This window comes from Oncorhynchus clarkii, chromosome 6 (assembly GCF_045791955.1).
Source record: "Oncorhynchus clarkii lewisi isolate Uvic-CL-2024 chromosome 6, UVic_Ocla_1.0, whole genome shotgun sequence".
Taxonomy (NCBI): domain Eukaryota; kingdom Metazoa; phylum Chordata; class Actinopteri; order Salmoniformes; family Salmonidae; genus Oncorhynchus; species Oncorhynchus clarkii.
Genome location: NC_092152.1, coordinates 57,199,091 through 57,271,179, shown reverse-complemented (window position 1 = coordinate 57,271,179; position 72,089 = coordinate 57,199,091). Strand labels below are relative to the sequence as shown.

At 41.5% G+C, this 72,089-nt stretch overlaps 2 protein-coding genes and 1 pseudogene across 5 annotated transcripts in view; 2 read left to right on the top strand and 1 right to left on the bottom strand.

Annotated features, from left to right (window-relative positions):
• The first annotated feature begins 14,264 nt into the window (after nt 1-14,264).
• Nucleotides 14,265-40,225, top strand: LOC139412150 (adhesion G protein-coupled receptor G3-like). 4 transcript variants are annotated; one of them, XM_071158963.1, is made up of 17 exons: nt 14,265-14,344; nt 14,551-14,645; nt 14,823-14,858; nt 14,946-15,008; nt 15,337-15,384; nt 20,608-20,778; nt 35,885-36,194; nt 36,557-36,683; nt 36,770-36,898; nt 37,277-37,396; nt 37,573-37,615; nt 37,715-37,815; nt 38,122-38,246; nt 38,522-38,790; nt 38,996-39,086; nt 39,239-39,519; nt 39,959-40,225. In XM_071158963.1, the coding sequence occupies exons 2-17, from the start codon at nt 14,558-14,560 to the stop codon at nt 40,039-40,041; spliced, it is 2,085 nt and encodes a 694-aa protein (XP_071015064.1). In that variant the 5' UTR covers nt 14,265-14,344; nt 14,551-14,557; the 3' UTR covers nt 40,042-40,225. The 4 variants fall into 4 exon arrangements, with proteins under 4 accessions (XP_071015064.1, XP_071015066.1, XP_071015065.1 ...); XM_071158964.1 differs by having other exon boundaries at nt 14,290-14,344; nt 14,618-14,645; XM_071158965.1 differs by lacking the exon at nt 20,608-20,778.
• Nucleotides 40,226-58,059: 17,834 nt separating this feature from the next.
• LOC139412406 (adhesion G protein-coupled receptor G3-like) lies at nt 58,060-63,911 on the top strand (annotated as a pseudogene).
• Nucleotides 63,912-68,753: 4,842 nt separating this feature from the next.
• Nucleotides 68,754-72,089, bottom strand: part of LOC139411345 (docking protein 4-like) — a 49,898-nt gene continuing 46,562 nt past the window's right edge. Inside the window, exons 7-9 of the mRNA XM_071157601.1 lie at nt 71,878-72,016; nt 71,568-71,682; nt 68,754-71,369 (exon numbers count right to left, since the gene is read on the bottom strand). Coding sequence (XP_071013702.1) covers nt 71,227-71,369; nt 71,568-71,682; nt 71,878-72,016 — 397 coding nt within the window. The 3' untranslated portion in view covers nt 68,754-71,226. The remainder of the gene's footprint in view (nt 71,370-71,567; nt 71,683-71,877; nt 72,017-72,089) is intronic.

Sequence of the window (72,089 nt, the reverse complement as noted above, 5' to 3'; positions counted from 1 at the left end):
TCAGGGTAAGGGACAGGCAGAGGGGTCAGGCAGGCGTGCTCACAGTCAGGACAGGCAAAGGTCAAAACCAGGAGAACAAGAAAAGAGAGACTGGAGGAAGCGCAGGCACAGAGAACACAAACCGCTGGTTGACTCGAACAAACAAGACAAACTGGCACAGACAGCCAGAAAACACAGGTATAAATACACAGTGGATAATGGGGAAGATTGGTGACACCTGGAGGGGGGTGGAGACAATCCCAAGGACAGGTGAAACAGGTCAGGGCATGATAAAAATAATGAAGAAAAGAGGAGCTACAGTCTCTGAAAAAAACGACAGTCAGACCCTACCATTGCAGGTCGACAGGCAAATTAAGTTGGGGAAACCGTGATTTTTAACACAGTTGATCATGTTTCTGAATGCAAAATACTATTGTCAAACTAATACTTCTACATGCCACTGCTCTCTGACCTCACCTCTACCTCCAAAGAACAGATCAGAATGACATTGTCAGGGGCGTAATTTTTTTATTTTTTTTAAATGTGCTAAAATTTCTAAAAACATGTTTTCACTTTGTCATCTTGGGGTATTTTGTGTAAATCAATTTAATCAAGTTTGAATGCAGGCTGTAACACAACAAAAGGGGGAATAAGTCAAGGGGTATGAATACTTTCTGAAGGGACTGTATATACACGGAGTATACCAAACATTAAGAACACCTTCCTAATATTGAGTTGCACCTGTCTCTTACCCTTCATCTACACTGACTGAAGTTTAACAACTGACATCAATAAGGGATCCTAGCTTTCACCTGGATTCACCTAGTCAGTCTTTATCAGGGAGAGAGCAGGTGTTCTTAATGTTTTGTATACTCTATATTTCATCTTGTGTTGTGTGCTTGTTCTTTTAGCAGGTACTGCAGGAATGTTTACAAATGGCATGCCCATATTTTTGTGAGAATTTACACTGGTCACTCAAAACATTTATAAAGTATTCATAAGCACCTCCTCTTAGAATATGAATTAGACCATTTGAGGAGGTTTGCATCCTAAGCAACCTGCCTTAGTTTGAATACAGTACCAACATACTGTAGCTACTGTAGAAGCTAAACGCCGTCTGCTGGAAAACATGGTAGAGCATGGGTGGAATAGGCATTGTGGTGCTTATGTGAATTTCCTTTATTTTTCGGCTTCAGACTAATGCCTATTCTCACTTAAAACTTTAATTGTTTTTACTTTGTTTTTTACACCGGAAGGTGATTATGCAAAAGTATTATACAACATTATAATACAGCATAACACAGCAATAAAAGTAAACAATAATGACAAATGGAAACAGGAATAATGTAGTTCATATTTATTTAATATTAACAGCTGATTTTCCAGAGGGAAGCAAAAAACCAGGATCCCAATTAAGCCAATATGGAGTAAACTTTTTTTAGTAAAATGTTTCCCTGATCTCTTTTAAGACATTCAAGTAAGCTCCTGGAAAATACTTAAATAATCAACATTGTTAGGTTCTAATTTTCAGAGTAAAAACACAACGGACACTATGAAAGCTTAAACCAAGTTTATTCTTCCCAGAGGGTCAATACAGCTGCATCAGACAAAGACGTTGTTCACACAAGCACTGATATTTAACCTTTTCTCCCAGGCTGAGTCTCCTCCTACACATCTGAACCAACATTGTATCTTCACTGCTAGGCAGAAAACTAAGTAATACAGCCATAAACTTTTCTTCCTCCTTTAACGTGACCTGACCCCCTTCATCACTAATCCTTGGCTCTCTCCCCTTACCAATGCCTGCCACATGTGAGCGCTTTCCCTGCACTCAGCACATTCCAAGCTTAATTGCTCACACTATATGCCTTCCTCCTACATATAACTGTTAACTTCTGATGTAGACCCTCTAAACCTAAGCATTCAATATTTCAATACCTGATAATTAACCCTATCCCAAGTTTAGGAGTTAGTACCCAGAATCCATCAGTCCCCCGATTTGAACACTTCACTGCATACGGTTCAACATTAAATAAACTTGGAAATTACTTATAAATGGACAAACAATGATAATAAAACATGAACACAAAATAAACATAATTAACATTCACAGTGATGTTTACAAACTCAGAGGCTTATGGCATCTGTTTTATGATCACACCATACATAATCTTACTTTCATTTCTCATAGAACCGTGAAAATAACGTGTCACGTGATCTGTTGACTTCTTCCAGTTCAACATTCTCCTTCTGGTTCCTAAGAGAGTGACAGCACAAGACTTAAAAAGCCAAAAAGAAACACAAAATATAACAGCATTAATAACGTGTTAAGATACACACAATTATACATGCATGGTAACCCAAAGTTTGATAACATGACAATTCCCACTCTCTCTTAGCCCTCATACAGAAATGTATTCACTTACGTTACCCACTGACTAAGTCAGCACACACACACATCCAATAATGCTTGAGTTTAACACTCCAAATATGTGTACAATAACTTGGTATATTATGTCATCTGTTTTTCAATTTTATACAGGCTGAATCAAAATGAAAGCCTCATTCTATTTTAGATTCCACGCACGGGAGCACCAATAATGTAGTGTCTTTGGCTATGCCGGATTAAGTGACATGCTATTCTATAAAATGATTGGGCTAATCATGTAAATGTAATTAACTAGAGAGTCGGGGCACCACAAAATTATATTTATAGAGCTGTTATCTTCCGAATATACTCTTAAAGACCTAGTAATATTTTACATCAATAGCAGTCAATATTAATCATCATCTTAAGTCAGTCTCATCTGAAAGTTGTACATTCTTGGTTATCTGCACGAACCCTGGATAACAAGTTGAATCAGCAATAAAACATTGTGTTCAATTATTTATTTACTAAATACCTAACTAATCACACAGAATTACACATACACAATTAAATCATAACTTGATTACAAATTACGTCATGAAGGAAAACGTCACTAGCGGGCGGAACATATATGACACCTTGTTACACAAAAGAAAAGGGCTGGGTTTGAGTGAAAGTGCAGGAAGACAGGAAAAAAGGGTGAAGCTGTGCCATCGTAAATACAGTATCTTATGCATTCTAAATTACTGCCCAGTTGGAAAAGGAAAATGCAATAAATATTTACTCTGAGCTGCGCTTCGGTAGGTTGGTGGTAGATGGAAGGCCGTGTTGCCCAACCAAGTCCTTTGTCCTTTGAAGAATGTCTCTGCCGGTAAATTGGATACGTTGTAGTAACGTTGTTGCGTGGTAGATGGGATACTCTGTCTGTTCCTTCCTAACCTGCGTTTGCAGCTGCTGTTGCTAACTCAACGGCTAGGAGGTATCACTTCTGTAGTGAATAAGAGTTCAAAGTTCATAACAAGCTCACGCTGATGTTGGTTTCGTTCTGTAGTTATTATCTGAACCATTCTGACATCAGACCGTCGTCCTCACATTCTCGGAACAGGAGGTTACATTGTCGTCAAGGCTTTATATAGGAAGGGAGAGGAGGGCGTGTTTGAAAAGTTTTATAGCCCATGTTCCTTCACAGGGGCGGGCCACTGATTGAGCATAGTCCTAATTTATGTAAACCCAAATCTCACATTTTAGAAGCTAAAACCACATTTCATCCCATCACGAATAATTTCATATTCAAACATTTAAATGGAACAACAATTCCATGTGAATCCGATAACTCTGATGTGTAGACTTTCCACTGTGGAGTTTGTAATCTTATCATTGATGAGTATGTCTCAGATGACAACTGAACTGACATCATATTCATTAAGTACCACCGCATATGTTCAATTGGTCGGATTACCTGAATATTGTTCATTTCCCCCCACCTTCTGATGTTCCCATAATCTCTATGGTAACTAAGGGCTTTGTAAATGAGAGAGAGAGGAAAAAGGAGGGAAGAGGTATTTATGACTGTCATAAACCTACCCCCAGGCCAACGTCATGACACCCCCTTGTTGCGAGGAGTGCAGGGAGAGCTCAGGCTTGTTCTTTCTAACTGTGCCAACCATGGTGATCTTCTTCTTCAGGAGCTGCTGGCTGAGTTCAATCAGTAGCACACAATCTCAATGTATCATTGTGTGTGTGTGTGTGTGTGTGTTTTGTGGTGTGTAAACGATTTTCTAACTCCCAGGTCAAAAATTACCCGAAGACAATCTTTGTGCCCTGGTGGTGTACAGCTTTCATGGAAATATGAACAAAGGTGATATTTCAGTTTTTCTAATGTTGGGGTCACTCTAGGAAAAGTCATTAAATTTCAAGTTGAAAAAATATAATTTAGGGGGTTTTCTCTGCTGTTAAACATAGTGGCTGGTCACTTTTGACCGTTCAGACAACACAAGTGTTAAATATTTCCTCTCCCTTTTCTTTCCCTGTCCTTCAGAAACGCTTTAAACATTTCAAACATTTCCATCCTTCTGCATACCCAATTTAACACCAAATTGGAAAGACTCCACTAAATAAATCCCACGGTATCAACACCACTAACGCATATTCATAACCGGTAAGTTGTGTGTGCGTGCTGGTGTATGTGTTAAACCGTAGGTCAAAACCACACATGAACAGGCCTTACTTATCTGGGAACTCCATTTATGGCCTAATCCAGATACTTTTATACTTAAAACTGCCGAATATCACTAACTGCTCTCCCCAATACCAAAGTCTCCGGGAGCATTCCAACGAGAGATAATGAAACCCCCTCTTCTGGTAAAAAAAAAGTGTACATTTCGTTAGCATTCACTCTGCTACATTTTAAAATCGGCAATCCACAAGTAGTAATTATAAACCAAACATGATAATGGTAAATCCCCTGTCCTCACTCCAATCAATAAACATTTGTTTTAATCCACCCCATTGTTTATGGATCCTTTATTTAGCATGTACCCTTAGACACGCTGACTTTATCTCGCCACCGAGTCCAACGATTCCCTGGTTTCTTTTCCCCATGATTCTCCATAACCACCGCACCACAATGTTCATAAACTAAAAAAATGAAAAGTTAATTTTAGGTTTAGTAACCCCTTTGCTAATTCCTCGTTACCCCTCCACCCTTTCGTTCATTCTAGAAATATATTTCATAATAAAACCACATTAGATGTTTAATGCAATCCAAAAAATAAGGTTTATGAGGAGTGTTTGGACAGATAATTTTAATTTGTTACCTCTTTAGAATCCATCACCCTGGCATTTTGCCAAGATTCTTCAACCCAAAATACTTCAATCCAAAATTTTGCCAATTTCTCATCATAAGGAATCGTAGATATTTGTTCCTGGTATATATTAAAAAGTTGAGAACATACTGTACATCTTCCTTCACATAGAAACTGTAATCTCTATGAACCACTGTGGATCAAACCGAGGCCATACACCACTATGTGAAAGTTTGCATGGCAGCATTTCCTCCGAATGCAGCAGGCTCCATTCCTACTCTACACTCATTCTTCCAATGACCGATAGTCCCACATCTAAAAGAGGGAGCTATCTCCCTATGCCTTGATGTCTTTTCGCTACGTTTCATTGTCTTACCTTGGCCATTGAAACCACTGTTAGGGACTTTCACTGTGGCCGTATTAACCCCTTGCACGTCTGTGAAGTGAGCGGAGTTATTTTCCATTCTTAAAAAATCTTGCTTTATTTCCTCCACTACCCCCCACAATTGCCATTTTGATTACAGGTTTCAAACCTGCCATCAAAGCTGAAATGTAAATTCTATCAACGCACTCCCATACCCAGTCTTTCTGTGGCGGAGTACATCTACTTTGGTATAGGAATTGGTATAATGCTCGTGAGCTTCTTTCAGCGCCGCCATGGCTTATTAAAATCTTCTATCTCCGCTTGGAGAATCGGGGCATCTGTCGCCATATCAATAATTATTATTCCCAAACCTCTCCTGACGGTTTCCAGGGTATTTTAGATTTTTTTCACTCTATCTATAATACACACCTTCTACTAACTATTTTCCAAGGTAGCGCTACCCACTTCCCCAGAGAATAGTTACGGTATTTGTGCCTACTAATTGGTCAAGGAACTTAATACCTTGTATTTAAACCAATACTATAGCGTCTGAAAAATGTACTACTTGAGAATACGGACGACTTAATGTCTTATTCCAGTATTGCGCCTCAAATATCAGTTGTTGATAACACACATTGCCAAAATTATTCACCCTTGTCTTCCTATTTCCACATAATTTTCATGGTTCCCCCTCCCCTTAGGGCATAAACTAACCTCTCTACTTATTGCTACTGCTAATACACGTAACTCAAACAAACAGTGTTTAAATATCTTATTGCTTTTCTTTTACCTATGCATGTGGCTTACCTTCAGAATGTATAGGCAACTTATCATTATCCACATACACTCTGCACACTGTCACTGCAGCTGGGACTTTCATTCCTTTTATAGATCTCGCAGGGGAATACTCCGACCAGGGACCTATCCTATACGGAAACTACCCTACACTGTATTGTCACTCATGGATCCAACAGAGGAAAACCTCCACTTGGGACCTATCCTTAATGGAACCCACCCTACACCTTATTTTTTACCTGGATCTCGCAGAGGAAAACCTCCACTCGGGACCAATCCTTATAGAACCTACCCTTCACCAGATATTTACGACCGGTCAATACACAATGGGCCTACTGAATAAACTCAAGCTTTCTGAGTCTGTATCCTATAATTGGTTCAGCCTACAACTCATCTAACCAAGATGTCAGAATTAGTGATAACAGGTAGGAACTGTGCCTACCTTATTTCTGGTGCCAGCTCCTGTTTCACAGAGTCGGGATCTCTAGTTCGACAGCAAATCGTGGTGACCCCTGCTCGCAGCGCCAACTGTTAGGTTCTAATTTTCAGAGTAAAAACACAACGGACACTATGAAAGCTTAAACCAAGTTTATTCTTCCCAGAGGGTCAATACAGCTGCATCAGACAAAGACGTTGTTCACACAAGTACTGATGTTTAACCCTTTCTCCTAGGCTGAGTCTCCTCTTACAAATCTGAACAAGCATAGTTTCCGGCCTAGCAGTAAAGATACAAAGTAATACAGCCATAAAACTTTCTTATTCCATTGACGTGACCTGACCTCGAGCTCCTTCATCACTAATCCATGGCTCTCTCCCCTTACCAATGCCTGCCACATCTGATCGCTTTCCCTGCACTCAGCACATTTCAAGCTTAATTGCACACACACACACACACTACAGTATATACCTTCCTCATACAGAACCATTAACTTCTGGTGTAGACCCTCTAAACCTAAGCACTCACTATTTCAATAGGAGACCTGATAAATAACCCTATCCCAAGTTTAGGAGTTAGCACACAGAATCCATCAACATGTACCCATGAACTATTTACAGGGAAATGTACCTTAAAAGTTTTTACTAGTGTTTCCACTATTCATGGTCTCAATGAACAGCTTAGGTTTAGACGAACAGCTGAGTAGTAGAATCCGTTGTGGTAGCGCTGGGCTTGAACAGAAAAGCCTGCATAATGCTGTGGATCGTCAACAGCAATTTTGATACAAACACTGCAAGAAATGACAAACTGCTTAGAAACACCCGTAAAATACAGTCATGAGACAAGTAAAACACTCTTAAGAAACATTAGAGACATTTACAAGTCTGAAATTGGATAGGTGCTCTAAATGCTTGAGTAAAAAACTACAAATGTCCCAGTTAATGCTGTACACTGCTGTCCAACTCCAGTAAAAGAGCATAAGTCCTCATTTATAAATGGCATATTTGGGGGTACTCACAGATCTGGAACAGCCACGACTGCATGGACAAGCACGACTCCAACACCATCATTAAGTTTGCTGACGACACAACAGTGGTAGGCCTGATCACTGACAATGATGAGACAGCCTACAGAGGGGAGGTCAGGAACCTGGTAATGTGGTGCCAGTACAACAACCTCTCCCTCAATGTGATCAAGACAAAGGAACTGATCGTGGACTATAGGAAAAGGAGGGCCGAACAGACCTCCATTAACATCGAAGGGACTGACGTGGAGTGGTTCGAGTTCCTTGGTGCCCACATCACAAACAAACTATCATGGTCCAAACACACCAAGGCAGTTGTGAAGAGGGCACGACAACACTTTTTATTTTCCCCTTCAGGAGACTGAAAAGATTTGGCATGGTTTGGCACGCTACAGAGGGTAGTGCGTATGGTCCAGTACATCACTGGGGCCAAGCTTCCTGACATCCAGGACCTATATACTAGCCGTGTCAGAGGAAGGCCCAAAGAATTGTCAAAGACTCCAGTCACCCAAGTCACAGACTGTTTTCTCTGCTACCGCACGGCAAGCGGTACCCGGAGTGCAAAGTCTAGACAAAAAGGCTCCTTAACCGCCAAGCAATAAGACTGCTGAACAACTAATCAAATGGCCACTCAGACAATTCACATTGACCCCCCCACCTTTTTATTTACACTGCTGCTACTCGCTATTTATTATCTATGCATAGTCGCTTTACAAATGACCTTGACTAACCTGTACCACCGCACATTGACTCGGTACCGGTACCCCCTGTATATAGCCTCGTTATTGTTATGTAAATATTCATATAGATTTATACATACACATACACACACATAGTTTAGATTTTTTTACTTTAGTTTATTTAGTAAATATTTATTAACTCTATTTCTTGAACTGCATCATTAATTAAGGGCTTGTAAGTAAGCATTTCACAGTAAGGTCTACTACACCTGTTGTATTCGGCACATGTGACAAATAACATTTGATTTGAAGTCGTTTGTCAGTTCCACATGGGCCACCTTGCATTTCTCCGTGACAAGCGCACGGCCACAATCAGCCACTCTGCCATAAAGCACTGTGTCCTTGGGCATTAATGTAGGGATGGAGTGCATCTCATGGATGATGGCATCATCAAGTGTAGGACCTGTCAGGCAGATAGATAGTACTTACGGTATCATCTAGTGTAGGACCGATAGACCATTGGGTTAGGCTATTTACTACCTTATAACAGCCTAACTACATATTTCAAATTAGTGCATGTCAAGTGTTCCCCCCTGCCCACTTAGCTATAAGTGTTTAAATATTACAGTGCCTTGCAAAAGTATTCACCCCCCTTGGTGTTTTTCCTATTTTCTTGCATTACAACCTGTAATTTAAATGAATTTTTATTTGGATTTCATGTAATGGACATACACAAAATAGTTCAAATTGTGGTGAAGTGAAAAAAATTACTTGTTTCAAAACAAATTAAAAAACAGAAAAGTGGTGCTACATATGTATTGACCTCTTTTGCTATGAAGCCCCTAAATAAGATCTGGTGCGACCAATTACCTTCAGAAGTCACATAATTAGTTAAATAAAGTCCACCTGTGTGCAATCTAAGTGTCACATGATCTCAGTATATATACACACCTGTTCTGAAAGGCCCCAGAGTCTGCAACCATGAAGACAAAGGAGCTCCCCAAACAGGTCAGGGAAAAAGTTGTGCAGAAGTACAGATCAGGGTTGGGTTATAAAAAAAATATCCACAACTTTGAACATCCCATGGAGCACCATTAAATCCATTATTAAAAAACTGAAAGAATATGGCACCACAACAAACCTGTCAAGAGAGGGCCGTCCACCAAAACTCACAGACCAGGCAAGGAGGGCAACAAAGAGACCAAAGAAAAGGCATGTGGGAGACTCCCCAAACATATGGAAGAAGGTACTCTGGTCAGATCAGACTAAATTAAGCTTTTTGGCCATCAAGGAAAACGCTATGTCTGGCGCAAACCCAACACTTCACATCACTCCAAGAATACCATCCCATGTTTTTCATCGACTGGAAAACTGGTCAGAATTGAAGGAATGGATGGCACTAAATACAGGGAAATTCATGAGGGAAACCTGTTACAGTCTTCCACAGATTTGAGACAGGGACGGAGGTTCTCCTTCCAGCAGGACAATGACCCTAAGCATACTGCTAATGCAAAACTTGAGTGGTATTAAGGGGAAACATTTCAATGTCTTGGAATGGCCTAGTCAAAGCCTAGACCTCAATTTAATTGAGAATCAGTGGTATGACTTAAAGATTCCTGTACACCAGCAGAACCCATCCAACTTGAAGGAGCTGGAGCAGTTTTGCCTTGAAGAATGGTCAAAAATCCCAGTGGCTAGATGTGCCAAGCTTATAGAGACATACCCCAAGAGACTTGCAGCAGTAATTGCTTCAAAAAGGTGGCTCTACAGAGTAATGACATTGGGGGGGGTGAATAGTTATGCACGCCCAAGTTTTCCATTTTTTTGTCTTATTTCTTGTTTGTTTCACCAAAAATATTTTGCATCTTCAAAGTGTGTTGTGTAAATCAAATATATTTAAAAATATATATATTTTAATTCCAGGTTGTAAGGCAACAAAATAGGAAAAATGCCAAGGGTGGTGAATACTATCGCAAGACACTGTAGGCTACATATAATTCAAAAGAAAAGAGAGAGAGTGCCAGTTCTATAATGTTTTGGCTGTATAATACATTTAGGAACTGGCAGTCTCTCTCACTCCCTCTGTTTTCTTCTATTGAATTCAATATACAACCTTCTGTGTTTGTCAAAGAGCGATGCTGGAACTAGTTTATGTGGATTCGGATAGATTTCCAGTGTTGTGCTTCGTTTGACAGCATGTATGCATATCTTTCTTCCAAGAAGTGACAGGCCTTTAAGCGAATGAAATGAGCAGGATATAGGCGGGACTTTCCCGCCTTCAGTAGCGGTGGCTATGTAATGTAATCCGACACCCAATATGGTCTCAGAGCATTTCGTATTATTCTGTACGCAAGTCCAATACACTCCATTTAGTATGATATGTTATGTTTTGTATGGTATGTTTCAATTTGTGGATGTCCATCACCCATTTTGTATGATGTGTTACAAATTACAATTAGTATTTTATGTTATGAATTTTCAAAACAGACAATGTTACGAATTTGTAAAACTGTTGCTAATGTTAGCTAGCTCGCTTGACTGAGAGTCAACGTGGGTTTCATTCTTTGATGAGGCGCATTTGACTTTGAATGTGAATTTGCGCCACCTCATTTCAGCCAATCAGAAAACTGGACCGGCCCATCTTGGCCATTGGCCATTGACACTGGTCAGCCAAATGCTCAATATAGATGATTATGGCTTAACTTACTCTGTCAAGCAGCACAATTTACCCCATACCCGAGGTAAGTTGTGCCAAGAGAACACTTTTTTTGGACAAACTATGTTTTCAAAAATGTAATCTTTACATGAATTCTGATTATTTCCAGGGATACACAAGATATCTATGTTAGAAAGATTACTATATTTCCCTTGACAGAGCGATGCTAAATGTTAAATATGGCTTAACTTACCCCACACAGTCATTCCTCATGAACTAGGAATTGATCACTATGTCCATTTCCTTGGGAGATTCTCGTTTGGACAAAAGATCGTCCTCTCTCCTTTGTCCTCTCTGTGACCTGGACACCGATAATGGGTCAAGTGGTCGATACGTGTGTCAATTTGTAGGCAAAAGGAAGTGTCATCCCCTCCTCGATTGCCGGCACTCATAAGTATCCGACCGCGAATTAGTTTTGAAATCTGCCACACCCCCTATGAATCAGCTTTTGTTATGTCAGAGGAGAAGAACATGCACACGTTTTAAAACAATATGCTACTTATTGTTTTCTCTCTAAAATGTATTGCACAACTTAATTTGTTTTGATCACTTTACACATTTATTTTGGGATCCACCCCATAAACGTAATTTGCCTAATGACTTGCAAGTCGGGAAGGACCGTCTCATTTGAAACAAGTGCATTTTCATTCTTATTATTATTTAATTTTTTTATTAACAAAAAATCTATACAAAAAGTAAGTGGGGCAACACAAGTTTACAGTGGCAATAAAAAGTATGTGAACCCTTTGGAATTAACAGGGCTTCTGCATAAATTGGTTATAAAATGTGATCTGATCATCATCTAAGTCAAAACAACAGATAAACACTGTCTGCTTAAACTAATAACATACACACAATTATATGTTTTCATGTCTTTATTGAACACACCGTGTAAACATTCACAGTGCAGGATGGAAAATGTATGTGAACCCTTGGATTTAATAACTGGTTGACCCTCCTTTGGCAGCAATAACCTCAACCAAACGTTTTCTGTATTTGCGGATCAGACCTGCACAACGGTCAGGAGGAACTTTGGACCATTCCCCTTTACAAAACTGTTTCAGTTCAGCAATATTCTTGGGATGTCTGGTGTGAACTGCTCTCAAGTTCATGCATCTTAATTGTGTTGAGGTCAGGACTCTGACTGGGCCACTCCAGAAGGCATATTTTCTTCTGTTGTTGATTTACTTCTGTGTTTTGGGTTGTTGTCCTGTTGCATCCCCCAACTTCTGTGGACAGATAGCCTTACATTCTCCTGCAAAATGTCTTGATAAACTTGGGAATTCATTTTTCCATCGACTGTCCAGGCCCTGGGGCATCAAAGCAGCCCCAAACCATGATGCTCCCTTCTCCATACTTTACAGTTGTGATGAGGTTGATGTTGGTGTGCTGTGCCTTTTTTTCTCCACACATAGTGTTGTGTGACATTTGAGCTAGGGAGTACATATCACATTACACAAGGATCTTAAGGGACATCCACGTTCACTCTCCTTGCCGACTCTCCTCAATTAACTCCTCAATTGACCTTTCCAGGAGACAAGATTGGATAGAGGAGGAAGCAGGAGTGAGCAAACTAATTGATAAAAGACCATTGACTTGAGACCCATCCCTCTTTTTTCCTAGCTGAATTAATGAGGTTGGTGGTCACCTAAAAATGACTTAAAGTTTGATGGGTACAAGGAAGGCACCGAGCATTGATAACCTGCACCTCAGACATGTTGAAAAAGCCAATATTCTAAACAAGAAGTCCAACCATTTTCTTGAGGACCTGCTTGTTTGGAAACACTATATTTATGACATTTTTGTGGTTTACAAGGTTGACCTTACCTCCCTGATGTCCTTGCACCAATTTCTAAATTCCATGAACGAACACCTGGAGTCCACATCCACTCCCTGGATGTATGCGTCACCAAAACAGGTACCTCCCTTATAATCAGAAAGAGCACGAACACAAACAATTTCTTCCATCCCCAATCTTGCAGAAGAAAGGACAAACTTCTAGACAGATTCAGAGAAAAGGGGTACAAACAACTACTGAGCAAGTCTGGAAGCCCTAGAGCTAGACCCTCCATCCAAATGGTCATTACCTACACCCCATTACCTACACTCCAGAACTCCTAGGCATCATCAAAGACCATTGGCATACGCTCAGATCCAGATCTAGGTAACACATTTCAGCTGGCTCTGGCGGTCGCTTACCGTAGAGCTAAACATATAGAAAAACAGTGTTGTCCGATCCGGACAAGTCGAAAAAAGGCTGGCCTCTACAAGTGTGGCATGTACCCAATACCAGTACACCAAATGTATGAATAGTTTCTCGCACCCCAGATCAGATCATTAAATACAAATTTAAAGCACCCTCACCACATTGCAATTCTAGCAATGTGATCTATGTGATTCACTGCCCATGCGGTTAATTAAACGTAGGAGAGACCACAAAAGAGTTAAGCACTATAATGTGTGAGCACCGAAGTGCTATTCGTTGTGCTGACCCCACTGGCACAGTGGCCTTCCATTTTAAAGAGTTGTTTTATTTTGGAATGAAACAAGTTACCATTAACAATTGCAGCAGCGATGTTGACAAATACCTCAGTTCCAGAGAGAAGCTCTGGATCCATTCCTTAGATTCTTAAGTCCCCAGGGGTCTTAACCTAGAGAAGGACTATTGAATGTGTTTGTGAAGGGCTTCTTCCCTTTGGCAGCTCAGTGACCCCCTTCCTTTAACAAAGTCACACTATGAAGCTATTTGTGCTTTTTGTTTGTTCATTTAAAAGGTTATTAGCTTTCTAACTATTATTTAAACTGTTGTTGTTAGTCCTTTGATTTTGTTATTTCTAGTTTTGCAATGTTTGGTTGTTTCCTTTCCATTATTGAACATATTTAACCAATACTCTACATATTCTAGCATTGGTTTTACAACAATTATTTCTGCTGCAGTTCTAGTATGCTTGGCCTGCCCTTTTCATTGTAATATTGTTTTCTCTTCAGTATTTTACCACTAGGTGGAGCCATTTACGCAGTACCTCACCCTGAGCATCAACTTGTATCGTCAACCACACCATCTCTCATTGGCACCACCAGCTGATGAGAGTTTTCTCCCTAATTGTCTGCCCCAGTCTTTCCCCGAGTCTATCACAGAGAGGTTTGTGTAGAGACAAAAGAATAATCAATTCATACGGTATGTTGCCTTTGCTTTAAATATATTTTTGTTAACCAGAAATGCATTGCCTAATAGCCTAGGAATTTGCAAGTAGACTATGAAATGTAGCCTTGTGCACGGTTAGGCCTAAAATGAATTAATTTTGTAATTTGTTTTTATCTGCTATTACCAGCAAGGTATTTTGTGTAAAAGTCAACCTGTTCTTCCTCTGTTTCTTCTTCTAGCGCTACTATGGCACAGTTTGGCTGTAATATTTTTGCTTTGATGGTTTATTTCTCTCTTTCTTTGAAGACATCTGCTACTAAGTTACTTTGTCCTGGTGAGTTGATGGACATACACCATTACATCACAAAATAAACACGCATGATTATTTAATTAATAGCATGTCATAAATGTCTATAAATTAAAAAAAAAGACAACTAAGCTACAGTATTTGCCACTTCAATCATTTAGCCTACTTTATCTTACTGTTAGTGTTTCCTTTTTGATTCATCAGATGTTAATTTATCAGGCGTCCCAAATGTCCTTGCTAGTAAGTATCCATTCACCTACTTTCTCCCAAAGATGGGTTGCTGAACTGCAAAATGACCCTTTAACAAACAGTATGCAATTTGAAAAGGTATTCCAGTCTTTGGAGATCAAAAATCTTATGATGGAGGACTACACATGGCTGTTCATGCAAGTAAGGTCATTAACTCCTTGATCGATTCACAAGCAGTATAAGCCTATTTCAGTAATAGGGTTATATTTGTCGATAGATACATTTCTTGCAAACATCACATGGACGGGTTGTGTGTGTGAAATTTGTTTAGCTAAAATAGAGTTTGCAAAACTCAATGCATATGAAAGGTGTTTCAGCTCAACAAGGTGTAGTACAGTAATATTAATTATTCATGAAATTCCATAATATAATATTTAGGTGTTTTATGTTAAGTATTCTCTTCCACATTGTAATTACAATCCTTGTATTATACACACTAAGTCATGATTTGTTTGTTTTCTTGTTTAAGAGTTTACAGATGTTTGTGAAAACAATCCAACAATGCAAACAGTTTGTGGTAAGACCTTTTTTTTAACTCAGCAAGTTATTTTAAGTTAACGGTAAGTCTAGACCCAGAAGAACAAGCAGAAGCGTAACCTGTAAGCCTAGACCCAAAATATCAAGCAGAAGTCCAGTGACCAGTTACGGCACACAGAAACTCTGAAGAAAAACATCTCTGTCCGTCTGTCTGTTTTTTGGAGTTTGAGTGTGATGTGGAGGGTTCTGTCCTAACTAACTTTCTTGGTCTTTTCTTTCAATGTTATTTTATATGGTGGATGGTTAATGCACTATTTGTTTTAGCGGTATCCACAGATTGTTTTTCAAAGTTAGGGTGGAAGAGGACAGAGTAAGTTTCCTGGGGTTTAGAAGGTGTGGTGTGCACGATGGCTTCTCAGCCTAGCACGGAGAAGACGCTGTCGATACGGCATGGATTCAAGTGTGTTCCTGAGAATGTTAAAGTGGAGGAGGTTTTGCTTGCAGTCAGTGAACAGGTAGGAGTTGAATTTATATATTCTGCTTCTAGAATGAACAAAGCTGTGGTTGTGTTCATGAAAAAAGCTAATTTGGTTGGCAGGCTAATTGCTAGAGGAATATTTGTACGGGGTGTGTTGGTGCCAATTTCCCCTCTCTCTACCCCTTCAACCAGGGTGGTAGTCGAAAATTTGCCTCCGTTTATTACGGATGATCAAATCAGGAAAGAGCTGAGTTGTTTTGGTAAGTTTGCTATTGGGTTTCGTGTACTGTCGGCAGGTTTTCAGGCAGATGCCGTTAAGCACGTTGTTTCGTTCTGGAGGCAAGTGTTTGTTTCTGAATAACAATGAGCAACAGCTAAATGTGCATTTTAAAGTGAGGCATGGGGAGGGGCTCTATGCAGGGTTTGCCAGCACAAATAGTCTACGGTGTTTTGAGTGTGGGGATTTGGGGCGTAAGAGCTTTGCGTGCCCACATAAAGGCCATAGACAAGGTGAGGACACAAGCGCCAGTGGGGGAAATCGAGGTCAACGTGCAGGGGGTAATGAGATGCAGAGGGGTAGCTGAGGCTGGATCTAGACATGCTATGGATGGTGGTGTACCGGAGGCTGGGTCTAGTCAGGCTAGAGATAGTGGGGTAGCTGAGACTGGGTCTAGTCATGCTATGGATGGTGGGGTAGATGAGGCTGGGTCTAGTCAGGTTATGCTAGTGGATGAGGAGAGTATAGTGGGGAAGTGTAACAGACTAGAGGGGAGGAGGGTGTCAAGCGGAAAAGGAAAAGGGGTGTGGTCAACGGCACCATGGAACCTTTGCCTGTTGCTGTGGAGGAGGCCCTGACCAGAGAGGAAGGGCAGGTGGTCAGGATGGGAGATAGAGATGAGGAGTAAAGTGAGTCTGAGGAGTTTTTTTTTCAGACTCCTCTTCAATGGGTCCGGAGCTGACAGCCAGTCAAGCAGAGGGGTCAAAGTACACGTTGAGAGAACTGACAAGGTTCCTGAATGAGACCAAGGGGAAAAAGTTAATCTTGGGGCTTTCTTTTCTGATCTGAGAAAGTTTGTACGATTAGTACAACATGCTATAAAAATGAGGGACATGGTGTCCTCTCAACCAGGAAACGGTTTAGGTTGAGGAAGTGGGTCACAACAGAGAGAAAGGGTCTACCTTCAGACACCGTTTAGATGTATAGTTTCTTTCTGACACTGGGGCTTTTTGAGATTTGCTATTGGTCTCTTTCTTTGCTGGCTTTTCTCCCACTTATTGAGACTCTTCGGGTAGGCTCGCTTCATATAAATGGCGCCAGAGATACGGGAAAGAGGAGTGTGTTGGGTGAATATGTAAAACAAAAACGTACAGGTGTTGTTTCTGCAGGAGACGCATAGTGATGTGTAGAATGAAGTCGATTGGGGGTTCTGGTGGAAAGGGGGAAGTGTGTTAAGCCATTGGACAAATTTTAGTGCAGGGGTCCGTCTAAAAATGTTCTCCTAAAAGGAGGTGTGTAGGGATAGGGTACTTGTTGTAATAGCATAAATTAACAACATGGGTTTTGTCTTTATAAATGTGTATGGCTTAACACAGGGAGAGAGAGGGAGGTTCTATTTGGGAGTCTTAGACAGGAACTGTCAAAGGTAGCGCATGAGGAGACGCTGGTGGTCGGAGGGGACTGGAACTATACAATGGATTTTATGAAAGACAGAAATGGGGAAGAGCCTCATTCAGTGTCAGTGGGAGTGTTAAGGGACATCATTAATCACTTCGACCTAGTGGATGTTTGGAGAAGTAAACATCCCAACACAAGACAGTATACATGGGTGAAGGTTTTTGGGGCTAGGCTGAGTGCAGCCCGACTTGATCGTTTTTACACGTCTAGGAATCGGCGCAATAGGCTGTTGGGCGCTACCATTCTCCCGGTGGGGTTTTGCCACTTTTTGCTCAGGTTTCCAGACCTTTTGGGAAAGGTGGGGGCAGTGAAGAGAGGAGGATGAGTCTGAGTCAATGGTGGGATGTGGAGGAAGTCCAAATTCGGCTTTTCTGTCAAGAGTGCACAGGTCTCTCATCCTCAAGAGGTTAGGAGAGTATTGGGGGAACTAGAGCGTTGTATTAGTGAGATGGTGGGGCAAGGCAATATAGACCTCCAGGCTAATTTAGCTGAATTACCTGGGCAGTTTTTTCCAGGTTAAAGCAAAGGGAGCACTTGTAAGAGCTAGGTTCTCCGTGCTCAAGGAGATGGATGCTCCCAGCTCCTTCTTCTTCGGTTTGGAAAGACAGAGCGGTGAAGCCAAGGGTAGGCATTGTCTACGGCTGTCTGATGGGCGGGTGACCTCTGTGGTGGGTGAGATGCGGGAGCGGACTGTGGAGTTTTATACTGAATTGTATAGGGCAGAAGTGTGTGATCCAATGTCCTCCGGTCGTGCACCGGGGGTCAATGGACTGCCAGTAGAGTTTTATAAAAAATTCTGGGGAATAATTGGACAGGACTTCTTTTGCGTGTTGTGTGAATATATCGTGGTAGGAGAGTTGCTGATAAGCTGCCGTCAGGCAGCTCTGACTCTCCTGCCCGAAAGGAGGGACTTGTGTGAACTTAAGAACTGTAGGCCTGTGGCATTACTCTGTGCGGACTACAAGATATTTGCCAAGGTCCTCTAACAGACTGAAGTCACATTTGGATTCGATAGTACATAAGGACCAAACATATTGTGTATCGGGACGCTCAATCACGGACAACTTGTTCTTAATCAGGGACATGTTGGACTTCTGGGCAGTTATACCCACTAGCCATTGAGACTTTTTTGGGACTGCTACGCAGGAGACTGCAGGGAGTGTGCTGGACAGGCATGGAAGTGGTGACAGGCATAGCAGTGTCACCATATGCAAATGTTTCTGTGATGGTCAGGATATGCAGGCACTAGAGACCAGTCTGAAGGTGTACGAGGAAGCTTCATCAGCGAAGGTAAACTGGGGAAAGAGCAAAGCTCTGTTATGTGGGGCGTGGGGAGGATAGGGCCCCTCTGCTTCCAGGGGGTTTACAGTGGGGTTGTGAAGGGCTTAAAGTGTTGGGGGTGTACCTGGGCTCTGAGAAGTGGGTCAGGAAAAACTTGGAGGGCCTGTCACAGGCAGTGGTGTCAAGACTGGCCAGGTGGAGGTGGCTCCTGTCCCAAGTGTCATATAGAGGGAGGGTGCTGATAATCAACAACCTGGTGGCATCTTCCCTGTGGCAAAACCTGGCTGTCCTCAACCCCCCTGCTCGCAGACCTGCAACGCAAGCTGGTGGACTTTTTCTGGTCGGGCCATCACTGGCTGAGGGCGGTAGTGTTGTACATGACCGTCCACAAATGAGGACAGGGCCTGGTGGAACTGGAGAGCAGGATGGCTGCTTTCCGGCTAAAGGCGGTGCAGAGACTGCTGTACCATACTGATGTTGGCTGGAGGGAACCAGCATGAGCGCTGCTGAGAAGAGCTGGTGGATTAGGGTTGGACCGGCAGCTGTTCCTCATGAAGCTGGAGAGGCTGAGTACAGCAGGTCTCTCAGATTTTTACTCTGCAGTTCTGAGGGCCTGGCAGCTGCTAAGGCCCACACGAGAAGGGGGTGTGGAGCCTGGGCTATGGGAGGAGCCTATCTTCCACAAACCAGCCATCCCTTTGAGATCGGTTCAGTCAGCCACCCTGCAGAGGCAACTGATGGCAGCGGGATTACAAAGGCTGGGTGACCTGAGACTGCTGGGAGAGGAGGGGTGGAAAACCCCGGAAGTCTTGGCACAACAAACAGGAAAACATCTCTTAGGCTGCTGGGGAGTTTACTGTACGAGGTCTAGAAGGAACTGTCTGGGGTGTTTGAGCGGCCAAAGGAGGAGGGGCCACCAATGTTTCCGCCACTGCAGGTGATGGCAGAGACTGGAGACTGGCAAGGGGGTCTGGAGGACTTGTTAGATTGTAACACTCCAAGCCTGGGGGAGTTTGAAGGGGTGGGAGGCAAAGCCCTCTACAACCTCTGTGTTAAGGATTAGGAACATTAGGAGCCTAACAGGAGTGCGGGCACATCAATGGCACAGGGTATGTGGGGTGGAGAGTATGGTGGGTTTTAGATGGAGGGGGCTCTACTAACCCCCAGTACCAAAGAGGTCAGGGGACCTCCAGGGGAGGGTTCTTCATGGAGCCCTGGCCACTAACAGCTGGTTGGAACGGGTTGGAACGGGAATTGGGCAGGGGTGTCCTTTCTGTGTAATGAAAGAAACTGTGATTCATGTGTTTTTTGTGTGCACCAGGTTAATGCCATTAATGTCTCTGTTGGAATGTCTGTGAGAAGTTGGGCGTGTTTTTTACTGTTGGGATGTTTGTAATGGGATACAGGTATTTGATAAAGGAGAAGGCCAAATGTGTTTTGTTGAATTTTCTGTTTGCTCAGGCGAAGGAGGAACAGGGTCAAAGGTGGTGGGATAACAGACCCTTTACTATTGTTTAATGGGATGGTCTCTGCGCACCTTAGGGTTGAGTTTGAGTACTATAGAATGATAAAAGTGTGGAGATGGTTCAGGAGATATGGTGTGTTGGGGGGGCTGTCTGTATAGCTGGGGAAGATGTTTTGGATATACGGTTGTAGAAATGGTGTGTTGTTTTGGGTATTGTGATGTTGGTTTGTATTGTGGTAGATGGAAAGGTGAGTATGGTACATATATGCAGTACAGGATATATTTTGGTGTTTTACTTTTAATGGGGGGTGAGTGTGAAATGAGACAAAGTCAAAAGTCTCTCTCTCCTCTCTCTCATCATCAGCAATCATTTTCAGGAAGACAGAGAAGTTGCCCAATGAATCCCTTCAGTTCATCAGTCTGCCACTGACTAATTTACTAAATACTAAGATCATACGTGGTATCGACAAGTGCTGTGAATTTTCATTCACATGGTGCAAAGGCTGCAAACTTTCAAGCAAGCATGGAATTCCAGGTAATTGTTACTGTACACGTTTCATACCACCTATAAACATTGAATTAGAGTATTGTACAAAGTTTGATTCCAAATATCTATTTTACAGTTATAAGGAAGGTGAAATCTTATTTAGTCGTTTTCTAACTTGATTATACTATATTTAGAAAGCATTTAAATCATAAGCCTTATTCATAGTTTTGTTGAAATGGAAATACATACAACTATTTCATACTTTTATCATTTTTGTACTGTGAACTTGAGCCTGTGTCCTAGAATTTTTACCAAAAAGGTGAAATTGTAACCTTTCTTGGAGTATGCAACATTATTTTTTGTTTATGGTTCTCTCATGATAATTACTTTTGGGGAATACGTAGATTACATTGTAAGGATCCATTTTCGCCTAACATGACAACAAAATCTAATTGCCTGTAGCTCAGGACCTGAAGCAAGGATATGCATATTCTTGATACCATTTGAAAGGAAACACTGACGTTTGTGGAAATGTGAAATTAATGTAGGAGAATAACACGTTAGATCTGGGAAAAGATAATAAACAAAAAAACATCTGTTTTCAATTTTACATCTTTGAAATGCAAGAGAAAGGCAATACATTAAGTTAGGATCCTAGGTGTAAGATTTTGTCCACAAAAATCAAATCAAATGTTATTTGTCACATACACAGGTTAGCAGATGTTAATGCGAGTGTAGCGAAATGCTTGCGCTTCTAGTTCCGACCATGCAGTAATATCTAACAAGTAATCCAACAATTTCACAACTACCTTATACACACAAGTGTAAAGGAATGAATAAGAATATGTACATAAAAATATATGGATGAGCGATGGCCGAACAGCATAGGCACGGTGCAGTAGATGGTATAGAGTACAGTATATACATATAAGATGAGTAATGTAGAGTATGTAAACATTATATAAAGTGTCATTGTTGAAAGTGGCTAGTGATACAATTATTACATCCAATTTTTAATTAAAGTGGCTAGAGATGAGTCAGTATGTTAGCAGCAGCCACTCTATGTTATTGATGGCTGTTTAACAGTGGGATGGCCTTGAGATAGAAGCTGTTTTTCAGTCCCTCGGTCCCAGCTTTGATGCAGCTGTACTGACCTTGCCTTCTGGATTATAGCAGGGCGAACAGGCAGTGGCTCAGGTGGTTGTTGACCTTGATCTTTTTGGCCTTCCTGTGACATCGGGTGGTGTAGGTCTCCTGGAAGGCAGGCACTTTGCCCCCGGTGATGCGTTGTGCAGACCTCACTACCCTCTGGAGAGCCTTAAGGTTGTGGGTGGAGCAGTTGCCGTACCAGGCGGTGATACAGCCCGACAGGATGCTCTCGATTGTGCATCTGCAAAAGGTTGAGTGTTTTTGGTGACAAGTCGAATTTCTTCCGCCTCCTGAGGTTGAAGAGGTGCTGCTGCGCCTGTGTGGGTGGACCATTTCAGTTTGTCTGTGATGTGTACGCCAAGGAACTTAAAACTTTCCACCTTCTCCACTACTGTCCCGTCGATGTGGATAGGGGGATGCTCCCTCTGCTGTTTCCAGAAGTCCACAATCATCTCCTTTGTTTTGTTGACATTGAGTGTGAGGTTATTTTCCTGACAACAGACTCCGAGCGCCCTCACCGCCTCCCTGTAGGCCGTCTCGTCATTGTTGGTAATCAAGCCTACCACTGTAGTGTAATCTGCAAACTTGATGATTGAGTTGGAGCTGTGCATGGCCATGCAGTCATAGGTGAACAGGGAGTACAGGAGGGGGCTGAGAACGCACACTTGTGGGGCCTCAGTGTTGAGGATCAGAGGGGTGGAGATGTTTCTTGCAGTGGGATTGCGTCGTCTGTGAACCTATTGGGGTGGAAAGCAAATTGGAGTGGGTCTATGGTGTCAGGTATGGTGAAGGTGATATGGTCTTTGACTAGTCTCTCAAAGCACTTCATGATGATGGAAGTGAGTGCTACGGGGCAATTGTCATTTAGCTCAGTTACCTTAGCTTTCTTGGGAACAGGAACAATGGTGGCCCTCTTGAAGCATGTGGGAACAGCAGACTGGGATAAGGATCGATTGAATATGTCCGTAAACACACCAGCCAGCTGGTCTGTGCATGCTCCAAGGACGCGGCTAGGGATGCCGTCTGGGCCGGCAGCCTTGCGAGGGTTGAAAGCAAAGAAGTTGTTTAGTTTGTCTTTTAGCAAGACATTGTGGTCCGCGACTGGGCTGGTTTTCCTTTTGTAGTCCGTGATTGACTGTAGACCCTGCCACATACCTCTCGTGACTGAGCCATTGAATTGCGACTCCACTTTGTCTCTATACTGAAGCTTAGCTTGTTTGATTGCCTAGCAGAGAGAATAGCTACACTGTGTGTAGTCGGTCATGTTTCCGGTCACCTTGCCCTGATTTAAAAGCAGTGGTTCGCACTTTCAGTTTTGCGCAAATGCTGCCATCAATCCACGGTTTCTGCTTGGGAAAGGTTTTAATTGACACTGTGGGTACAACATCACCGATGCACTTGCTAATAAACTCGCTCACCAAATCAGCGTAGTCATCAATGTTATTGTCCTACGCTATGCGGAACATATCCCAGTCCACGTGATTGAAGCAATCTTGAAGCGTGGAATCCGATTGGTCGGACCAGCGTTGATCAGACCTGAGCAAGGGCGTTTCCTGTTTTAGTTTCTGTCTATAGGCTGGAGCAACAAAATGGAGTCGTGGTCAGATTTTCCGGAAGGAAGGCGGGAGAGGGCTTTGTGTGCGTCATGGAAGTTGGAATAACAATTATCCAGGGTTTTGTCAGCCCAGGTTGCGTAGTCAATATGCTGATAAAATTTAGGGAGCCTTGTTTTCAGTTTAGCCATGTTAAAATCCTCAGCTACATTAAATGCAGCCTCGGGATATGTGGTTTACATAGGGTCAAATGAAGTTCTTTCATGGCCAACGATGTGTCTGCTTGGGGGGGGGGGGGGATATACATGACTGTGATTATGATCGAAGAGAATTCTCTTGGTAGATAATGCCGGTCGGCATTTGATTGTAAGGAATTCTAGGTCAGGAGAACAAAATGACAGCAGTGTGTGTGCATAGTTTCAGACTGATCCAGTGAAGAATTACCTCCCTACAGAACATTTTGAATCAAGTCTGCCAGGTGTTTAACCAAATGTGCCGAATTTGTCAATTTATACGTGTTCAAGTACATAACTAGAACATACAAAAATGCTATAATAAAAATTTCAACTTTACCCACTCCCAGGAATGTCATGCATTATGGATCATTAGCTTCCCTACAGAAAAGAGACTAACCTTCACACATCTAGATGGTGGGGTGGGTGTGGAGCCAGAGACAGCTATGGGGTCAAACTGTAGAACCCAGTTCCTACATTTGAATATACACACGCAGAGAATCCCAGTGGAAAGAGGGGAACCGGCCAGGCAGAGACAGCAAGGGCAGTTCGTTGCTCCAGAGCCTTTCCGTTCACCTTCCCACTCCTGGGCCAGACTACACTCAATCATATCACCCACTGAAGAGATGAGTCTTCAGTAAAGACTTAAAGGTTGAGACCGAGTTTGAGTCTGACATGGGTAGGCAGACCGTTCCATAAAAATGGAGCTCTATAGGAGAAAGCCCTGCCTCCAGCTGTTTGCTTAAAAATTCTAGGGACAATTAGGAGGCCTGCGTCTTGTGACCGTAGCGTACGTGTAGGTATGTACGGCAGGACCAAATCAGAGAGATAGGTAGGAGCAAGCCCATGTAATGCTTTGTAGGTTAGCAGTAAAACCTTGAAATCAGCCCTTGCTTTGACAGGAAGCCAGTGTAGGGAGGCTAGCACTGAAGTAATATGATCAAATTTTTGGGTTCTAGTCAGGATTCTAGCAGCCGTATTTAGCACTAACTGAAGTTTATTTAGTGCTTTATCCGGGTAGCCGGAAAGTAGAGCATTGCAGTAGTTTACTAACCTAGAAGTGACAAAAGCATGGATTAATCTTTCTGCATCATTTTTGGACAAAGTTTCTGATTTTTGCAATGTTACGTTGATGGAAAAAAGCTGTCCTAGAAATGTTCTTGATATGTTCTTCAAAAGAGAGATCAGGGTCCAGAGTAATGCCGAGGTCCTTCACAGTTTTATTTGAGACGACTGTACAACCATTAAGATTTAATTGTCAGATTCAACAGAAGATCTCTTTGTTTCTTGGGCCCGAGAACAAGCATCTCTGTTTTGTCAGAATTTAAAAGTAGAAAGTTTGCAGCCATCCACTTCCTTATGTCTGAAACGCATGCTTCTAGCAAGGGCAATTTTGGGGCTTCACCATGTTTCATTGAAATGTACAGCTGTGTGTCATCCGCATAGCAGTGAAAGTTAACATTATGTTTTCGAATGACATCCCCAAGAGGTAAAATATATAGTGAAAACAATAGTGGTCCTAAAACGGAACCTTGAGGAACACCGAAATTTACAGTTGATTTGTCAGAGGATAAACCATTCACAGAGACAAACTGATATCTTTCCGACAGATAAGATCTAAACCAGGCCAGAACTTGTCCGTGTAGACCAATTTGGGTTTCCAATCTCTCCAAAAGAATGTGGTGATCGATGGTATCAAAAGCAGCACTAAGGTCTAGGAGCACGAGGACAGATGCAGAGCCTCGGTCCGATGCCATTAAAATTTCATTTACCACCTTCACAAGCGCAGTCTCAGTGCTATGATGGGGTCTAAAACCAGACTGAAGCATTTCGTATACATTGTTTGTCTTCAGGAAGGCAGTGAGTTGCTGCGAAACAGCCTTTTCTAAAATTTTTGAGAGGAATGGAAGATTGGATATGGGCCGATAGTTTTTTATATTTTCTGGGTCAAGGTTTGGCTTTATTACTGCTACTTTTAGTGAGTTTGGTACACATCCGGTGGATAGAGAGCCGTTTATTATATTCAACATAGGAGGGCCAAGCACAGGAAGCAGCTCTTTCAGTAGTTTAGTTGGAATAGGGTCCAGTATGCAGCTTGAAGGTTTAGAGGCCATGATTATTTTCATCAATGTGTCAAGAGATATAGTACTAAAACACTTGAGTGTCTCTCTTGATCCTAGGTCCTGGCAGAGTTGTGCAGACTCAGGACAACTGAGCTTTGAATGAATACGCAGATTTAAAGATGAGTCCGTAATTTGCTTTCTAATAATCATAATCTTTTCCTCAAAGAAGTTAATGAATTTATCACTGCTAAAGTGAAAGCCATCCTCTCTTGGGGAATGCTGATTTTTAGTTAGCTTTGCGACAGTATCAAAAAGGAATTTCGGATTGTTCTTATATTCCTCAATTAAGTTAGAAAAATAGGAGGATCGAGCAGCAGTAAGGGCTCTTCGGTACTGCACGGTACTGTCTTTCCAAGCTAGTCGGAAGACTTCCAGTTTGGTGTGGCGCCATTTCCGTTCCAATTTTCTGGAAGCTTGCTTCAGAGCTCGGGTATTTTCTGTGTACCAGGGAGCTAGTTTCTTATGAGAAATGTTTTTAGTTTTTAGGGGTGCAACTGCATCTAGGGTATTGCGCAAGGTTAAATTGAGTTCCTCAGTTAGGTTGTTAACTGATTTTTGTCCTTGGCTAGACCGAGCGAATCTGGAAGGACATTAAGGAATCTTTGTGTTGTCTGTGAATTTATAGCACGACTTTTGATGTTCCTTGGTTGGGGTCTGAGCAGATTATTTGTTGCAATTGCAAACGTAATAAAATGGTGGTCCGATAGTCCAGGATTATGAGGAAAAACATTAAGATCCACAACATTTATTCCATGGGACAAAACTAGGTCCAGAGTATGTCTATGTCCAGGAAAGTTGGCTGTTCCATCAAAGTTTAGTCACGTTATCGCATATTGAGCAACAATCGTCCCGGTTTAGGGACACCGATCCCATAGTTAACTGACTTGCATTAAATAAAAGATGGAAAAAATGTTTTTTTTTACTTTGTATTATCTTTTACCAGATCTAATGTTATATTCTCCTACATTAATTACACATTTCCACAAACTTGTGTTTCCTTTCAAATGGTATCAATAATATGCATGTCCTAAGCTACAGGTAGTTAGATTTGGGTATGTCATTTTAGGCAAAAATTGAAAAAAAGATCCGATCCTTGATTAAGTAAAAATACTTAAAAGTACTACTTAAGGAGTTTTATAGGGTATCTGTACTTTACTATTTATATTTGACAACTTTTACTCCACTACATTCCTAATGAAAATGTGATATTTACTCCATACATTTTCCCTGACACCTAAAAGTACATGTTACATTAAGAATGCTTAGCAGGAAAGGAAAATGGTCCAATTCACACACGTATCAATTGAACCTCCCTGGTCATCTCTACTGTCACTGACCTGGTGGACTCACTTAACAGAAATGCTTCGCATGTAAATCATGTCTGAGTGTTGTACTGTGCCCCTGGCTGTAAAAACATGTATAAAAATGCAATAATAGTTGGGTTGTCTGGTTTGATTAATATAAGGAATTTGAAATGATTTATACTTTTACTTTTGATACAAATTTAATTTCTAAAATTATTTTTTATACTTTTACTCAAGTATTTTATTGGGTGACTTTTACTTGAGTCCTTTTCTATTATAATTTATTTAACTCAAGTATGACAATTGGGTACTTTTTCCACCACTGCTTTTTGGTCATAGTATGGATATAGTTAGTATGCCAAATGTTCCCAGATGTCGTACTACCTTCGCCAAAATACAAAATATACAAGCATTGGACACTATTTCTGTGCTTTTAAGGCCCATAATGCAGTTCTTCAGCGAATGGGCATGGCTTCACATTTTCAGATTTGAAGAAAATATGCAGCGGAAACAAATGAATGTGTTTAACTAATTATAACAAATGTTCAGCAATGTTATAACGTAATTACTTTTAACCTGTTGCGACGAGCAATCCCGTATCCGGGAGCATAATTATAGCCTCAAGCTCATTACCATAACGCAACGTTAACTATTCATGAAAATCGCAAATTAAATAAATATATTGGCTCACAAATAAAATATTATTTGTGTAGGAGAAATCGCTCCGTTTTGTTCATCACGTTTGGCTAAGAAAAAAATAATATATAAATAAATCTGTCATTACAACGGCAAACTTTTTTCCAAATTAACTCCATAATATCGACAGAAACATGGCAAACGTTGTTTAGAATCAATCCTCAAGGTGTTTTTCACATATCTATTCGATGATAAATCACTCGTGGCCGTTTGGTTTCTCCTCTGAACAAAATGGAAAAATGCACGCACCTGGAGATTACGCAATAGTTTCGACGGAGGACACTGAGCAGACACCTGGTAAATGTAGTCTCTTATGGTCAATTTTCCAATGATATGCCTACAAATACGTCACAATGCTGCAGACACCTTGGGGAAACGACAAAAAGTGTAGGCTCATTCCTTGCGCATTCACAGCCATATAAGGAGACAATGGAACACAGCGCATTCAAAATCTGGCTCACTTCCTGTATGAAATATCATCTTGGTTTCGCCTGTAGCATTAGTTCTGTGGCACTCACAGACAATATCTTTGCAGTTTTGGAAACGTCAGAGTTTTCTTTCCAAAGCTGTCAATTATATGCATAGTCGAGCATCTTTTCGTGACAAAATATCTTGTTTAAAACGGGAACGTTTTTCATCCAAAAATGAAATACTGCCCCCAGAGGTTCAAGAGGTTAAGTTACATAACACATTATGTTGGCTGACAATTGGTTAGCTACGCTATCCTTACAAGCCGCATAGCATATCATTACAGCAGTATGTTCTGTATGTTAGCTAGCTACCTAGCGTTAGTTGGCTACTAATACATCGAATTTGCCAGTATATTAACTATATGCTGTCTAACTAACTACCCAAAGTTTATTGATTATTCCTGTCATTCTTAGTTTAGCTAAGTGTTATAGTCGTGGTTCTTTCTCAATGTGGACATTCGGGTGTGATTGGAAATTCGCTCTGGCTATCTACTCCGATTTCAGAGCACTCTCATCTGACCTGTGCCAGAGCGCAGAATGACTAATGAATTTACGAATGCTCAACACCAGTTGAATATGGCCGGTGTCGGCAAAAAAACGCAATTAAATTGTTGCCTGCAGCACAGTTATTCACCAACACTCTGAACAACATGAAAAAAGCCTAACCAGCTCTGCTAGGGCGAGTAAAATTGTCAGAGTGAAGTGTTCTGTCTTTTGTGTCTGGAAGTACCTAGCAAGTTAGCCAGTTAGCTTGGGTGCTTGATTGCCGTTGTGTGATGAGAACGCTCGGATCAACCCTAATCCTCGGCCAGAGCGTCCAGTTTGCGTCCTGAACTCCGAGAGCAAAGAGCTCTGAATTTACAAATGGACAATCTGACAACACTCAATTTACAAACACCAAGAGCGCACTCTGGCACTACAGATTGAATTTAATAACACACCTGAAGTCAAATGTCTAGCTAGTAACTTGTTATGCTAACAAGCTAGCAAGAGGTTGCACAGCAACAGCATCAACTTCCGGTAGACAAGCGAATCGCTAGATGCTCAATTGAAAGGATACAGTTGGTTTACAATATACTAAAATTATGTAATATATACTCAGTTGGGGCTAGGGGGCACAAGGAGTGCACACTCCCTCCCATTCAGCTGAAAAAAATATTCTTTAGAAATATTTAACTTTCACACATTAACAAGTCCAATACAGCAAATGAAAGATAAACATCTTGTTAATCTACCCATTGTGTCCGATTTAAAAAAAAAAAAAAAAAAAATGTTTTACAGCAAAAACACAACATATTTATGTTAGATGACCACCAAATTCAAAAACACACACAGCGATTTTTCACAGTCACAAAAGCATAAATATAGATAAAATGAATCACTAACCTTTGATTATCTCCATCAGATGACACTCATAGGACATCATGTTATACATGTATTGTGTGTTTTGTTCAATAATGTGTTATGTGTATATATATATAATGTGTGTGTTTACATTGGCGTGTTACGTGCAGTAATGTTTTGATTCCCAAACATCTGGGGATTTTGCAGAAATACTCACAATAAACATTGATAAAAGATGCAAGTGTTATTCACAGAATTAAAGATAAATGTATCCTCTATGCAACCACTGTGTCAGACTTTTTTTTAAACTACGGAAAAAGAATAATCTGAGAACGGAGCTCAGAACCCAAAGAAATAGCTGCCATTTTGGCGTCAACAGAAGCTACAAAAAACACTAAATATTCACTTACCTTTGAATAACTTCATCAGAAGGCAGTTCCAGGAATCCCAGTTCGACAATAAATGACTGATTTGTTCCATAAAGCCCACCATTTAGCCACTTGTTGTTAGCTTGTTCAGCCCAGCATTCCATCCTCAAAAAGCACGAGCAATTCCTACAGACAAACTCAAAAAGTTCCGTTACAGGTCGTAGAAACCAGTCAAATGATGTATGCAATCCATATTTAGGATGTTTTAAACATTAATAAGGTTCCAACCAGAGAATTTCATTATCTGAAGAAACGCATAGGAACGCAAGAACACACTCTCGTGACCGTGCGCAATGAGACCGAGGCTTTCTGCCAGACCACCCACTCAAAGAGCTTTTATGAGCCCCACCTTTATAGTAGAATCATACAACCAGAATCTAAAGACGGTGACATCTTGTGGAAGCCCTAGGTAGTGCATAAACATCCATATCTAAGCTGGACTTCAAATGGCACTGTTTTCTAAATTGAGGTCTCACTTCCTGTTTGGATTTCTTCTCAGGCTTTTGTCTGCCATATGAGTTCTGTTATACTCACAGACATAATTCAAACAGTTTTAGAAACGTCTGAGTGTTTTCTATCCACCAGTAATAATAATATGCATCTATTCCCATGTGGGAAAGAGTAGGAGGCAGTTTACTCTGGGCACGTCTTTCATCCAAAAGTGAAAATGCAGCCCCCTAGCCCCAACAGGTTTTAAGTATGTAGTGTACAGTATGTTAGTATGGGTATTCAAACACAGCTACTGTCTTCTGCTCCAGAGCCTACCCATTCAAGATTGTAGAGGCCATTGTTTCTGAGAGTCAGTACAAAGGGTTTGAGTGTCTTGTTCGTTTGGTCGCCTGGCGTAGGTATTCAGACACATGGGTTCCAACCTAGGGATTAGAGAATTATGATTATAAATGTTGAACAATAATCAAGACACTCACACTCTTGCACAAGCTACACATAAATTGTGGCATTTTCTAATGCTCAGGACGTGCTACAGTGCCTTGCGAAAGTATTCGGCCCCCTTGAACTTTGTGACCATTTGCCACATTTCAGGCTTCAAACATAAAGATATAAAACTGTATTTTTTTGTGAAGAATCAACAACAAGTGGGACACAATCAAAACAATGAAGTGGAACGACATTTATTGGATATTTCAAACTTTTTTAACAAATCAAAAACTGAAAAATTGGGCGTGCAAAATTATTCAGCCCCTTTACTTTCAGTGCAGCAAACTCTCTCCAGAAGTTCAGTGATGATCTCTGAATGATCCAATGTTGACCTAAATGACTAATGATGATAAATACAATCCACCTGTGTGTAATCAAGTCTCCGTATAAATGCACCTGCACTGTGATAGTCTCAGAGGTCCGTTAAAAGCGCAGAGAGCATCATGAAGAACAAGGAACACACCAGGCAGGTCCGAGATACTGTTGTGAAGAAGTTTAAAGCCGGATTTGGATACAAAAAGATTTCCCAAGCTTTAAACATCCCAAGGAGCACTGTGCAAGCAATAATATTGAAATGGAAGGAGTATCAGACCACTGAAAATCTACCAAGACCTGGCCGTCCCTCTAAACTTTCAGCTCATACAAGGAGAAGACTGATCAGAGATGCAGCCAAGAGGCCCATGATCACTCTGGATGAACTGCAGAGATCTACAGCTGAGGTGGGAGACTCTGTCCATAGGACAACAATCAGTCGTATATTGCACAAATCTGGCCTTTATGGAAGAGCGGCAAGAAGAAAGCCATTTCTTAAAGATATCCATAAAAAGTGTCGTTTAAAGTTTGCCACAAGCCACCTGGGTGACACACCAAACATGTGGAAGAAGGTGCTCTGGTCAGATGAAACCAAAATTGAACTTTTTGGCAACAATGCAAAACGTTATGTTTGGCGTAAAAGCAACACAGCTGAACACACCATCTCCACTGTCAAACATGGTGGTGGCAGCATCATGGTTTGGGCCTGCTTTTCTTCAGCAGGGACAGGGAAGATGGTTAAAATTGATGGGAAGATGGATGGAGCCAAATACAGGACCATTCTGGAAGAAAACCTGATGGAGTCTGCAAAAGACCTGAGACTGGGACGGAGATTTGTCTTCCAACAAGACAATGATCCAAAACATAAAGCAAAATCTACAATGGAATGGTTCAAAAATAAACATATCCAGGTGTTAGAATGGCCAAGTCAAAGTCCAGACCTGAATCCAATCGAGAATCTGTGGAAAGAACTGAAAACTGCTCTTCACAAATGCTCTCCATCCAACCTCACTGAGCTCGAGCTGTTTTGCAAGGAGGAATGGGAAAAAATTTCAGTCTCTCGATGTGCAAAACTGATAGATACATACCCCAAGCGACTTACAGCTGTAATCGCAGAAAAAGGTGGCGCTACAAAGTATTAACTTAAGGGGGCTGAATAATTTTGCACGCCCAATTTTTCAGTTTTTGATTTGTTAAAAAAGTTTGAAATATCCAATAAATGTCGTTCCACTTCATGATTGTGTCCCACTTGTTGTTGATTCTTCACAAAAAAATACAGTTTTATATCTTTATGTTTGAAGCCTGAAATGTGGCAAAAGGTCGCAAAGTTCAAGGGGGCCGAGTACTTTCGCAAGGCACTGTATATTCCTGTACTGTCTATTGCTGTGTGTGGGACATAAATCTGCATTGAGTTGAATCCAGCCACTTTGTGGTTTACAGCAGGGGTGGTGAAGAGTACCGACTTAGCCTCTTTAAGTATAAGTACAGTTACTTCAATTACATTTTTCAAGTAGAAGTACAATTACTGACTTAAAAAAATATTTTACAAATAAAGTTATTGGAAAAGCTACTCAATTACAATAAGAGTAATTGTAATTCGTTACTTCCCATCTCTGGTTTACAATTTGAAATAGTATTCAATATTCCACATGTATGCTTAAGCTACAATATGTATTTCGGGCCTCATCAATGCTTGGGTGGGGTAGTCTAATTTCCAACATTACTGGTGGTGGGAGAAACACTATCAGGATTAAGTGGTCTGTAGTATCTCTGGGACTAAGACACGCTTTTAGGAGACAGCCAAAATGGATAAATGTGGACGAACGTTGGAGACACTACTTACATTTCAATAAAAGCTGCCAGGTCGCAGTTGTAAATGAGAACTTGCTCTCAACTAGCCTACCTGGTTAAATAAAGGTGAAAAATAAAATGATTCAAGTAAAAGTCAGGCACCCAGTAAAATACTACTTGAGTAAAAGTCTCTAAAAGTATTTGGTTTTAAATATACCTAAGTATCAAAAGTATGAATCATTTCAATTTTTTTAAGCAAACGAGATGGCACAATTGTTCCTGTTTTTTAAACGTACGGATAGCCAGGGGCACACTCAGTACAATTTTCATAAGGAATGTAGTTTAGTAAAAGTTGTCAGCAATATAAATAGTTAAGTACAGCACAGATAACCCCAATAAACTACTTATGTAGTACTTTAAAGTATTTTTACTTAAAGTACTCTACAACACTGCCAATCAGGCCATTATGGTAGAGTGGCCAGAAGGATGCCACTCCTTAGTAAAAGGCAGATGACCGCCCGCTTGGAATTTGACAAAAGGCACCTAAAGACTCTCTGATGAAACCAAGATTGACTTCTTTGGTCTGAATGCCAAGAGTCATTTCTGGTGGAACTGGCTCCATCCCTACGGTGACGCATGGTGGTGGCAGCATCATGCTGTGGGGATGTTTTTCAGTGGTAGGGACAGGGAGAATAGTCAGGAGAGGGAAAGATGAATGGAGCAAAGTACAGAGAGATCTTGATGAAAACCTGCTCCAGAGCACTCAGGATCTCAGACTGGGGCGAAGGTTCACCTTCCAACAGGACAATGACCCTAAGCACACAGCCAAGACATTGCAGGAGTGGCTTCGGGACAAGTCTCTGAATGTCCTTGAGTGGCCCAGCCAGAGCCTGGACTTGAACCCAAATGAACATATCTGGAGAGACATGAAAATAGCTGTTCAGCAACGCTCCCCATTCAAGGGGTCTAAATATTTTCCGAATGCACTGTAACGTTAGCTGCCCAAAAGTAATTGTCTGCATCCAGACTGATTAGCTAGCCAGCTAACTAGCTAACTCAGAAACATTTAGGCAACAAGTAAAATATATAGTAACTGAACCACTATAATAGCCTGAGTAATAATACGCTTGCTGACTAGCTACAACCATGTTAAGTTAACTCAGACAGGGAATAGGCCAAGCTAGCTTAGTAAAATCTAGACGTAACTAACTGGTCTAATGTTAGGCTAAATTATTTAGCTACCTACCTGGTGTGAAAGAATGCACCACACAGTAATGTTAGGCTTACAGAAGACAAGCTTGCTACAGCTACTGACATAGCCAGCTAGGCAAACTTCAACAAAAACCTAACATTTTTGCTACCACACGCAGCACAGGAAAATAGCTTGTTAGCTCAAGCTCAAGCTAGCAGGCATGGGGTTGTTTGCTTAAATTGTCTAAAATTGTCAACGACATATAGCTCTATTTAACCTGAATGGATAATTAGTAATGTTAGCTATCTTAGCCTATTTAGCTTTTTACTCACAGTTTTTGGTCAGCCACAACGCCTTGCCCATTGCAATTCCACTCAGAGCGGGCTGCGCTGTCTGGTAGGCTTCCTACACAGCTTCAGCTATCCTCATTGATGAGCTTGCCAGATCACTTTGATCTTCTGGATTTGGTTGGAGAATTAACCCACCCAGTGGGTCAAATCTCAATCACCCAACATCAGTAACCCAGCATTAACAACCCAACCTTGCTCTTTGTAAGGAAAACAGCCCAATTAACGTTAAGTGACCCAACGCCTGCAACCGATCAACTGGGTTGACCCAACAACCCAATATGTTTGTGTCATATCTGACACACTTGCTTTAGCTGCAATATCCAGAACCATGTATTTAGAGAGTTGGGATTGAGGTTTATGTATTATGATACATTTACATGACACTGCAACAGTCTATGGCTGTTTAATTGTAAATTAGGTTTCTCTAAATATTTTTTCCACACTTCGGAACATAATCAGATATGTATTATAATTTAACCAGGGGGGTTTAGGGCTGGAATCAATCTGTATCGCCGAAATAGGCTATGACAGATATTCACGGACAATACCAATTGAATCCAGCCCTGAATCTAGGTTTTACAGTTGGATTCAATCCATAACGCTGAAGTATTGCGGTAGATCCGGGTTCACGTTTTAAGGTGATATCCGATTGAGCCGACATTTGTAGCGTTTATCGTGAAATTAAACAACCTATAAACTGATATCTATTGGCTGTCGGCTGCAAACGACAGCAGGCTGTCACTCCAACAATAGGAATTAAACCATCCTTGACAGGCAAATTAATTCAGACAGACTTTCAATGTCCTTAATTAGTCCTTACATCCTTCCATAAAGTTTATATAATCTAACTGAAAAAGCTTCCCTTGATTTATCCTAAAAAAAAACGATTTAAACCCCAATTGGGATACTTTTTCTATTGCTCTGTTATTTGAAAAGGATATATAGCGTTTTGCCACAAAACATGATTATTTGTCTCACTGAAATAAAATAACCTTCAAATATACTGTGGTCCAAACAAAATCATGGCTGTCTTTTCACTAACCCATGTCATGGTAAAATTTTAAAAGAATATAATTCACAAAATAAATGTTTAATGTCAATTTACAAACATTAATGAAAATGAATATATTGCATTTTGGAATTAAACTCTTCATACATTAATATGTAGATTATCTAGACTTCTACTGTTATGAATGAAAAATAATGAAGAATGTGTTTCTATTCAGTGTAATTTGATTTGACCAACACCCAGAACTCTGTTCTCCTCTTACAGACTGCACCATCAACATCATGCCAAATTGTGAAAACTGCAAAAAAATGCCTCTAAAGAATTGTGTGGATCAATGGAATTTTATCTCTATGGACATGCAAGATCTAAGTCAGAACAGCACTTGTATGACTAAAAATAACATCACAACCATCATCAGTGAAATGTTTTTTCCAAGTGTGAAAATATGTGATTGTGAAGGCATTGAAAAGACATTTAATAAGAATGACCTAACCTCTGTCGATGACTTGAACAGAAATTGTAAAGGAAAGGAAGAAACAGTATACCATTGCAAGAAGTTGCATTCCATGAAAAAGTAAGTCCACTTATTAGGATTGACATATTTTACTGTCGTTTGAGCTATGGCATTATTCGACTGACATCTCCCGAGTGGCGCAGCAGTCTAAGGCACTGCATCACAGTGCTTGAGGCGTCACTACAGACACCATGATTTTATTCCAGGCTGTATCCCAACTGGCCTTGATTGGGAGTCCCATAGGGAGGCGCAAAATTGTCCCAGCGTCGTCCGGGTTTGGCCGGTGTAGGCTGTCATTGTAAATAAGAATTTGTTCTTTAACTGACTTACCTCGTTAAATAAAAAAATGAAAGAGATATTTTCATGGAATCTTTTTTTGGCATGCTTTTTCTGAACTGTGATTCTTCATTTCATTACAACAGCACATTTCACAACATTACCAAGCAGGGACCTCAGAAAGTGTTCCTAGACGGCATCAAAGGTTCAGTGACATCACATCAGAAGAACAATTTGCTAAACTTTAGAATGGCTCTACCCTCCACCAATAATGTAAGCAACGAATGAGAGGGACGCAGAAAGCAAAATGGGGAGATGGTCAGTAATCACATGTATAACTCATTCTCCATCTCCACCAGGCCACATTGGAGAAGATGGATGACATTTGGTTAGAGATTCCTACTGAGGCCTTACGTGTTTTCCTGGGAGACACGGCAGAGGAAGTTAACCTGGGAGTATTTTGGTTTGAGCATCACAGCATGTTCCCGGTAAAACAACAGTAACAACCACAACATCTCAGAGATTACTAATGAAACAGTCCTGCACTCATAACATACATTTACCCAACAATCATTTGTATCTCTGTCATCTATGTAAAGTTACAGTACAAGGCAAACTTCTGCCTGCTCTCCCACTTCTTCATTCATTGTCATTCTACTAGGCGAGCTACCAGTCACACCATGCTCAAAATGCACTGCAATACACCCTGTGTACACAACTTCAGATAAAAGAAAACAAGTTAACTTTGAAATATGTTGTTGCTTGTTGGTGGGACTCAAACATCATGGAGAATTGTCCTCACTGACATTTTTTATTAACTTGTATCTTTAGAGAGAATGTATATCCTCTCTTCTGATCCCTACTAGGTGGAGGAGAACAACACTGAGCTCCTAAACAGTCGAGTGGTATCCGTCGATGTGGGAGAGGACATCTCAGGCCTCAGTAACTATTTTAAGATCACGTTCCTCTTCCAGAATGCATCAGTGGTTAGTGAGCAGTGCATATCGACATCACACTCTTTAAAAAATATATTTATTATATTTTTGTTCTGTCACCTGTCGGCAATCTATCAATTGCTTTACATCTCCAATAATTCATGTTTATGATATGGTGTGGATTGGAATAGGAGAAGGGTCTAATCAGGTTCTATTCTCTCTGATAGGAAAACAAATCACTAGCATGTGTGTTCTGGGATCTTGAAAATGGTAGTATTATTTATTAACTAAACAAAATAGTTGTATGTATCACTATATACAACTAAATAAAATGTTGAAAATGTTTTACTGTATCTCTTTGTTACACAGATACTGTTGCACATTGGAATTCCTCTGGATGTGTTACTGAGACAAAGGAAAATGAAACAGTGTGCTCTTGTAACCACCTTTCATTCTTCGCTGTACTTATGGTGAGAAATAACTTCTTAACCTAACTCTTAAAATATGTTGTGACCTCACTTTAACATTTGTTTGATCAATTGATTAAGGGCTTGATTCAAACTGTATTAGGGAAGATCTCAGCACCACTGAGAGTTCAGTGCAATGTTCCCACGTTCGCGGAGACTGCATTCACGCTAAGTGACTTGTTTGTCCACTCAATCGGAAATTACCTTTCATTTTAAATCGTGCTGTACCACAATACGGATTCCTTTCAACCTAAAATGAAACACTCAACCAACGTGTGATCTAGCCACTGTGTGTTTTGTTGACGGCAGTCTCCGGTCAGTGGCTCCAGTGCCAGTCTGAGCTCCTCCTCTGTGTGGTTGCTGACGTTGTTGTCCAGGGTGGGCTGTGGAATATCCCTCTGTTTCCTGTGTCTGGCTCTCCTCATCCACCTCAGGTCAGATTATACTGCCAACTAATACTTACAGTATGTCCACAACATGCAAACAACGAGCCAATACACACAATGCCACTCAAACAGAACATCCTCATTGGAAAAACTCGTTTTTCTATTCTAAGTACTCTTTTTACATCAGCAGTTGTCACGCAGTGCTTTTACAGAAACTTGACCCCAAAGAGGAAGCAGAAGGAACCTAGAGAGGAACTGCCTTAACAATGAGCTTTGCTATGTTGTTGATTTTGAAAATAGATTTCAATCTCTTCTTCCCCCAGAAGGGGAAAATCTGATGATTCCCTGTGCATCCACATCCACCTGTGCGTGGCGCTGCTGTGCCTCAACCTAACCTTCCTCATCAATGACAGCCTAGCCTCTCTTGGTGTCCATGGCCTGTGTGTTGCTACGGCAGCAGCCACCCACTACTCTCTGCTGTGCACCCTCACCTGGTTCTCCCTGGAGGGCTTCCACCTCTATCTGCTCATCATTCGGGTCTTCAACATCCACGTCAACAGATACCTCCTCAAACTGGGCCTGGTAGGATGGGGTGAGTGCACTAAGTCAATGGGGAGGACAAGTATGACTGGACTTTACCTGATCAATGAGAAGTGAAACTGTTTCACCAAGCTGCACATGGTATTGTCCATGTGGTATTGTCCATGGGTTCTTTGTATCCTTTCAGCTTTCATCGCTTTAAGGAATCAACGATGTCTCTTGGTGTTTGACTCAATGGGCAACCACATCTCTTTCAGGAATACCTGGCATAGTAGTTACCATAATTGTTGCTTGTGGCAAATATGGAGAATACAGAATATACCAGCAAGACGGTGGTGCTATTCAAATGTAAGCTATATCATGATTTTGATAATGATGTGTTTTCAAATCACCAAAGACTCCCTTACTCTCTGTAAAACATTTACTGAATGTGTCCCTGTCTGTGTATGTATGTGATTGTGTCTGTGACTCTCTCCGTCCCTCCGTCCGTCCCTCCGTAGGTGCTGGCTGACTGACTCTGCTCTGACCACGGTGTCCTTCTCGTACTTCGTGCTGACATTCGCGGTGAACATGCTGTGCTTTGGGTCTGTGACAGTGAAGGTGGTGAGGGCCCACCGTCAGAGTCCTGTCCTGAGGGAGAGGAGTATGAACAGGGGGACAGTACTCAGTCTGCTGGGTCTGGCCTGGCTCCTGGGGGTCTCCTGGGGGGTCCTGCTCTTCCAGTTTGGCCCCCTGAGGGAGACAGCCTTCTACATCTTCTGCACCATCAACTCTCTCCATGGTGAGATAAGATACAGCCCTTATTCTCATTCACATCAGGTACACACATGCACACATACATACACAGTAGTCCTGTGTACAGGAGCACAATCTCATGAAAAGTCAATGATAAAAATCTCATGGTAATTTAACAGCTGATAATAAAATAGTACATACACTACAGGTCAAAAGTTTTAGAACACCTACTCATTCAAGGGTTTTTCTATTCATTTTTACTGTTTTCTACATTGTAGAATAATAGTGAAGACATCAAAACTATGAATTAACACATGTAGTAACCAAGAAAGTGTTAAACAAATCTAAATATATTTCATATTTGAGATTCTTCAAATAGCCACCCTTTGCCTTGATGACAGTTTTGCACACTCTTGGCATCATTTTCCATCATCTTCCAAGAGCAGCTCTTGTAATTCAGTAAAAATGTTTATTGCACCCTACAGGCCTCTTCCTCTTTCTACGCTATTGGGCTTTAACTCGGCCAGAGAAGGCATCTATCTCCATGGCAACCACTGTATCTTCTTGAACTGAGATGCATCCAGCTGAGAGGCCAGTCCCTTGACTAACACGGTTAAACCTTCTACTACTAATACCACTGCTTCAATTTTATTACATAAATACAATATTTAGTATGTTGGTTTATAACTTTCACGATAGGCAAACCTAAACATACATTATAAATCGTAATTACAAAATGAAAACTTGTTTCCTTGTTTCCATCTAACATTTTGGAGAATTTTAATTCCCTTTTGGTTTTTGCAGAATAGGTGTACAGTATATAACCTCCTAGCCTATGGGCTACCTGAGAGAACATTAGGCCTACAAGTAGATAGTACCTTAGCATAACACCATATTTGCAGGGATAGGAAATCAATGTTTAGAAATGAACATTTTTAGATTGTGTAAACCTTTTCTTTGTTTAAATAATAATTCCATAAGAATTTGAAAGGGGGAGATGCCTCCCAAGCCTCTCTGGGGTTTTCTACCTCTTCTGCACATGCTGTTTTTGTTCTCCTTTTACTTTGTGATCATATTGTTTTGTATTTTCTTGTGTGCCATTAAAAAAAGAAATACAGTATAGTCCCAAACATCGAAATCATTATGTGGAAATATACTGCTGCCTTTTGGAAGACGAGGTTCAGTGTGAACATAATAAAATAATGAAGAAACCCAACCTGAGCAAAGAGGAGCTACAATCTCTGAAAAAGCTACAGTCAGAACCAACCATTGCAATTCGACAGGCGAATTTCGTACACAATTGATTGTTTCTGAATTCAAAAGGTAATTGTCAGACCAACACTTCTACATGCCACTGCCCTCTGACCCCATTTCCACCTACAATGAACAGATCAAAGAGACATTGTTTGAAGGAGTCAATCATAACATCGTAGATGAAGAGCATTTTTGTATGTCCCACACACCTGCACCCCCCCTATACTACATGGTGCCTAAGCGACATTAGAATCTGGACGACCCTCCGGGAAGACACATTGTGTCAGGGATTTGGAGCAGAACTGAGAACATCTCACTTTGTCAACCATCACCTGAAACACGTTTTTTTCTTAACTCATAGACGGGTGACTGTAAAACTCTTGACTGACATTGATACCAGAATAGGTTTTCTTAGTCTTTTTTGACATTCAATCTTTGTACACAGTCATTCATGGTTAACTAGGAACAGAATTTGAGCTAATGTGTTAGTTTATTAACTCAACTTTTTAAAACTCTTGCTGAGTAAAATTACAAATTTGTGTTTGGCTTTGAAAGGCAACACTGTAAAAAAGCCAAATTAAAGGTGAAGTTATTTTTCTTTCAACCAAAGTTTATATTGTAAATGGAGTGTTTTAGAAGGAAAGGGTCCAGAATTTTTTTTTTTGAGATTTCACTTGTTTTTGAGAAACGTAGGGACAGATATGCAATAGGCTAACTAGCAATCATACCACACATGAAATCATTAAAATCTGTCGAATTTTCAATATAAATCCTGAAGATAGAGGAATAGCTGATAGGCAGCGGAGAGGCCATGTGCGTCATTACGTAAGAAGAGTAAAGACACGCAGCTCAAAAGGCTCCCCTATTAATCTTGTTTAGGGATAATACAAATATCCTAAAATATTACATTTGGATAAGTTGTGGGTCTACTCTGGACATTATAGAAAGGGACTGTAGCAGGCCAGTGTGTATTTTTACATCCTGAATTCAAAATGTATTATGTATTAAATATGAAAATTCACCCAACTACACACAATACCAAATAATGACAGAGTAAAAAATATGTTTTTAGAACATTTTGCAAATGTTTTAAATTAAATACAGAAATATCTAATTTACACAGGTGTGCAACATTGCTACACAATCTAATTCTAGCAGTCTCTAAGGAACAAATGGCCACAGTCATCTAGCTACAGTAGGTAAGAGATTAATATGTTTATTTGATTGATAAGACTGAACTAGATCAAAGGTAATTCAATAATCAAGATTGTGTTGTACCTTTTAACCAATAGCCTAACAAATGAACAACTCTCAACCCTCCTGTGTTCCGGTCGAATTGGATTCATTTGCAAGTTTTCTCTCTGAAAAATGTAGCTAATTTAATCTGATTGTCATAAATTTCCAGGACTTTGTCCACGCAGGGCATCTGAACACACCAAATACATTTAGATGATTTTCATAACATTTTGGGTGTTTTATTTAACTTTTGTACACCTGTGGTGTTCCTGGTCAATGACCGGTTATTAGAAATGAATGGGTGAGACTACAATTAGTGTATAAAATTGAGTTCAGGCACATGCACATTCATCAGATGGACACACTTCCTCTCCCAGACCCCCACATGCAATTGTGTTTGAGCACACACACACACACACACACACCTCACCTTTCCCCAGTAGAATCTTTCCCCCACAGGAACCACACCTGTTGGCATTCTCACAAACAATCACAACATTGTTTCAATAATATATAGAGGTATATATATAGGTATATAAATCCTTTTTGAGGTCTTACTCACAATTCATTCTGTGGCATCACAATGACCAAATGATATACTGTATGTGAGGCTCTTGATCATATCTTTGATCATGACACTGGTGAGGAGGAGAGAGTCCTTGTTAAACTTTGACACAAGCAGTCTGTGATAAATAGCACAATATGTTTCATCTGAGTATTTGTTATAGTCAAAATAATCCCCACATTATGCTTTTTTTACTGAAAAACTAGTTGTATGAGCTCAGGTCAATGAGGCCAACAGGCCATAAATGGCAAATTAGAAGTTCACAAGAACTTTAGTTGATAAAAAGATATAACACAACATTGGGTGATAAATATATGCATTATTATGAATTTATAATCAGCTATAATGGGGGCGGTCAGTTTGGACCGGGAACACACAATGAATTAACATGAAACAAACACAACAGGAGGGTTAAGACATCCTCTATTTCAAATTTCAGTCAGACCACCCAGCCAGCCCGAGCCTCCTGCACGCCCGACCCACACCAGTCTAGTCAATAACTAAACTCTTGCCCCAACACAATTTCCTTCCCACCTCTTTTTCCCCCAGGGAAAGTTTTGGAAACAAAAGTAAAAAAATGATTAAATTAACTATTTTTGTCATAAGGTATTCCACATAAGGCATTCAGACCTTATGAAAGTTTCCCAGTATACCTTAATTTTGGAATAAAACAAATCAAGTGATACCTAACTTGACATTCCCGCCATCCATTGTGACATTGTGGGAGGATAAGCAACCTTCCAATTATTGGCAATGCATTTCTAGGCAGCTATAAATGCTAGTTTACACAGTTTCTTCTGATAACAGTCTCCAGTATCAACATTTAAGTACAAATTAAAACAGGGAGAAGGGAGAATCTGTAGACATGCTGAGATAAAAGAACATCCTCCTTGCCAGAATTCAGCCAGCCTTCAGCCAGCCTTCAGCCAGCCTTCACAAGACCATAACATATACAAATAGAGGGAGCTCAAAAAGTATTGGGACAGAGGCCATTTTTGTTGTTTTGGCTCTACTCCAGCACTTTTGAAATTATACAATCACCATGAGGTTAATGTGCAGACTGTCAGCTTTAATTTGAGGCTATTTTCGTCTGTATCGGGGTTTAGAAATTACAGCACTTTTGTACATAGTCCCCTTATTTCAGGGGACCAACAATATTGGGAAATTCACTTATACACTACATGACCAAAAGTATGTGGACACCTGCTCATCGAATATTTCATTTCAAAATCATGGGTATTAATATGGAGTTGGTTGCCCCTTTGCTGCTATAACAGCCTCCACTCTTCTGAGAAGGCTTTCCACTAGATGTTGGAAACATTGCTGCAGGGACTTGTTTCAATTCAGCCACCAGAACATTAGTGAGGTTGAGCACTGATGTTGGGCGAATAGGCCAGGCTCGCATTTGGAGTTCCAAATCATCCCAAAAGTGTTCGATGATGTTGAGATCAGGGCTCTGTACAGGCCACTCAAGTTCTTCCACACCAATCTCAACAAACCATTTCTATATGGACCTCACTTTGTGCACAGGGGCATTGTCATGCTGGAACAGGAAAGGTCCTTCCCCAAACGTTTGCCACAAAGTCGGAAGCACAGATTTATCAAGAATGTCATTGTATTCTGTAGTGTTAAGCTTTCCCTTCACTGGAATTAAGTGGCCTGGCCCAAACCATGAATAACAGCCCTAGACAATTATTCCTCCTCCACCAAACTTTACAGTTGGCACTATGCATTCGGGCAGGTAGCGTTCTCCAGGCATCCGCCAAACTCTGATTCGTCCGTCGGACTGCCAGATGGTGAAGCGTGATTCATCACTCCAGTGAACACGTTTCAATTGCTCCAGAGTCCAATGGAGGCAAACTTTACACCACTCCTGGCGACGCTTGTCATTGCTCATGGTTGTCTTAGGCTTGTGTGTGGCTGCTTGGCCATGGAAACCCATTTCATGAAGCTCCTGACAAACAGTTATTGAGCTGATGGTGCTTCCAGAGGCAGTTTGGAACACAGGAGTGAGTGTTGCAACCGAGCACTGCACTCGACTGTCCCGTTCTGTGAGCTTCCGTGGACTACCACTTCGCAGCTGAGCCGTTGTTGCTCCTAGACGTTTCCACTTCACAATAACAGCTCTAGCAGGGTAGAAATTTGACGAACTCGTTGGAAAGGTGGCGTCCTATGACGGTGCCACTTTGAAAGGAACTGAGCTTTTCAGTAAGGTCATTCTATGCCAATGTTTGTCTATGGAGATTACATGGCTGTGTGCTCGATTTTATACAACTGTCAGAAATGCGTGTGGCTGAAATAGCCGATTCATTTGAAGGGGTATCCACATACTTTTATATATATAGTGTACCTTAAACCGATGAAAGCTGAAGAGATCCATAGACCCCTCCAGCTCAGGGCCGTAACTACGCTTAAAAAACCCATAAATGTAACTTCCAAATTGTTGGTCCCATGTTTTATGAGCTGAAATAAAACTCCTAGACATTTTACATTGGCAGAAAATGCTTATTTCTGTTCGTGAGCATTTCTCTTTTGCTAAAATAATCCATCCACGTGATACCTGTGGCATATCAACAAGCTGATTAAACAGCATGATCAATACACAGGTGCACCTTGTGCTGGGGACAATAAAAGGCCACTTTAAAACGTGTAGTGTGTTCATTTCTCTACCATAAGACGCCTCCAATGTTGTGTTAGAGAATTTGGCAGTACATCCCAACCGGCCTCACAACCGCAGACCACGTGTAACCACGCCAGCCTAGGAACTCCACATCTGGCTTCTTCACCTGAAGGATCATCTGAGACCATCCACCCGGACAGCTGATAAAACTGAGGAGTACTTCTATGTCACGCCCTGGCCATAGAGAGGTTTTTATTCTCTATTTTGGTTAGGCCAGGGTGTGATTAGGGTGGGCATTCTATGTTTTCTATTTCTTTGTTTTTGGCCGCGTGTGGCTCCCAATCAGAGGCAGTTGTCTATCGTTGTCTCTGATTGGAAATCATACTTAGGCAGCCTTTTTCCCACCTGTGTCTTGTTGGTAGTTTTCTGTTTCGTGTCATTACCTGACAGAACTGTGCACTTTCGTTTTTTCACTTTGTTATTTTGTTCGTGTTTTTTGGTAAATAAATAATCATGAACACTTTCGCGGCCAAAAACAAACACTTGATCCACTCCTTCCGACGACAGGCGTTACATTCCATCTGTAATAAAGCCCTTTTGCAGGGAAAAACCTCTTTCTGATTGGCCCCTGCCCAGTCATGTGAAATCCATAGATTAGCCTAATTTACTTTATTTCAATTGACTGATTTCCTTATATGAACTGTAACGCAGTATATTTTTGTATAAGCACTGCACATGATGTTTGAGTCGCAAACAACAAACCATTACATTTCTCAGTAAACGTATTCTCTTTTATCTGAAGTTGTGTCCACATGTTGTGTTGTGCTGTCTTTTGAGCATAGTGTGACTGGTAGCTAGCCTATTATCAGATCTGCCCTTTAGCAATCTTCTCTGTTGTGTTTGTTGTCATGGCAAACATAGTCTGACAATTAATGAATAAAGACGTGGGAGAGCAGCCCAAAGTTTGCATTATAACTTAACATAGATGACAGAGATACAAGTGATTGTTGGGTCTTTCCAGGGAACTGTCAACATGGAGAAAATGCCCTTCAAACAAATCGAGCCACTTTCCATGGCAGGCTGTCACAGTGCAGTTTGTCTACAGGCCAGGCATTTGAAAGTACCCAATTGTCATACTTGAGTAAAAGTAAAAATACCTTAATGACTCAAGTCAAAGTACAAATCAGCCAGTAAAATACTAATTGAGTTTAAATCAAAATGTATTTGGTTCTAAATATACACAACTATCAAAAGTAAAAGTAGAAATCATTTCAAATTCCTTATATTAAGCAAAGCAGGCGGCACCATTTTCTTTTTTTCAGCCAAGGGCTCAATCCATCACTCAGACATAATTTACAAACAAAGCATGTGTGCTTAGTGAGTCCGCCAGATCAGAGGCAGCCGGAATGACCAGAGATGTTCTCTTGATAATTGTGTGAATTAGAGAATTTTCCTGTCCTGCGAAGCATCCAAAATGTAATGGGTACTTTTGGGTGTTAGGGAAAATGTAAGGAGTAAAAAATACATTATTTTCTTTGGAATGTAGTGGAGTTAAATAAAAGTTGTCAAAAAAATAAATAGTCAAAGTACATATACCTCAAAAAACTACTTAAGCAGTACTTAAAAGTATTTTTACTTAAGTACTTTAAACCACTGCAAAATAGACAAACTATGATCAAGAATATCCTACCAATGGCCGTTAAAGACTGCAACACTGAAGCATGCATGAGAGCATCAGCTGTTCCGGACGACTGTGTGATCACGCTCTCTGTAGCCAATGTGATTAAGACCTTTAAACAGGTCATTATTCACAGGGCCAGATGGATTACCAGGACGTGTACCCCCAGCATGCGTGGACCAGCTGGCAAGTATCTTCATTGACATTTTCAACCTCTCCCTGACAGAGTCTGTAATACCAACATGTTTCAAGCAGACCACCATAGTCCCTGTGCCCAAGAACACTAAGGTAACCTGCCTAAATTGCTTGACATCATGGGAAAATCAAAAGAATCAGCCAAGACTTCAGAAAAAAAATTGTAGACCTCCACAAGTCTGGTTCATGCTTGGGAGCAATTTCCAAACGCCTGAAGGTACCACGTTAATCTGTACAACCAATAGTACGCAAGTATAAACACCATGGGACCACGCAGCCATCATACCGCTCAGGAAGGAGATGCAATTCTGTCTCCTAGAGATGAACGTACTTTGAGGCGAAAAGTGCAAATCAATCTGTTGTGGTCTGGGTGTAGCTGGTGCAAAGGAGTCAGGCGCAGGACAGCAGAGATGAGTAACACAAGTAACTTTACTCAAATATTCCAATAACATGTCGTAATACCGAGCCCACAATAATGGACCGAACATACATAAAACAATCACGCACAAAAACCATGGTGAAAACAGAGGGTTAAATAATGAACAAGTTATTGGGGAATTGAAACCAGGTGTGTAAAACAAAGACAAAACAAATGGGAAATGAAAAGTGAATCGGCGATGGCTAGAAGGCAGGTGACGTCAACCGCTGAACGCCGTCTGAACAAGGAGAGGGACCGACTTCGGCGGAAGTCGTGACACAATCCCAAAACAACAGCAAAGGACCTTGTGAAGATGCTGGAGGAAACAGGTACAAAAGTATCTATATCCACAGCAAAACTAGTCCTATATCAGCATAACCTGAAAGGCCGCTCAACAAGGAAGAAGCCACTGCTCCAAAACCGCCATATAAAAGCCAGACTATGGTTTGCAACTGCACATTGGGACAAAGATCGTAGTTTTTGGAGAAATGTCCTCTGGTCTGATGAAACAAAAAAATAACTGTTTGTCCATAATGACCATTGTTATGTTTGGAGGAAAAAAAGAACACCATCCCAACCTTGAAGCACGAGGGTGGCAGCATCATGTTGTGGGGGTGCTTTGCTGCAGGAGGGACTGGTGCACTTCACAAAATAGATGGCATCATGAGGCAGGAAATTATGTGGATATATTGAAGCAACTTCTCAAGACATCAGTCAGGAAGTTAAAGCTTGGTCGCAAATGGGTCTTCCAAATGGACAAGGACCCCAAGCATACCTCCAAAGTTGTGGCAAAATGGCTTAAGGACAACAAAGTCAAGGTATTGGAGTGGCCATCACAAAGCCCGGACCTCAATCCTACAGAAAATTTGTGGGCAGAACTGGAAAAGCGCGTACGAGCAAGGAGGCCTACAAACCTGACTCAGTTACACCAGCTCTGTCAGGAGGAATGGGCCAAAATTATTGTGGGAAGCTTGTGGAAGGCTACCGAAAATGTTTGACCCAAGTTAAATAATTTAAAGGCAATGCCTCCAAATACTAATTGAGTGTATGTAAACATCTGACCCACTGGGAATGTGATGAAATAAATAAAAGCTGAAATAAATCATTCTCTCTACTATTATTCTGACATTTCACATTCTTAAAATAAAGTGGTGATCCTAACTGACCTAAAACAGGGAATATTTTCTAGAATTAAATGTCAGGAATTGGGAAAAACTGAGTTTTTAAATGTACACTGCTCAAAACAATAAAGGGAACACTTAAACAACACAATGTAACTCCAAGTCAATCACACTTCTGTGAAATCAAACTGTCCACTTAGGAAACAACACTGATTGACAATAAATTTCACATGCTGTTGTGCAAACGGAATAGACAACAGGTGGAGATTATAGGCAATTAGCAAGACACCCCCAATAAAGGAGTGGTTCTGCAGGTGATAACCACAGACCACTTCTCAGTTCCTATGCTTCCTGGCTGATGTTTTGGTCACTTTTGAATGCTAGCGGTGCTTTCACTCTAGTGGTAGCATGAGACGGAGTCTACAACCCACACAAGCGGCTCAGGTAGTGCAGCTCATCCAGGATGGCACATCAATGCGAGCTGTGGCAAGAAGGTTTGCTGTGTCTGTCAGCGTAGGGTCCAGAGCATGGAGGCGCTACCAGGAGACTGGCCAGTACATCAGGAGACGTGGAGGAGGCCGTAGGAGGGCAACAACCCAGCAGCAGGACCGCTACCTCCGCCTTTGTGCAAGGAGGAGCAAGAGGAGCACTGCCAGAGCCCTGCAAAATGACCTCCAGCAGGCCACAAATGTGCATGTGTATGCTCAAACGGTCAGAAACAGACTCCATGAGGGTGGTATGAGGGCCCGACGTCCACAGGTGGGGGTTGTGCTTACAGCCCAACACCGGGCAGGACGTTTGGCATTTGCCAGAGAACACCAAGATTGGCAAATTCGCCACTGGCGCCCTGTGCTCTTCACAGATGAAAGCAGGTTCACACTGAGCACATGTGACAGACGTAACAGTCTAGAGACGCTGTGGAGAACGTTCTGCAGCCTGCAACATCCTCCAGCATGACCAGTTTGGCGGTGGGTCAGTCATGGTGTGGGGAGGTATTTCTTTGGGGAGCCGCACAGCCCTCCATGTGCTCGCCAGAGGTAGCCTGACTGCCATTAGGTACCGAGATGAGATCCTCAGACCCCTTGTGAGACCATATGCTGGTGTGGTTGGCCCTGGGTTCCTCCTAATGCAAGACAATGCTAGACCTCATGTGGCTGGAGTGTGTCAGCAGTTCCTGCAAGAGGAAGGCATTGATGCTATGGACTGGCCCACCCGTTCCCCAGACCTGAATCCAATTGAGCACATCTGGGACATCATGTCTCGCTCCATCCACCAACTCCACATTGCACCACAGACTGTCCAGGAGTTGGCGGATGCTTTAGTCCAGGTCTGGGAGGAGATCCCTCAGAAAACCATCCGCCACCTCATCAGGAGCATGCCCAGGCGTTGTAGGGAGGTCATACAGGCACGTGGAGGCCACACACACTACTGAGCCTCATTTTTACTTGTTTTAAGGACATTACATCAAAGTTGGATCAGCCTGTAGTGTGGTTTTCCACTTTAATTTTGAGTGTGACTCCAAATCCAGACCTCCATGGGTTGATAAATTTGATTTCCATTGATAGTTTTTGTGTGATGTTTTTGTCAGCACATTCAACTATGTAAAGAAAAAACTATTTATTAAGAATATTTCATTCATTCAGATCTAGGATGTGTTATTTTAGTGTTCCCTTTATTTTTTGAGCAGTGTATTTGGCTAAGTTGTATGTAAACCTCCAACTTCAACTGTATGTGAGAATGCTATTCATTGACCACAGCTCAGCGTTCAACATCATAGTGCCCTCAAAGCTCATCACTAAGCAAGGACCCTGGAACTAAACACCTCCCTCTGCAACTGGATCCTGGCAGGCATAAGCTGTACTTTACATAGACCAAAACGGATGTATAAAACAATCTTAAAATTATCTTCTTTGGTTTAGATACAAGCAATATGAAACCCATAACACAATAAATGAATTTGACTTTGTGAAAATCTGTTTTTTTGGACAACTTGCTTAGGGGAGAGTGGGGTAGGTCAGTTGAGCCAGCCATGTTTCAAGGAAAACATACATAAAATGTATCATGTGACCAAATATTTAGGAAGAAGTCAATATTTCATGTGAAGGGAAAAAAAACATAGAAAAGGTGAGCCAAAGCCAAGTTACAGTACCATTTCATAAACTCTTCCAACTGCCAATCAACTTCTGTCTGAACCCTACATCACAACCACTGACAAAGCACATGGCTGCAATCCTTACACCGTAGAGCAGCTGGAGAGTGTAGTTTCATCACTAGCACATTCTGAGTTCGATTTATATCCATTCATCTAAAATAATTAATTGATTTTAAACCAAAAAACAATTTGTTTTTAAAGATGGACAATATTCATATGAGATGAAAGGCAGGTTCCTATTGAGTTCAGGAAGCCAAGCTAGAGCTCTGTGAGACATTCACAACGATGGGGGCAGATGTTTTCATCAAGAGAGTCCTTTAGAAAATACAGTGGGGCAAAAAAGTATTTAGTCAGCCACCAATTGTGTAAGTTCTCCCACTTAAAAAGATGAGAGAGGCCTGTAATGTTCATCATAGGTACACTTCAACTATGACAGACTAAATGTGAAAAAAAATCCAGAAAATCACATTGTAGGATTTTTAATGAATTTATTTGCAAATTATGGTGGAAAATAAGTATTTAATCACCTACAAACAAGCAAGATTTCTGGCTCTCACAGACCTTCTTTAAGAGGCTCCTCTGTCCTCCACTCGTTACCTGTATTAATGGCACCTGTTTGATCTTGTTATCAGTATAAAAGACACCTGTCCACAACCTCAAACAGTCACACTCCAAACTCCACTATGGCCAAGACCAAAGAGCTGTCAAAGGACACCAGAAACAAAATTGTAGACCTGCACCCGGCTGGGAAGACTGAATCTGCAATAGGTAAGCAGCTTGGTTTGAAGAAATCATCTATGGGAGCAATTATTAGGAAATGGAAGACATACAAGACCACTGATAATCTCCCTTGATCTGGCGCTCCACGCAAGATCTCACCCCGTGGGGTCAAAATGATCACAAGAACGGTGAGCAAAAATCCCAGAACCACACGGGGGCACCTAGTGAATGACCTGCAGAGAGCTGGGACCAAAGTAACAAACGCCTACCATCAGTAACACACTACGCCGCCAGGGACTCAAATCCTGCAGTGCCAGACATGTCCCCCTGCTTAAGCCAGTACATGTCCAGGCCCATCTGAAGTTTGCTAGAGAGCATTTGGATGATCCAGAAGAAGATTGGGAGAATGTCATATGGTCAGATGAAACCAAAATAGAACGTTTTGGTAAAAACTCAACTCGTCGTGTTTGGAGGACAAAGAATGCTGAGTTGCATCCAAAGAACATCATACCTACTGTGAAGCATGGGGGTGGTAACATCATGCTTTGGGGCTGTTTTTCTGCAAAAGGACCAGGACGACTGATCCGTGTAAAGGAAAGAATGAATGGGGCCATGTATCGTGAGATTTTGAGTGAAAACCTTCCATCAGCAAGGGCATTGAAGATGAAACGTGGCTGGGTCTTTCAGCATGACAATGATCCTAAACACACCGCCCGGGCAACGAAGGAGTGGCTTCGTAAGAAGCATTTCAAGGTCCTGGAGTGGCCTAGCCAGTCTCCAGATCTCAACCCCATAGAAAATCTTTGGAGGGAGTTGAAAGTCCGTGTTGCCTAGTAACAGCACCAAAACATCACTGCTCTAGAGAAGATCTGCATGGAGGAATGGGCCAAAATACCAGCAACAGTGTGTAAAAACCTTGTGAAGACTTACAGAAAACGTTTGACCTCTGTCATTGCCAACAAAGAGTATATAACAAAGTATTGAGATAAACTTTTGTTATTGACCAAATACTTATTTTCCACCATAATTTGCAAATAAATTTATTAAAAATCCTACAATGTGATTTTCTGGATTTTTTTTCCTCATTTTGTCTGTCATAGTTGCAGGCCTCTCTCATCTTTTTAAGTGGGAGAACTTGCACAATTGGTGGCTGACTAAATACTTTTTTGCCCCACTGTATGCACATTTTCTCTACCACTAAGCATACAACATGTATTTTACATTTATAAGGAAGGTGAAATCTTATAGTTAGTCGTTTTATAATTTGATTATACTATATTTAGAAAGCATACAAGTAATTTCAAGCCTTGTTCATATTTTTGTTGAATAGGAAATACATCATAAAATATGTCATATTTTTAGCCTATTTGTACAGTGCAGTTGAGGATGTGTCCTCAAAAGTTACTACACCTCAACAATTTATAACTATTTTTACCAGAAATTTGATATTTTAACCTTTCTTGAAGTATGCTACATTATTTGTTATTGTTTATGGCCCTCATGATAATTAATACGTTTTAGGGATTACGTAGATTACATTGAACTGATTTTAAGCCGCAGACTCTGGCTAACCACTCATTTTTTTTTGTTTTAATTAAAATGTCAAGCAATGGTGTACTTTTGACAGCTAAAATATGGCAACATATGGCATAATTAAAACATCCAGCCATGGCGTAATTATGTTACCGCAGTCACACCACAGGTTGCAGATTTATTTGGAGATTGGGTTGAAAACGTGATATGCCAATTTTTTTAACCAAGCACTGTTGGGCTATGTCAGTGGTCACCAACCTTTTTTGAGTTGAGACCACTGAGTCAAAATGCAAGCCGAGATCTACCGTAAATGTTTTATGCTTGACTTAAAAAAATGTAAGCCTATACAACATTAACCTATTAAAAACACTACTGTAGTAATGAGGTTTGTGCAGTAGGCTATAGGCCCAAAACATTATCAACGCAGATTGCCTTTTCTTGAATTGACCTGCCAATGCATTGTTGTTCTTCTCAGCCTAGTTAGAAATATATATATTTAAACATTTGAGCAGTGGTGTAAAGTACTTAAGTAAAAATACTTGAAAGTACTACTTAAGTAGTTTTTCTGGGTATCTTTTACAATGTATATTTTTCACAACTTTTACTTTTACTTCTCCATTACTAAAGACAATATTGTACTTTTTACTCCATACATTTTCCCTGACAACCCAAAGTACTCATTACACTTTGAATGTTTAGCAGAAAAGGAAAATTAGTACCTCGGGGACAAAGACATAACAAGATTTTAGGAGACAGCCAAAATGGATAAACGTTGGAGAGACTACTTTCATTTCAATATGTAGCTTCCTGCACGCAGTACACTGGTGGTGGGAGAAACACTTTCAGGACAATGTGGGGTTTTTTGTATCTGGGCGGTGGGGGACAAAGACAATGTTAACCCAGTTTTGGTGGAGAGTCAAAATGGATAGCCTAAGCTTGGATGAACAATTGAGACACTCCATTCATTTAAAAAAATGTATCTAGCTATACATTACATTCGGAAAGTATTCAGACCCCTTCCCCTTTTCCACATTTTGTAACGTTACAGCCTTATTCTCAAATAGATTAAATAACAAATATTCCTCAAATCTATACACACTACCCCATAATGACAAAGCGGCAGCGTAGCCTAGTGGTTAGAGTGTTGGACTAGTAAACGGAAGGTTGCAAGTTCAAATCCCCGAGCTGACAAGGTACAAATCTGTCATTCTGCCCCTGAACAGGCAGTTAATCCACTATTCCTAGGCCGTCATTGAAAATAAGTATTTGTTCTCAACTTACTTGCCTAGTTAAATAAAGGTTCAAAAAAAAGGTTTAGAGACATTTTTGCAAATGTTTAAAAAAATGTAAAACTGAAATATATTGCTATGACACTCAAAATTGAGCTCAAGTGCATCCTGTTTCCATTGCTCATCATCGATATGTTTCTACAACTTGATTGGAGTCCACCTGTGGTAAATTCAATTGATTGGACATGATTTGGAAAGGCACACAGCTGTCTTTTTAAGGTCCCAAAGTTGACCGTATATGTCAGAGCAAAAAGCAAGCCATGAAGTCGAAGAAATTGTCAGTAGAGTTCCAAGACAGGATTGTGTCAAGTCACAGATCTGAGGAAGGGTACCAAAACATTTCTGCAGCATTGAAGGTCCCCAAGAACACAGTAGCCTCCATCATTCTTAAATGAAAGAAGATTGGAACCACAAAAACTCTTCCCAGAGCTGGCCGACCCTACGGTGAAGCATGGTGGTGGCAGCATCATGCTGTGGGGATGTTTTTCAGTGGTAGGGACAGGGAGACTAGTCAGGAGAGGGAAAGATGAATGGAGCAAAGTACAGAGAGATCTTGATGAAAACCTGCTCCAGAGCACTCAGGATCTCAGACTGGGGCGAAGGTTCACCTTCCAACAGGACAATGACCCTAAGCACACAGCCAAGACATTGCAGGAGTGGCTTCGGGACAAGTCTCTGAATGTCCTTGAGTGGCCCAGCCAGAGCCCGGACTTGAACCCAAATGAACATATCTGGAGAGACATGAAAAAGGCTGTTCAGCAACGCTCCCCATTCAAGGGGTCTAAATATTTTCAATGCACTGTAATGTTAGCTGCCCAAAAGTAATTGTCTGGATCCAGACTGATTAGCTAGCCAGCTAGCTAGCTAACTCAGAAACATTTAGGCAACAAGTAAAATATATAGTAACTGAACCACTATAATAGCCTGAGTAATAATAAGCTTGCCAACTAGCTACAACCATGTTAAATTAACTCAGACAGGGAATAGGCCTAGCTAGCTTAGTAAAATCTATACGTAACTAACGGGTCTAACGTTAGGCTAAATTATTTAGCTACCTACCTGGTGTGAAAGAATGCACCGCACAGTAATGTTAGGCTTACAGAAGACAAGCTTGCTACAGCTACTGACATAGCCAGCTAGCCAAACTTCAACAAAAATCTAAAATTTTTGTTACCACGCAGCACAGGAAAATAGCTTGTTGGCTCAAGCTCAAGATAGCAGGCATGGGGTTGTTTGCTAAAATTGTCTAAAATTGTCAACGACAGATACAGTATGTCATTATTATAGATCGGTCTATTTAACCTGAATGGATAATTAGTAATGTTAGCTATCTTAGCCTTTCTAGCTTTTTACTCACAGTTTTTGGTCAGCTACAACACCTTGCACATTGCAATTCCACTCAGCGCAGGCTGCACTGTCTGGTAGACTTGCTACACAGCTGCAACAATCCTCATTGATGAGCTTACCGGATCACTTTGATCTTCTGGATTTGGTGGGAGAATTAACCCACCCACTGGGCAAATCTCAATCACCCAACATCAATAACCCAGCATTAACAACCCAACCTTGCTCTTTGTAAAACAGCCCAACTAAGTGACCCAATGCCTGTAACCCAGTGAATGGGTTGAACAAACAACCCAATGTTTTTTAGTGTCATATCCAAAACTGCTATATCTAGAGCCATGTATTTAGAGAGTTGGGATTGAGGTTTCTGTATAATGATACATTTACATGACACTGCAACATTCTATGGCTGTTCAGTTGTAAATTAGGTTTCTCTAAATACTTTTTCCACACTTCGGAACATAAAACATCAGATGTTTATTTTAATTTAACCCCTGGTTTAGGTCTAGATTCAGGGCTGGATTCAATCTGTATCACCAAACTAGGCTATGACAGATAATCTTGGGTGATACCAACTGAATCCAGCCCTGAATCTAGATTTTACAGCTGGATTCAATTCCATCCATTTTAGGGTAATATCCGATTGAGCCGACATTTGTAGTGTTTATCGTGAAGGGAAACAACCTATTAACAATAGCCTATCGGCTGCAAACGAACAGCAGGCTGTGTCACTCCAACAATAAGAAGTAATCCATCCTTGACCGTCAAATTAATTCCGACAGACTTTCAATGTCCTTATATCATTGCCTAAAGTTTATATAATCAAACTGAAAAAGCTTCCCCTGATTTATCCTAACAAAAAAACCTGTAAACCCCCCCTCCCCCCATTAAATTGTTCCAAAAGTTGCTTGAACAAAAAAGAACACACTTTACACCCTGCTGTCACGAGAATTAGGTTCTCAATGTTCATAAACCCAATGTAATGATTTACTCAGCCTGAAACCCAGAATTTGTAAGAAACTGGTTGAAATGAATCAGACGGAGGCCCAGCTTCAATAGTCAGAAAATGTATTTACGAGAGCGCGCTAGCCTGTTGTACAAAACAATTTATTTTATACTTGCTTCTCACGCACACATTCACACAATGTCCTGCTACCCAGCCGACAAAGATTAGGGACCATGAAAACACAGTGATAATCACTCCCTGTCCTCTCCCCAATCTCTCAGTGGCCCCTAGCCAAGGTCGGCCCCGAATCTTGTTCAGACAGTCTGTGCTCAAGACACTATAATAGACATATTGTCTGACTGGCTAAAACTACACACATCATTAATTATAACTTTATGATTCTAGTCAATTTCTACAATTATATGGTTTCTGAGTGGAGTATTCTAATCATTCCTTTAAAGCTATAAATTCCATTAACAGCTGCTCACTCTGCATAAAATACATTGGCTAGGTGATGTTAGATAAAAACAATGTATTATTGTATTATTAAATGTATTATTTGTATATTTATTTCGGCTATGTATTGATCATTTATTTGTAACTGTTTGAAACCCAATTGGGATACTTTTTATATTGTTCTGTTATTTGAAAAGGTAATATAGCGTTTTGCCACAAAACATTTGTCTCCCTAAAATAAAATAACCTTCCAATATACTGTATTTCAACCAACCTCATGGCTGTCTTTTCACTAGCCCATGTCATGGTAAAATGAAAAAGAACAGCTCTATATCTTTCACAAGATGAATTTTTTACCGACATTTCTGAAAAGGGATATAATGCATTTTGGAATGAAACTCTTCATACATTAATGTTTAGATTATCTAGTCTCATACTGTCATGAATGAACCATAATGAAGCATGCGTTTCCATTCAGTGTAAGTTGATTTGACCAACACCCAGAACTCTGTTCTCTGCTTACAGACTCATCAACATCATGCAGCCAAATTATGAAAACTGCAAGGAAATGCCTCTAAAGAATTGTGTGGATCAATGGACCTTTATCACTATAACAGATCTAAGTCAGAACAGCGCTAAAAAATAAAATCACAACCATCACCAATGAAATGTTTTTATACAGTTTGACAGCATGTGATTGTGATTGTTGAATGGAAATATAAAGATAATGACCTAACCTCTGATAACTTGAACAGAAAATGTAAAGGAAAGGAAGAAACAGTATAATGTTGCCAGAAGTTGCATTCCATGAAATAGTTGTCCACTTATTAGGACTCACATGTATTTTACTGTCATTTGAGCTATGTCAATATTTGACTGACAACTTAACATATTTTCATGGCATCTTTTTTTGGCATTATTTTTCTGAGTTGTGATTCTTTATTTCATTACAACAGCACATTTCACAGCATTACCAAGCAGGGATCTCAGAAAGTGGTCGTAGACAGCATCAAAGTCTCAGTGACATCACATCAGAAAAACAATTTGCTAAAGTTTAGAATGGCTCTACCCTCCACCAACAATGTAAGCAACGAATGAGAGGGATGCAGAGAGAGTGGGTTCAATTGCAAAATGGGGAGATAGTCAGTAATCACATGTATAACTCATTCTCCATCTCCACCAGGCCACATTGGAGAAGATGGATGACATTTGGTTAGAGATTCCTACTGAGGCCTTACGTGTTTTCCTGGGAGACACGGCAGAGGAAGTTAACCTGGGAGTATTTTGGTTTGAGCATCACAGCATGTTCCCGGTAAAACAACAGTAACAACCACAACATCTCAGAGATTACTAATGAAACAGTCCTGCACTCATAACATACATTTACATATTTCAGGACATCCTCATGTCACGCAAAGCACAGAAAAACATCTGTGGTACATCCTCATTTTAACTCCAGTATGTGAATCATGTAGTGACAACAGATTGGTATTAACATACACTGATGTTATCAGTGCAAATTTGAATGAAGCCTAAACTGCAATGTGACAGGCTGCTATGGAAAGTAGCTCTATTTGCATGAATGGGATTTGAATGGGATTTGGGGACGTTGACAGTTTCATGGAAAGAACCACTTATCTCTGTCATCTATGTAAAGTTACAATGTAAAGTTCTGTTCTCTCTTCGTATCCTTGACTAGGTGGGGGAGAACGACAATGAGCTCCTAAACAGCCGAGTGGTGGCCATCGATGACGGAGAGGACATCTCAGGCCTCACTAGCCATATACAGGTCAAGTTCCTCTTCCGGAATATGCATCACTGGTTAGTGAGCAGTGCATATTCACACCACAATCAACCATCACAGTCTCGTTTTAATTTATTTTTGTATTATTATTATTATGATTATTTTCCTGTCTGCAATACAAAAATGTCTTTACAGCCTCAATAATTTATGTTCACATGTACATTTTGTGGTGTGGATTGGAATAGGACAGTGACTAATGTATTCTCTGATAGGAAAACAAATCACTTACGTGTGTGTTCTGGGATGTTGAAAATGGTAGTATTATTTATTCACGAAACAAGAGTTTTATGATGCACTATATACAACTAAATGAAATGTTGAAAATGTTTTACTGTATCTCTTTGTTACACAGATACTGTTGCACATTGGAATTCCTCTGGATGTGTCACTGAGACAAAGGAAAGTGAAACAGTGTGCTCTTGTAACCACCTTTCATTCTTCGCTGTACTTATGGTGAGAAATAACTTCTTAACCTAACTCTTAAAATATGTTGTGACCTCACTTTAACATTCTTTTGATCCTTTAAATGAAACTCTCAACCAACGTGTGATCTAGCCACTGTGTGTTTTGTTGACGGCAGTCACCGGTCAGTGGCTCCAGTGCCAGTCTGAGCTCCTCCTCTGTGTGGTTGCTGACGTTGTTGTCCAGGGTGGGCTGTGGAATATCCCTCTGTTTGCTGTGTCTGGCTCTCCTCATCCACCTCAGATCAGATTCTACTAAATCAAATCAAATTATATTTGTCACATACACATGGTTAGCAGATGTTAATGCGAGTGTAGCGAAATACTTGTGCTTCTAGTTCCGACAATGCAGTAATAACCAACGAGTAATCTAACCTAACAATTCCACAACTACTACCTTATACACACAAGTATAAACGGATAAAGAATATGTACATAAAGATATATGAATGAGTGATGGTACAGAACGGTATAGGCAAGATGCAGTAGATGGTATCGGGTACAGTATATACATATGAGATGAGTAATGTAGGGTATATAAACATAAAGTGGCATAGTTTAAAGTGGCTAGTGATACATGTATTACATAATGATGGCTAGATGCAGAAAGATGCAGCAGTTTAAATGAGTACAGTATATACGTATACATATGATATGAGTAATGGAGGGTATGTAAACATTATATTAAGTGGCATTGTTTAAAGTGGCTAGTAATACATTTTTACATACATTTCCATCAATTCCCTTATTAAAATGGCTGGAGTTGAGTCAGTATGTTGGCAGCAGCCACTCAATGTTAGTGGTGGCTGTTAAACAGTCTGATGACCTTGAGATAGAAGCTGTTTTTCAGTCTCTCTGTCCCTGCTTTGATGCACCTGTACTGACCTCGCCTTCTGGATGATAGCGGAGTGAACAGGCAGTGGCTCGGGTGGTTGTTGTCCTTGATGATCTTTATGGCCTTCCTGTGATATTGGGTGGTGTAGGTGTCCTGGAGGGCAGGTAGTTTGCCCCCGGTGATGCGTTGTGCAGACCTCACTACCCTCTGGAGAGCCTTACGGTTGTGGGCGGAGCAGTTGCCGTACCAGGCGGTGATACAGCCCGACAGGATGCTCTCAATTGTGCATCTGTAGAAGTTTGTGAGTGCTTTTGGTGACAAGCCGAATTTCTTCAGCCTCCTGAGGTTGAAGAGGCGCTGCTGCGCCTTCTTCACAACGCTATCTGTGTGGGTGGACCAATTCAGTTTGTCCATGATGTGTACGCCGAGGAACTTAAAACTTTCCACCTTCTCCACCACTGTACCATCGATGTGGATAGGGGGGTGCTCCCTCTGCTGTTTCCTGAAGTCCACAATCATCTCCTTAGTTTTGTTGATGTTGAGTGTGAGTGTGAGGTTATTTTCCTGACACCACACTCCGAGGGCCCTCACCTCCTCAATGTAGGCCGTCTCATCGTTGTTGGTAATCAAGCCTACCACTGTAGTGTCATCCGCAAACTTGATGATTGAGTTGGAGGCGTGCATGGCCACGCAGTCATGGGTGAACAGGGAGTACAGGAGAGGGCTCAGAACGCACCCTTGTGGAGCCCCAGTGTTGAGGATCCGTGGGGTGGAGATGTTGTTACCTACCCTCACCACCTGGAGGTGGCCCGTCAGGCAGTCCAGTACCCAGTTGCACAAGGCGGGGTCGAAACCCAGGGTCTCGAGCTTGATGAAGAGTTTGAAGGGTACTATGGTGTTAAATGCTGAGCTGTAGTCGATGAACAGCATTCTCACATAGGTATTCCTCTTGTCCAGATGGGTTAGGGCCGTGTGCAGTGTGGTTGCGATTGCGTCGTCTGTGGACCTAAACATACCAGCCAGCTGGTCTGCGCATGCTCTGAGGACGCGGCTGGGGATGCCGTCTGGGCCTGCAGCCTTGCGCGGGTTAACATGTTTAAATGTTTTTCTCACGTCGGCTGCAGTGAAGGAGAGCCCGCAGGTTTTGGTAGCGGGCCATGTCAGTGGCACTGTATTGTCCTCAAAGCGAGCTAAAAAGTTATTTAGTCTGTCTGGGAGCAAGACATCCTGGTCCGCGACGGGGCTGGTTTTCTTTTTGTAATCCTTGATTGACTGTAGACCCTGCCACATACCTCTTGTATCTGAGCTGTTGAATTGCGACTCTACTTGTCTCTATACTGACACTTGGCTGACACAGCTAATACTTATGTTCACTACATGCAAATAACTAGCCACCACTCACAATGCAATTCAAAAAGAACATCCTCGTTGGAAAAACAAGTTTTGGGATTCAAAGTACCCTTTTTATATCAGCAGTTGTCGCATAGTGCTTTTACAGAAACCTGACCCCAATGAGGAAGCAAAAGAAACCTAGATAGGAAATGCCATAAAAATTAGATGTACTATATTGTTAGATTTAACATTAGATTTAATCATAACTTCTTCCCCCAGAAGGGGTAAATCTGATGATTCCCTGTGCATCCACATCTCCTGTGTGTGGCGCTGCTGTGCCTCAACCTAACCTTCCTCATCAATGACAGCCTAGCCTCTCTTGGTGTCCATGGCCTGTGTGTTGCTACGGCAGCAGCCACCCACTACTCTCTGCTGTGCACCCTCACCTGGTTCTCCCTGGAAGGCTTCCACCTCTATCTGCTCATCATCCGGGTCTTCAACATCCACGTCAACAGATACCTTCTCAAACTGGGCCTGGTAGGATGGGGTGTTTAACTCTGTGGCAATTAAATGAAAATGTTCGTAATCTCTTTCAGGAATACCTGGCATAGTATTTACCATAATTGTTGGTTATGGCAAATATGGAGAATACAGAATATACCAGCAAGACGGTGGTGCTGTTAAAATGAAAGTAATATCATGATAATGATAATTCCATGTGTTTTCATATTACCAATGACTTCCTTTCTCTCTGTAAAAAAAACTGACTGGGTATGAACAGGGGGACAGTACTCAGTCTGCTGGGTCTGGCCTGGCTCCTGGGGGTCTCCTGGGGGGGTCTCCTGGGGGGTCCTGCTCTTCCAGTTTGGCCCCCTGAGGGAGACAGCCTTCTACATCTTCTGCACCATCAACTCTCTCCATGGTGAGATAAGATACAGCCCTTATTCTCATTCACATCAGGTACACACATGCACACATACATACACAGTAGTCCTGTGTACAGGAGCACAATCCCATGTAAATTCAAGGATAAAAGCTCATCATGATAATTGAATGTTTCTATTTAATTAGTGTTTTGCTCTTAATGTAATTGTACGTAGATCTAGTAGGTAAAGGCATGCCATTATAAAACACTGTAGGTAATGTCCTGTTGTGGCATTGATACAGGATTAACAACCCAGTCTGATACTGTGGTCTATGGTCAGGAGCTTGGGTATATTACACCACTGGGTGTCACTATTGTATACAAAGCCAGACTTATCATCTTTCAAGAGCAGCTCTTGTAATTCAGTCAACATGCTTAGAAAAGGGGTTAGGGCTAGCTAAAATGCTCTCCTAACCTGCTACGAAAAGTCACTTATATCTAGTCAAAACCGCTTATTACAACCTCCTGTTTCTACGTTAACTTGGCCAGAATAGGCATCTATCTCCACGGTAACCACTGAAGTGTGTTCAACCCCGAGATGCATCCAGCTGAAGCACAAAACTAATAAAAAATGTGTTTCCAGGTTTGCTTGTAAGATTAGGGCCAGTTTCAATGAGTTCTGACAACTGCAGAGCTGTTTTATTTTTATTTGGGAGATATCGGAGGTGTAACTGCATTGGGGATGTCAAATCAGCAAACAGTTCCCGGATTTATACCTCTTGTGGACATTGCCATTGGATGTCCTGAGTCGCATTAATAATAATACTATAGCGACCTGCACAGACAGCTGTGTGTTATGAGTTATGCTGTTTGTCTGGACATTTGTTCATTTATGATCTAGCCAGGGCATTACATTGGTGTCAGAAGTAAAAACGTTGATAAATACTAGCCAGCTAGCTAGCTGACTACCATAACTAGCAAACGTTGCGTGGAGAACGGAGGTTGAAAATGCTTTGAGGGAATCCGAAAGTGAAGGAGGAGGCAGGGGACGATTATGGCCAAGGAGGTGCATGTGCATGGATGTCGGAGGATCTTGCAGATGGGGGCGCCTGGGCAAAGGGAGGGCAGAGGCCGTTTGAGGGAAAGTGCTAGAAGGATGGCGGCTGAAGCGGGCATAATAAGTGCTTTGTCAACTGTGCTTCGCGCAGATTCTGGGGGGCGGACCGAATGGGTGACGTCGACGCTGCGTGACGAGAGGCTGGAGCTCAGGATGTAAACAAACATGGCAGCGCCCTGTCCCCGACTGCATCTGTATCTGTTAAGACCCCGAAGTAATCCGGTAAGGGGGATTGGGAAGCGCTTTGAACAATGTGTAATAGACGCAGGCAGCCTGGAGAGCTGCTACGGGTGCTAGTTAATGACATTGAGAGCCTCTCTCAGCGGGCATATGCTCACATGCCCCCCTCTGTGCAGAGCGAGCTAGCACGGGACCAGTTCATACAAGTGCTCTCTCCTATGGAGCTGCGCATACAGACCCAGCTGGCTCATCCTGAGTCATTTCAGATAGCCTTGGAGATGGCTTTGGAGAGGGAGCTCGTGTGGGCTGGGACTTAGGTGGGGGTGCATGGAGACACCCACTGTGCGGGCTGTGGTGCAGAGCAGCCCAGGGCCGGAAAAGCCTGCATGGGTGGCTGAAATTACTGAACTCATTCGTGCCGTGTCGCTAGAGGTGGCACAAAACACACGCCCTGGTCCCATGGTCTGCTGGGTGTTTGGCCAGCCAGGCCATCTGCGCCAGGATTGCCCCATGTCCCCCAGAGCTCAGGGAAATGGCTCTATGTCAGCACTGGCACGGACGGGGGAGCAAGGCTGTGTTGGGGACTTTTGTCATGTCACTGTGGAGGGGGTGCCCTGCTCTGCCCTGGTGGACACTGGGTCCACAGTAACCCTGGTGAGGTCGGATATTGTGCCAGGTTGGACTCAGTTTGAGCCCACAACTGTTCAGCTCAGCACTGTCACAGGTGAGCTGGCACCCATGAAACGGAAGGGAATAATGACTGACAGTAGGGGGCAGGACCCTGTGTGGGTAGCGGTTGTGCAGGACCCTTGTATCCTAGGGTTGGACTTTCTTAGGAGCACAAGCTGCCAGTTATTCCTAAATGGGTGGAATTGCAATCTACTGTAGAGGTCTATGCCCAAACACTTCGAACTTCTACTTTTAAAGCTCCATCTCTCCAGAAATAAGTCCCTCGCTGTTGCTGCTTGTTATAGACCCCCCTCAGCTCCCAGCTGTGCCCTGGACACCCTATGTGAATTGATTGCCCCCCATCTATCGTCAGAGTTTGTACTGCTAGCTGACCTAAATTGGGAAATGCTTAACACCCCGTCCTACAATCTAAGCTAGATGCCCTCAATCTCACACAAATTTTCAAGGAACCTACCTAGTACAACACCAAATACGTAAACATGGGCACCCTCATAGATATCATCCTGACCAACTTGCCCTCTAAATACACCTCTGCTGTTTTCAACAATGATCTCAGCGATCACTGACTCATTGCCTGCATCCATTATGGGACCACGGTCAAACGACCGCCACTCATCACTGTCAAACGTCCCTAAAACACTTCAGCGAGCAGGCCTTTCTAATCGACCTGGCACGGGTATCCTGGAAGGATATTGACCTCATCCCGTCAGTAGAGGATGCCTGGTTGTTCTTTAAAAGTGCTTTCCTCACCATCTTAAATAAGCATGCCCCTTTCAAAAAATGTATAACAAAGAACAGAATAGCTCTTGGTTCACTCCAGACTTAACTGCCCATGACCAGCACAAAAACACCCTGTGGCGTACTGCACTAGCTTCGAAAAGTCCCCGCAATATGCAACTTTTCAGGGAAGTCAGGAAACAATACACAGTTAAGAAAAGGCAAAGGCTAGCTTTTTAAAATAGAAATGTGCATCCTGCAGCACTAATTCCAAAAGTTTTGGGACACTGTAAAGTCCATGGAGACTTTACAGCTACCCACTGCACTGAGACTAGGAAACACTGTCACCACTGATAAATCCACGATAATCGAATTTCAATAAGCATTTCTCTACGGCTGGCCATGCATTCCACCTGGCTACCCCAACCCCGGCCAACAGCTCTGCACCTCCTTTGGACACTGTGTTAACAAACCTCCAAACGAGCTTCAATGCCATACAACACTCCTTCCGTGGCCTCCAACTGCTCTTAACTGCTAGTAAAACTAAATGCATGCTCTTCAACTGATCGCTGCACGCACCCACCCACCCACCCGACTAGTATCACTACTCTGGTCGGTTCTGACTTAGAATATGTGGACAACTATAAATACCTAGGTGTCTGTCTAGACTGAAAACTTTCCTTCCAGACTCACATTAAGCATCTCCAATCCAAAGTTAAATCTAGAGTCGGCTTCCTATTTCTCAACAAAGCCTCCTTCACTCATGCTGCCAAACATACCCTCGTAAAACTGACTATCCTACCGATCCTTGACTTCGGCGATGTAATTTACAAAATAGCCTCCAACACTCTACTCAGCAAATTGGATGCAGTCTATCACAGTGCCATCCGTTTTGTCACCAAAACTACCCACCATATACTACCCACCACTGCGACCTGTATGCTCTCGTTGGTTGGTCCTCGCTACATATTCGTCGCCAAACCCACTGGCTCCAGGTCATCTATAAGTCTTTGCTAGGTAAAGTGCCGCCTTATCTCAGCTCACTGGTCACCATAGCAACACCCTCCCGTAGCACGCGCTCCAGCAAGTATATTTCACTGGTCACTCCCCAAAGCCAACACCTCTTTGGCCACCTTTCCTTCCAGTTCTCTGCTGCCAATGACTGGAACGAATTGCAAAAATCACTGAAGTTGGAGACTTATATCGCCCTCACTAACGTTAAGCGTCAGCTGTCAGGGCAGCTTTCCTGATCGCTGCAGCTGTACACAGCCCATCTGTAAATAGCCTATCCAACCAACTGCCTACCTCATCCCCATGTTTGTTTTTCTGCTCTTTTGCACTCCAGTATTTCTACTTGCACATCATCATCTGTACATATATCACTCCAGTGTAAATTGCTAAATTGTAATTACTTCTCCACTATTGGCCTATTTATTGCCTTACCTCCTTCATTTGCACACACTGTATACAGATTTTTCTATTGTGTTATTGACTGTACGTTTGTTTATCCCATGTGTAACTCTGTTGTTTTTGTCGCACTGCTTTGCTTTATCTTGGCCAGGTCGCAGTTGTAAAGGACAACTTGCTCTCAACTGGCCTACCTGGTTAAATAAAGATGAAAAAAATAAATAATAATCTGATTGAATCTAAGCAAAACATTGTACTCATAATATATATAAAAATATATATATAATATATATATAGATATGTTTTTGTAAGTTTAGCTATTTATTAAACTTTCTGTTCTGCTTTTTTCCCCTAATTATTTTTGTTTCATTATTGAAATGCCCATATTGCTTTTGTAAAAAATAAAAAAATCAAGAATTTAAGAATTTGTTCTTAACTGACTTGCCTAGTTAAATGAAGAAAAAAAAATACACCGATATTGAAATGATAATGTGATGAGGCAGGACAAAAACAAGCCACAACCAGTCTTTACAGTGTATTTTTTTTATAGTAAAAAATGCAAAATGTTAATACCACAAACATTACAGGACACACATGGCATTTTTTTAAAGGAATTCATGCAACAGGGGTTTCAATGGCAACATGCTCATAGCATACCTACATCAGGGTCCCAGGCACTGAGTCCACACAAAACTATAGTCCTAATATGTCCTGTTTAGTGTGGTCTCCCCAAATCACACCACGTGCCTCACCCAAAGGAAATGCACCGAGCACAGAGACAGAGCAAAGTATGTTACGAGGCAGATAACAATGTATCGTATTAATGTTTTTAATTTCAAGATCAATTTAAGCACTATTCCCAATGTTCCAATGACTGTGTGGGGCTGTAACTTCCAGATTGATGAGAAGGTTAAAGTGTTGTTTTCTCTGTGCTCTCAGAGAAAAGTAACACAGCTCTAGCTGGGAGAAACCCTGGCAGAGAGGAGTATTTCAACTTTGTTTAATTGAATGTGCCATACAAATAAAGGCAATTTAATTCATTATATGAAGAGTGACTTGGTCCTCCTTTCTTTTTGGAGAGGAGGTTGGTTTAAGAAGTCCTCCATTATGTGCCAACTAACCTAAACAGATACCAGGAATAGTACAATGAACATAAACCAATCATTTGTGGTGAATGTCTGAAATAAACAATTTTCCTACAGAACACGAACATCTTTGCCTCTGTAAAAATGCTTTTGACGAATTAAACTATTATCAAACTTTCTGAACGCACATTTAGCAGATGTATGATTAACATGGAGGAGGAACATGTTTGGAGGTTGAAATTTGGGTACCTCAGCTTGTCCAAGCCATTCCTCACCAGCAGAAATAGGTTCCTGAACCTAACAAGACTAATGCTGGACAGCTGGCAAACAAAGATAGCAAAATATGTTTTCTATTTTTCAAACATCCTGGTGAAATTGAATATTTGTCGACAGGTGGCTTGGCCCACAATTTAGTCCATTAGCAGTTGTAAAATGTAGTTAAAGTATTGTTAAATATACAAACGTGCAAGTGAATTGTATGTGACATGTGAGGTAAAGTTTGCATTTGTGTGCCTGCTATGCAAATAAGTACTGGTGTTGATGTTGAGTAACATGTACGTTCTGTGGAAACAACCCAGTATCAACCACAAAGCTAAGGAGTGATCCAAAATGCCTGTGAAATGATTACAAACATTGTAATAAAACAACATTTTCACCACCACAATAAACAGATGTTCAATCCATCATGAGATATCCAGTCATATTGCAATTCTTATCCAGGAGGGATTTGGCCGATAGAATTGTTATGAAAAAGCAGGTTCCGTAATGACGCTCGCTTGTCTGATGAAAACCAAACAAAACATTTTGCCAAATGTTTTATTTTTTACATTTATTTAAAGCACTAACTCCCCTCAATGTACTCTGAACCTTTCATGACTCTGGCACCAATACATCCTATTCGAAATAGCTTTGGGAGTTTCATAATTGTATGTTTGTTCGTGGGAAAATGTTCTAATCTTTTCAATGTCCTGAAACGGTTCTGTTTTGGAGATGCGGTTTTCACCAGACAGCGACGATAAAAAAGAGAACCAAGAGAAAGAGCAGCGACGGAAACGTGACGTCTAAGGCAAAATAGTTTCAAGGAGAGGAGGTAAAGGGGACGAAATGGAATGAAACGTGGTCGTTTCGGACCCATGGAGGGAGTATGAAGACTCCTCCCATTCCAGAAGACTTGTATCAAGCCTTCCCCTCCATACATCATCCCCATGGTAACATCTCTCTTTCATCCAATGAAAGTAAATCACTTCGATGACCCCATGATCAGGTGAATCGTTGTTCTTTATTTCCTTGTGCCAAGTAAACGTCTGTAAAAAAAAGTCTTCGCCCACATATCTGGACGAACAAGTCCACAACATTTCAATCTTACCATCGTTACGCAGTATAAAAATGTGTAGAGTGCATGCATTTCAAAGAAACGTCCCCCAGACAATCCCTGTCACAGAACATTCAGCCATACACCGCACACTCTCTCTCACAAACACACACATCTAGAGACCACACGATGTGAAATAAATAGCTGTATTTTCAAGAGCCCAAGGGGGCAGCAACAACAACTCATGTATGTACACAAACACAAATACACAGGGTAAAGATTATGTTAAACAAAAAGCTTAGCCCTTTATGTTAACATGAGATAAATAAGCTGTAAATGTGTGTTTTATTGGATTCCAGCATTTAACAAGTAGCCTTAGACATCAGACTGTCCCACTCTGGCCAACTCAAATAAATAACATTACACCTAGTCACGGAGATTAGAAAATTACCTCATTTTATAAGCTTCACATATAATAACATTAACAGTGGTGAAATACTGTGTATATATATATATATATTTCATATTAGTCCAATCTCTAACTACATGGTGGTATTAGTTGGGTCATATCCAAGTGTCACAAATTAATACACAGTTGGAAAGTCTTACTTCATAGTCAATCAAATCTGCTAATCTTGCGACGGGTTAAAATAATTAGCATTATTAGTTATAAACTCAATCTTATGTAAGAACTGTGTAGAGGGCAGGTTTTATACTTCCAGCTATATAAACATGTGTTTCTCTCTTTGTGCAACAGTCATCTACTAACTAACCCACTAGCTGTATCTAGGCTACACCCCTAAAATGAAAGGACTCCATGTGAGGGTCTCTGAGGCAGGTAACTTATGGACCCGCCCTAGATCTGTGCTTATCCCTCACATGACCCAAATTAAGAGCAATGGCTCCTGCTTTATCAAAAACACATTTTTTTTTTAAAGAAGGAAAAAAAACAAGTGCAAACATGTCAAGAACCATTTTGGTCAGGCGATAACCCACCCCCACACACCAGAAAGTCTGTGAAGCTACAAACACGGGACAGTAACAATGGTTATCACAACTTCACTAGTTCATTATACTCTTGTGCCTGACAGGACACTCAATGAGGAGCCACACTATGACACAGTCCGTGGTGTCTCCCTCAGACCAAGGACCTCCACAATAATGATGAGGTTTGAGGGAGTGGCTACATCTTTGTGACGTCTATCTAGCTTATTCTTTACCATGTCTAAATTCTCTCTTAACATAGGTTTTAAAGTGGCCAAATGACAGTAACTGTATATCCCATTCATGCAGTACACACACACACACACACACGCACGCACGCACACACGCACGCGCGCGCGACAGGGTTCCATTACCATATTATGAACAGCCTTGGATGTCTTCACAACCCAATGGCAGGAAACCAGGAGAAAACAACAAACGAAGTCATGACTTCAGAGGCATATGGCTCTCCCTCCCTCTCATCACTGCCTCCCTCTATCCTTCCAGAAAAATCTGTCTATTTTCTTTATCAGACAGAACAGTATACAAGGTAAAGTCAGGTTGTTAAGTCTGCTACAAGTTAATATTTTAAAGAAAGAAAGATGAAAGACAAGTGGTCCTTTGTTTCTCTGTGGAATTAGACCAGGTGTTTGTTTGGATGGTAGTCCAGGGACAGTCCCTCTTCCACCCACACATAGTTGAAGAAGGAAGCCAAGGCCAGTACTTGGGAAGAAACTGTTGTCTTACATATGTGTCTGTCAGATTGAGGTTATGGGTTGGAGCGAGCGCCACAATCCTTATCATGCTGGAGAGCAGGGATGGTAGGAAGGGGTCCTACTGTTCTGCCCCTAATAAGAGCTGTATGGGGACGTCCTGAGCCCCTAACATTGAACTTTGCTAAGAGCTGGCATGAGGTACATGAAGAGGTCTGTTGCGAAGGGGGTTGAGGTGATGGAGAGCTGACTGAATCCCATCAGAAAATAAGATTTCACAGGGGTTAGAGAGGAGACTAAATCACATCCTTACAGCTCACACCCATTCTCCTCCTGTTCCTCCTCCACACCCACAGCAGAGCAAAGAGAGATGCACCATGCCACAATGTCAGCTCACTAAGAGGCAACAAGCCACTGCTGGCTCGCACAATGCACTTTGCCCCCACCGTGAGGGATTCTGGGAGTTGAAGTTCCTTCAGGTAACCAGCCTTTGGAAGAAGAAGAGAAGACCAGAGGCGCTGTCACGTCCTGCTTCACAGAGCTCCCAGCTTTAGGGGAGGTCCTATGACCCCATCTTAGAGCCCACTCCCCACAACCCAACCTGATTGGCTGGAGGGTAGATGAGGGGGCGTGGAGTTGAGGTAAGCACTGCAGAGAAAGGAGAATAGGAGGAGTGCGGTGTATAGAGTGGAGGAGGCTAGGGGTCTGCAATGCACCCCTGGGATCACTGGCTGGGGTAGGTGGGGTAGCGGGCGGGGGAGTGTCGGCTGTGTGCCAGGGGCATGGTAGCGTGGCGTGGCTCTGAGGGCAGCCGGGTGGAGAGCAGGTCTGCATCAGCGCCAGTCTGAGAACCACCAAACATGTCACCTACAGGACAGGACAGGACACAAGAGACAGACGAGAAAAAGTCATGTCTACAGGTGCAGCCTACTCTATAAGCTTCTGTATGATTCGTTAAACTCCAGACCCCATGTTCAAACGTTTACACTTTCCATATTCAGACCAATGTTCCCACTCTAGCCCCAGTGCTGTGTGGTTGAGATTGTAGTCTAGGCTGTGGTTTACCATGGGCTGGGTCCATGCCCCCCTGGGTGCCAGTGATATGGTGCCAGAAGGCACTGCGGGGCAGGATGGCTGTGGGGGTACAGGGGTAGGAGCTCGCCTCAGAACCTTTAGACAACTGACAGAGAGAAAAAAATGTACTAAAAACACAGTATGATATAGTATCACATATTGTATTACACAGTATTATATAGTATTACATATTGTATTACACAGTATTATATAACCATTATATAACCACCAGGGAGAATACTGTGTGTGTGTGTGTGTGTGTGTGTGTGTGTGTGTGTGTGTGTGTATAACTGTGCCCTACTCTGCTGTTCTTCTCCATCTCCATCAGAACTCTCTTGTGCTGCTCAGCGATGGCCAGGGTGGAGGAGTGGACTCTCTGGTAGATCTGTTCTCCCTCCCGCGTCTGGAAGGTGTACAGGCCTTCTCCACTGTCACACATCCTGGAACACACCAACACACACTACTCAGTACAACATGCATGTGTATACAGGCCATAATAGGTCATATCAACAA

Coding starts and splice junctions, on each gene's coding strand:
- LOC139412150 (XM_071158963.1), top strand. CDS start 14,558: ATGGCACAGTTTGGCTGTAATATTTTTGCTTTGATGGTTTATTTCTCT. Junction 14,859..14,945: donor CGTCCCAAATGTCCTTGCTA/GTAAGTATCCAT, acceptor CAATTTGAAAAG/GTATTCCAGTCTTTGGAGAT. Junction 36,899..37,276: donor AGCATCACAGCATGTTCCCG/GTAAAACAACAG, acceptor GATCCCTACTAG/GTGGAGGAGAACAACACTGA.